At 34.2% G+C, this 70,911-nt stretch overlaps 4 protein-coding genes and 1 long non-coding RNA gene across 5 annotated transcripts; 2 read left to right on the top strand and 3 right to left on the bottom strand.

Annotated features, from left to right (window-relative positions):
- The first annotated feature begins 17,479 nt into the window (after positions 1-17,479).
- Positions 17,480-19,659, top strand: LOC106117711 (peptidoglycan-recognition protein LB-like). The gene is made up of 4 exons (XM_013312117.1): positions 17,480-17,578; positions 18,301-18,517; positions 18,866-18,984; positions 19,433-19,659. The coding sequence occupies exons 1-4, from the start codon at positions 17,494-17,496 to the stop codon at positions 19,624-19,626; spliced, it is 615 nt and encodes a 204-aa protein (XP_013167571.1). The 5' UTR covers positions 17,480-17,493; the 3' UTR covers positions 19,627-19,659.
- Positions 19,660-26,197: 6,538 nt separating this feature from the next.
- On the top strand, positions 26,198-47,216 carry LOC106117920 (uncharacterized). The gene is made up of 3 exons (XR_001227901.1): positions 26,198-26,333; positions 26,439-26,440; positions 47,193-47,216. It is a non-coding gene; the product is annotated as an uncharacterized LOC106117920 (long non-coding RNA).
- Positions 29,965-33,965, bottom strand: LOC106117917 (carboxypeptidase B-like). Its single transcript, XM_013312432.1, has 7 exons — positions 33,854-33,965; positions 33,031-33,243; positions 32,738-32,831; positions 32,303-32,404; positions 31,698-31,913; positions 31,006-31,431; positions 29,965-30,397 (listed from the first exon to the last, which is right to left on the bottom strand). The coding sequence occupies exons 1-7, from the start codon at positions 33,931-33,933 to the stop codon at positions 30,218-30,220; spliced, it is 1,311 nt and encodes a 436-aa protein (XP_013167886.1). The 5' UTR covers positions 33,934-33,965; the 3' UTR covers positions 29,965-30,217.
- LOC106117918 (carboxypeptidase B-like) lies at positions 34,181-37,853 on the bottom strand. The gene is made up of 7 exons (XM_013312434.1): positions 37,740-37,853; positions 36,514-36,726; positions 36,032-36,122; positions 35,821-35,922; positions 35,136-35,351; positions 34,570-34,995; positions 34,181-34,394 (listed from the first exon to the last, which is right to left on the bottom strand). The coding sequence occupies exons 1-7, from the start codon at positions 37,823-37,825 to the stop codon at positions 34,224-34,226; spliced, it is 1,305 nt and encodes a 434-aa protein (XP_013167888.1). The 5' UTR covers positions 37,826-37,853; the 3' UTR covers positions 34,181-34,223.
- On the bottom strand, positions 38,302-41,729 carry LOC106117919 (carboxypeptidase B-like). Its single transcript, XM_013312435.1, has 7 exons — positions 41,647-41,729; positions 40,329-40,541; positions 40,054-40,147; positions 39,878-39,979; positions 39,588-39,803; positions 38,768-39,193; positions 38,302-38,460 (listed from the first exon to the last, which is right to left on the bottom strand). Exons 1-7 carry the CDS (start codon positions 41,721-41,723, stop codon positions 38,302-38,304), a joined length of 1,287 nt encoding a protein of 428 aa, XP_013167889.1. The 5' UTR covers positions 41,724-41,729.
- Positions 47,217-70,911: the final 23,695 nt, after the last annotated feature.

Below are 70,911 nucleotides of genomic sequence, written 5' to 3' on the forward strand. Positions count from 1 at the left end.
AAAATCAGAACGAACTTTCCGGACAACCTATAATGTTAATACAAAGTGTCAAATGAATGTAACAGAAGTAGTTTATTCCAAATTGTATCACAAGTATATAGAGATAGAGTTCAATTTTGTCAAATGAACCGATATTTTTGCGCACCTTGACTGCTTCGTTACTTATGACGCTGTGGCTGCTACGATATTTATGAGCATCTTGCATGTACTCATATATTTGACGCTGTGTATGTACCGATGTATTTGAGCAGGGTGAATGTATCTATTATTTTGAGGACTTTTGTTGTACCGATATAATTGAATACTTTTGGTGTACCTATATATTTGCATATCTTGTCTGTGACGATCTATATGACGCTGACTGTACATATGTAAATCGGAAATCGAAAAACACATTGGTACATGGCGGGATTCGAACCCAGGACCTGCAGATTGCAAGTCAAGTGCTTGACCCCTGAGCCACCGACGCTCTTAATAAATATAATATACATATATAGGTCACAATAATTATTTAATTTAATTTGAAGTTACAGTGGTTTTTAAATATGTGAAAATATGGGGGCGCTAAAAAAATATTTATTCTCAATGTGGGCAGTAGACAAAATAGGTTTGGGAACCACTGATTTAAACCATAGATTAATAGACGTATGTCTATTGATCTTATTATTTCTATGGATTATGGTTATTTTATATTAGACGTTTTTTGTAGCAGGGGGAAATCTTCGTAAGATACCCTGCGTTTTGGGGGAAAGACTGGGTTATGTGAGATTCTTACTTACTAAAACCCTCTCGATGAAATAGAATTATCGTTGGTTTCTAAGATAAAAATCTCTGTATGAAACATATCGTCATCCTTGTCATTAACTTTGACAAAACAGAGATAACAATATATTTTAAACAGAGATTGTGGTCTTAAGAACCCATAGTTATTTTGTCATATTCATACGATGTCTATAATTTACTGAATTTCGCCATTTTAAAAGTGTAAAACTATAGTTGTCTCTGTTTTTTCCAATACGAATGAAAGGGACGGCAATATATTTTTTCGTACAGGTTTTTAGCAATGAAAAGCTCCAGTTCACACTTAATAGACATGGACAGGTTATGAACCGTAGTTTTATGTGCCGATTTGATTTACGCCATTTTAGCGCTGATGGTTACGATTGTTAGTGGTGTTGAGGATACGAACAATAATATAGATGGAATTAACTGTTAATAATATTAATTGATGGTTTTAATACGGAACGATCAAACGTTCTTTTAAAATCATTTACGTAATTTAACAAATAATAAGGTTACATTTTAAAAACTTTATTAACAATTCCATTTAATAAAATAAATCGATTGTACGAAATTGATACTGTCTTACGTACGCCACTTTTCCACGCCTTTGCTCGACTATTTCCTAAGAAATCCTTTGAGAATACCAACCGAGTAACACGGCATCGAATTGATTGGAATCGATTCGTTCCGTAATCGAGTAAACTCCCTCGCGGGTTACAACCCTTGTGCATTATAGCTTTCTTCTATCTAGACTATATTTTTAACTAACAAGTAGCAACCCTTCATTATGACATAGAAAATTAATATTATCTGTAATAAAGTAGACATCTTACTAATAAAATAAATACGAATGTTTCGATCGATGGATGTTTGTTACCTTCTATCTCTAGAACGGCGGCATGGATCCCACTGAAATTTGGCATAGATGTACTCGTAGAACATAGTCTGAACACATAGGCTACTAACTATGTTTTTTTTTTTATTTAATAACGCACGGAGGCGCGGTTGATAGCTAGTATGACGTATATTTCCATCGGCTATGGCAAGAGGCTATAAAATATTGGAAACAGAAACGTTATTATTCGATGTATACCGTCTTTCTAAAGTCAATACGTAGTGGGCACCAATTTATTCATGTAATTTTAGTTAGAATGTCTGTATTTAATGTGTGTTTTCCTTACAAAAGTTGAAATATAATACTAGAATTAAGACAAACTAATGCTCTCAACGGGATTTAGATAATGGAAGCAGTTACCGTAACTCTTGTTGACAATCGCAAGCTTAAGTCATTATGATGACATATATTACTAGACTAGAGTACTATAGTATCTATTTAAGATAGATTAGTTGGAAAACTGACGCCTATAAAGTATCGAATTAATTTTGTATGAAGGTTGATTATTGTAAAAATATTGTACTTATTGGACGGCTGTCATAAAGTTGTGCCGTACACGAATTAAGAACAACTATGAAATGTCGAGAATCGGTCTCGTAATGTATTTGACTTCATAATAAAAAACAAACTTCTATATTTAATAAAAAAGCAAGGGGAAAGATCATCCTTAACTTAGGGTAGGCACCGAGACCCTCGGTGGGTACGTATCGTGAGCTGATGATGATGATGAAGGGGAAAGTTCTACCTGAATATGTTGTATATCCAAGATACTTATACTTTGGTCACCATGTACGATTTATAATAATGTATCATTAAATTCGTATTCTTTCCCCATAATGCGATTCCATCTGATGAACGGACTATAAGCCGAGATTTTTGTGCCTATTTGATATTCGCCATTATGAAACTTATGGTAGTGGTTGATAGAAATAACGGTCAGCAACATTAACACGTTAAACGCCATAGTAGAAACAGGAAGAATAAAAAAAAATGCTAGGAATAGATGCGTAATGTTGAATCTTCAAAATATATCTAATTTAAGGTTCAATCAGAAGCTGGGTGCCGCAGATATTATAAAAAAATCTTCAAGAGGGCAGAGATGCTCCACGCGGCGTTTAAGTGCTGGTCACCGGTGACCGGAGTGGCGTTTAACGTGTTAAGAACCCGTATACCAGAGACTTTTAGTCGCCCGATTGTTGGATGGTGCGCTTCATCGGTATCAGCAGGTATGGAGGTGCGCAAATTACACCGATTACATGCCCATATAGTGCGAGGGCTCTAACAGGCGTGTTAGAACGAATCAAAACCTGTCATTTCTAAGAAGCAACCTGTCCATATCTATAGAGGTCAGTGTACTAAAAGATCTGTCTGTTACATGACGTCATATTGGAAGGGACATTCATAATTTACGTGTATCAGAGTTTGAGCGACATTACCTTTATAATTAATGCACAGAGCATTTAACCACGACATCGGATACCAAGTTTCTCGAGCACCATGTTGCGTACATTATTAATAGCCTAGTTATAGTGGGATAGTTACATGAGAACTAGCATCCTCTCCCTTCCGTAATTATTACTGTTTACAAGTGTACTGGTAGTCATCATCACCTCACTATTCTTCTCTCACTCTCACTAGTTTTCTGGTAATCTGGATATAATTTAAAGCATTTATTATCAGTAAAGGTTTAGCGCTACTTTGGCACTGAGTGTGATTTCTACGGCGCCTATTTTGGGCGCCCTTTTTTACCATGCCTTTGAATCAGTATTGCGTGATACTGTATAATTCACAGATTTATGGCGCCCATTTCCGGGCGCCCTGTGCGATCGCTTAACCGCTTCTTACACTAACGCCGGCCCTGTATTTTACTATCTTACTAATATTATAAAAGCGAATGCTTAGATGGATGCACGGATGTTTGAAGGTATTTCTAGAACAACTAAACGGATTTCAATTAAATTTGGAATATAGAACAAAGTCTGGAAGAACACATATAGGCTACTTATTATGTTTTTTTTAATTCCGCGCGGACGGAGTCGAGGGCGACAGCTAGTTAGTAATAGTTTCATAAGGGTAATGTTAATTCGTGGTTTTTAAATAAATTTATAACGAAACATTTTTACTCATACGTCCATTAAATTGAAAATACGTTAGTTTTCTTTTATAACGTTGAAGTATAGCCGCTTTGTTATATTTTAAATGTACATTTCCAATGTAGACGGCGTCTTACAAAACCAGTTGCAGCTGCAACAATATTAACTTTACTTCTCAACAAAGATTTCTCTTTGTTCTTAAAGACGTGCTTCTGGTCTTCGTTATTAAGCCAATAGATCGTTGTTGGAAACATATTCCTCAATAGGGAAAGAAAAATAATCTCTAAAATGATATAAGACTAATTGTGGCCCTAGACTCCGGTCACGCAGAATTAAAAAAAAAATTGTAGCTTATCCGTTCTTCCAGACTATGTTCTACATCTGTGTCAAATTTAATTAGGATTCAATGAACTGTTCTGTAGATTCATCCATGCATACAGATAAAAAATTGCATTTATAATAGTCGTAAGATTTCTGCGAGATCTATGCAGCTGTTCTGGAGTTATCTTGAAACAAACATCTACCATCCATTCATCCATCTAAATGTTCGCATTTATAATATTATTTATATTTCCTGCTTCTTATTAATTGAGCGTGGGTGGCTCTGTGGTTTCAGCACTTGACTTGTAATCTGCACGGTCCTGGGTTCGAATCCCGCCATGTACCAATGTGTTTTTTGATTTCGATTTACATATGTACATTTACCCGATGTTCTTGCGGTGAAGGAAAACATCGTGATGCGACCTGCACATATCTGAGAAGAAATTCAAAGATATGTGTGAAGTCAACCAACCCGCACATGGCCAGCGTGGTTGACTATGGCCTAATCAGCCCTAATATAGGGTAGGCTCCGAGCCCCTCGGTGGGGACGTACAGTGAGCTGATGATGATGATTAATTGTTATGTTATTATGTGTTATTTCTTTATAATTATTTTATTTTGTCTTTGCTAATTGTGTTCTAATATTGAAAGGATTCATTTTTTTTATCCAGTTTTAGGTAAGTTGAAGTTATTTTTTTTATATCATAAGGTGGCAAACGAGCGAGCGGCCACATGAAATGCTGAAATAGCGAAGTGACCGTTGCCCATAGACTTACGCAATTGCATAAGCGTTGCCTACCTTTAATCGACGGAGGAGAGGATGCACAGAAAGAAAATATTTTCCTTTTCCATGCATCCTCTCATCCGGAAAGTCCACTTCCACTTCCCATCCCTTCCTTATAAGAAAAAGGGTGGGAAGGGAAAGAGGACTAATTTCGGCCTCCGGGACGCCGATGTTCGACAAATGTCTTGAAGGTTCAATTTTAAACTGAAAACTTCAAGAATTGTATTTCGAAAAACATACATATGAATATCAATGTGGAAATTTTACAATTTACTTTCAATGAAATTTCAAAGTAAAGGAAAAAGCTTTTGATATATTCCGTTGCAGTTGCAACGCGATTATACGCTGAAAAGGCCTCGTATGTTAAAATGAACGAGCGTAATTACCAGGTTACAACTGACCTACTGTCACACCGATTACTATAAATATTCTAAACAATATAAGTTACTTCGGATCTCTAAAATTATCAAAAAAAAATTCATGCTTCTTGCAACATGAGTTCCAAATTTATCAAAATAAATTACAATTTTTATAAAAAAATCATCAGCTCACTATACGTCCCCACCGAGGGACTCGGAGCTTACCCTAAGTTAAGGGTGATTAGAAGTCAACCACGCTGGCCAAGTGCGGGTTGGTTGACTTAACACATATCTTTGAATTTCATCTCAGTGTGCAGGTTATATCACGATGTTTTCCTTCACCGTAAGAACGTCGGATAAATGTACATATGCAAATCGGAAATAGAAAAACACATTGGTACATGGCGGGATTCGAACCCAGGACCTGCAGATTGCAAGTGCTTGACCCCTGAGCCACCGACACTCTTTGACATCATCGTCCAGTTTATGTTAATTAAGAAAACGTCTTATAATTTACGTATTTTCAATAAGATCCTCTCTTACTTAGGATTTATTCGATTCGCTCTATACATTGACTTAAAACTTACTAAAATATTTATTTATCCTCGTAAAAATACATCTTACTAATCTTACTTAATATAATATTATAAATGCTTGGATGGATGGATGTTTGTTTGAATGTATCTCCAGAATAGCTTAACGAATCTCGCAGCACTTAGTCTGGAAGAACACATAGACTACTATTTAAGTTTTTTTTTAATTCCGCTCGGATGGAGTCCTGGACGTCAGCTAGTATTATTATAAGCCGTAAAAATGTTCCGTACGGTGTGAAAGGGGGACAAATTAATCACACATTCAAGACCAGGTAGCGCACAAAATTCTGAAGCTAAGCGACAGTTGCAACTTGTTTCACAAATTAGGAAGAATATTATAAAGTCAGTCACTAAAATATTTTAATTATATTGTTTTAATACAGTAAAATAATAATAATATTTCAATTTCCAAATACAAATACTACGAGTATAAAACTAGAAAAAAAAAACTGAAAGAAAGCTAGAATTAGCGACTTCTGTTACCCACTAACTGTCGTTGGCGAATCCGTCCCCGTGCACATAAAAAAAAAATATTAGCCTATGTGTTCTTCCAGACAATGTCGTTCTTGAGATACCTTCTAACAAACATCCATCATTTCATCTAGAATTAGAAATTACATTTAGCGGTTGAACCTAAGATCTCAAATACCTAGTCAGATAAAAGACGAACAGTTCCCCTGTTTCCTTCGTCTTCTGTTTTTTTATTCCGCAAACATTTTTTCCCAAATTGGCTTTACCCTTGTTCAAATAATTGACGTAAACCCAATAGCCAATGATGTTTTCTTTTAATATACGCTTTAAGGAAACGATGAATTTCCAGAAATATAATTAAGTTAAAACACAAGGACATCTTGTCGTGTTTTTATTAATATGTAGACGTAACAATTTAAAGCGAACGTTTTATCATAACAGGACTTGGAATATACTATGTCTACTGATAACTGCTGCGTCAATTTATAATTAACTAGTTGCCGCCCGTGAATCCGTCCGGAGGAATGAAACAAAATCTTAGTAGCCTATGTGCTCCTCCAGGATAATCTATACTAAATTTCAGCGGGGTCCATTCAGCTGTTTTGGATGTACCTTTAAAGAAACATCCGTCCATCTAGACGTCCCCATTTTATAATATTAGTAAGATTAAACAGTCGCTAAGTGGTTATCTTACCGATGGTTTTTGAGGTCAAAATCTTTGTATAAAACATATCATCATCCCTATTATTATCTTTGTCAAAACAGAGATAGGAATATGCTTTAAATGGAGATTTTGGTCTTAGAAACCCACGGTTAGTCATCACTGCAGACATCATCATTGTGTCATCAGCATCATCAGCCCATGTCTGCTCATTGATGGACGTAGAACTTATCCAATACCTTCCAGTGATATATGATTCATGATAAATTTTTCATAAATACTTCCCATAAATTATTACTTTGGATACGAACCCCTATCCAGTATCCGCCTTTCTGCTTTTATTATCGTCTTGTTCCCACTGAATTTATGGATTCTGTTTATGAAAATTTTTATTGTGTTCGTTTGTTATATAGATTTGCGTATAAAATGAGTATTAAATTTTATTATACTCGGCTATTTTCTATTGTATTTACTAAAATATATTAGTAGCACAAAGATAAGTGTGAAGTCAATCAACCCGCACTTGGCCAGCGCGGTTGACTATAGCCTGACATAGGGTGACTGAGGGTAAGCTCCGAGCCTCTCGGTGGGGATGTATAGTGAGTTGATCATGATAGCACAAAGACAATTAAGGCCCACTTACGAGAAGGAAATCTTAGGAATTTTGATAAATTTGCAGGAATGTATTCAAAAGTTAATGAGCTTTTAAAACAAGTGCCAACTAGGTATCTCGATGTTTAATTTGTTTTCATTTACACCGTCACAATTTCTACAACAAAAGTCAAGATTTTTTATTAGGTTGATCTAATTGGCGTCAGTGGTCGAGGGGTTAAGCACTCGACTTGCAATCTGCAGGTTTGAATCCCGCCATGTACCATTTTTTTTTAGTAAGAAATGCACAATTTGATTTTATACAATTGGTACAAAAGTAAGTACTTATCGCATCTATAGGTACTACTTCATATCAAAATTATTATTTTTATTTCAAGCAGTATATAAAAAAATTTAATAAGTAGCTTCTATATATGTGATTAATTTAACCAAAATCCGATGAGCCGTTCTGGAGATACCATCAAAATAAACATCCATTTATCTAAACATTCGTATCTATAATATGATTGCTGCTGCCCGCGACTCCGTCTGTGCAGAATTAAAAAAAAACTTAATAAGCAGCTTATGTGTTCTTCCATACAATGTTCTACATTTATGCCAAATTTAATCCAAATTAGTAACAAACATCCATCCATGTAAACATTCATATTTATAATATTATTAAGTAAATTTTACTTCGGTGTAACAGGCAGTACTTGTGTGGTAATTACACTCATTTATATAGATACAGACAGCTTTTTCAGCGAGTAATTACGCCGCTTCAGCGGTATGTTACAAAAGCTCCGTGAAGCTTGCAATTTTGTACAGTATTTAACATGGTGTCTAATATTTAACATGACGTGCATTTATGTAAGTGATGTGCAATTTCACTTAACATTTAAATACAATTTATTGAGTTATCCTCGAAGTCTGGCGTATCTTTAGGAAGTCAGTGTAGGGGAAGATTAGGCTTCCGACACATCATTAGGCCCGTCATTCGGAATATGTACAATATATTTTTGTGTATATATGTTTGGACTATATATGCTTGATTTAATTGAAGCATGTATATTATGCTTAGTTAAATGCAATATTTTAATAAGCAAACATAATATCTTTTTTTTATTGATCGGTATATAAATAAGAAAATTCCTTTTGTTTCCCTTGGATAAAATTCGAGATATGAAATATATTTTGTTTTATAACATAAGGTTGCCCATAGACATACGCAATTACATATGCGTTGCCTACCTTTAATCGACGGAGGAGAGGATGCTCAGAAAGAAAATATTTTCCCTTCCCATGCAACCTCATCCGGAAAGTCCACTTCAACTTCCCATCCGTCCCTTATAAGAAAAAGGGAGGGAAGGGAAAGAGGACTAAATTAGGCCTCCGAGACGCACACTCATCAGACGAAACGCTTAATTACTCCCACTTGACGCGTGTCTTCTGTGTGGTCGTGGTATATCACCGGGCGAGCCGGGCCAATTCGTGCGAAAATGTTAAAGCGGGCTCTACCACTGTTATTATAATATACTTATTATCTTGGTTGTAAGCTTCGATCAAAGAGACTAGTGATCCCTTTTAAAAACATCTCAAGACTAATAACAATAGTCCATTTTCATAGCCAATTCAATTTGAAGAACAAAAGTGTACTTTGAATCGAATAAAGCCATCTCTTAGCCGATAAATAAAATCAGGGTCTACAAATGTAACACCGTTGCGGTGAGTAACCAACTTTGTGAAATGAAAAGAAAGTCAAATGGATGACTCAGTCACATCAAATGAGAATCAATCACATCAATCTATACCTATATTATCGGCTAGCTGTCGCCTGCGACTCCGTCTGCACGGCATTATAGAAAAACTAAATTAGTAGCCCATGTTTTCTTTTAGACAATTTTCTACTCCTATACCAAATTTCAGCGAGATGCAGCCGTTCTGGAGATACCTTCTAACAAACTTTCATCCATCCATTTGCATGTATAATAATAATATAACAAAAAATGTTACTAATAAAGAAAAAAATAATTTTTAAAATGTTTATCTGTCTGTCTATCCGAAGTGATTTACAGGGACGTTTAATGGCCGATGTGTTGTTGGGAACAGATTTGGTGACGCAAATAAACATACAGACGAAGTCATGGGCAACAGCTATTACCTAAACTACGATAGCTTACTAATATAGTAGGCTTTTAATAATTTTACAACGTTTTAGGTAAAAAAGAATTCACATAAGGCTGTAACATACTGTGCCAAATAACCGTAGAGAAAAAGTCAAAAACATACAAAGGTTCGAAGCTAACTAAAAAGAAAATAAAAAGCTTTTATTAACCATAATCTTTTTCATTTAATAAACCATCTCGTCTACTGATGTAATTTCGTTTGATTTTGTGCCTTTGATTATTCTTACTATAGCCACAATAATGTGCGCGTCCCTTCCAGTTCATTTGACACTTTGTGTACAGGTAATTTATCACTCCATTAGACTTCGCGCTTTACCTTCCAGAAACTTATGATTTACTGATATAAAGATTTCTTTGAAAGTTTATTTAGTTGTGTCTTATTTATAATTGTATACTCACTATATTCGTATAAAGGAAAAAAAAACTACACTGACAAATAAAGAGCAATGAAATCAACTAACTAATATAATAAATGCGAATGTATAGATAGATGGATGTTTGAAGATATCTCCAGAACGGCTGAACGGATCTCAATGAAATTTGGCATACATATAGAACATAATCTGATAGAACAAATAAGCTACTAAGGTTTTTTAATTCCGTGCGCACGAAGTCGCAAGCGACAGCTAGTATTATATATAAAATTCTCGCGTCACAATTTTCGTTTCCATACTCCTTCGAAACGGCTTGACCGATTCTCATGAAATTTTGTGAGCATATTGAGTAGGTCTGAGAATCGGCCACCATCTATTTTTAATCTACCCTGACAAATAAAGTTAAATACCAATGAAATGCATAAAATATTATGAAAACATTCCATCGTCAATGATAATATAAATAAGTATAGTTTTTTGATTTAGTTTTAGTATTCAAAATTAGTAAGTAATCGAGCTTACTAATCTTTGAAAGTGTCGTCAAATTATGAAGAATAAAATACCCGTCAGGTTAGTTAAAAAGGCAAAGAAAATTGAATTACACTTCTCTATGCAGCGATTGAGTTATTCTTATACTTTTTGCACTTTGGACCATCCACAGAGCTGGGCGATTAAGTTTGTCTCTTGGTTACAAATTACCCCGAACTTGCCGTGTGACAAATAGCTTGGCAAATGTTCAATCCTGCTTTGGACGCTAATGGTCGAATAAATTTTAACTTTCTTCGTAAATGTTAACTAACAATATAGTAAATGTTCGACATAATAATGAACCTTTATTGTATCCGATAATTTGCATTCCAAATATCCAAAGATATAGAGCGTAAGCTCAATGGTTAAACCCTTGGTTTGTAATCTGCAGGTCCTGGGTTCGGATCACCATGTACTAATGTGTTTTTCGATATTCAATTTAAATATATACATTTATCCGACGTTCTTACGGTGAAGGAAAACATCGCGATGCTGCACATATCTGAGAAGATATTCTATGATATGTGTGAAGTCAACCCGCACTTGGCCAGCGTGGTTGACTATGAGTTGAGCCCCTTAATGGGGATTTTTTTGTGACTGAATTGCCTTCACTGGGCTTGAGGTGGTCGAGCGAAGATGGCACTTAACCTTAACCTGGTTTAATAGTTATACTCCTGACCACATGAATAACTATTTCAGTGTTTTAAATTTCGAACAAAAAATACCGCGATTCAAAATACCACTAGCGCCATCTATCGCAATCAATGTAAAACTTCGTTCAGTTACAAGCAATGTTTAGAAATAGAAACAATACGGTATGTAATAGAATTTAAATCGTATTTAAAATACAATTAAGATAGAATTATCTATCGTAGATTTCTATACAAAGCGCAACACCTGACGCTAATGGCTTCGGTGTCAATTTTCCATTTGAACTCGTCTTCTAACGACTCAAATTTCTCACAAATCATCGTTAACTACAAAGGATACTAATTGATTGCCGACGGCTATCGGCGGCCGGCTCAATTGTATTACAAATTAAACTAATCCAAGTCGACATCTTAATATTTATTACTTGCTTTAAATTTGTCAAAATACCATCAAAATGAGTTTAAAATTTTATTTACTTACTAACTGTGTGCGACTGCGTCCGCGCGGACTTAAAAAAACGTAGTAAGTAGTGTATGTATTCTTCCAGACTATGTTCTACTTGTACGCGAAATCAGCCCGATTCATAGCCGGTTTGAAATAATGTTCCATCCATCAGGTCATGTCTAAACAAGAATTTGGGAACTTCAATTGGCTTCTTTAATACTTCGCTTTCTAATGTAGGTAAAAAAATTATTTGCACATTTTTCCGCAATATGGTTTTTATATTTCTAGCCAGTCTATAATGATGTTCAAAAATTTTAAAACGTATTTGTTAATTGTAGGTTTGTCTTCAAATTTGCTGAGATTTTATTTGGACCCTAAACAAAACCCTTAGTATAGTTTAAAATCTGCTTTAATGGAATGTTAAAAAGACGTACCATTACTTTAAATCTTTTACAATTTAACTATATCCTTTTAAACTCTAGCGACTTTTAACATTATCAAATTATAAAAGAAAAGTTTAAGCGAACATTCGAGATATTTTATGTGAAAGCGTAAGAAGTTAAATTAAGTTTAAGACGAAATAGTTTTAGCTGTAAAACTTCAGGTACCTAATGTATATTAGTTCGTTTCCACTGGCGAAGCATGTACGAAACATGTTTTTATCTCAACCTTTTTTATAGGAATGAAAGGGATGGCATGTTTTTGTAGCAGTGGGCACTCATAGTAACATCGTATGTAGAGAAATCTTGATGAATAAATAACTATCCCTAAGTAACTTGCATGCATCGTATTCCAAATGTGGACATACCAAATATTTTAAATTTTATGACAATATTAGTTAGAAACCTTTGGCGCGAATTGCGTGCTTTCGTTAGCAAATCAAGTGTCAGAATGATTAGTGAGGGGACATGAACGTCGACATTTCAATAGTGTTGCGCCGGTACACGGTCGGGTTTTCTTCCTAACAAAAAGCCAGCGTTTTATATCATTTTGTATATTCAACACATAATCCTGTTAATATTTTTATGTTAATTGCCTGCTAACTAAGATACAAGTGGCGGGGATTTTTTCTTATCATATTTCGTCAAAGAATTACAATGATAACATTTTTGACGAAAGAGATAACTGTAATTCTATAATAATTTATGACATCTTTAGAAAACTTCTTACCTAAGAATTATCTAATAAATTGGAAGCATATATTAAAGCAAGTTAATATTGGAGCCATACTCAAATATTTCTGGCGAGTAAAACAACTTTGACTCTAGAAAATGGACAATTTTTACACTTACATAAACCGTTAAAGGGGAAAGCACGCGCCAAAAAGGTTTAAGTCCAGGCCAATTAAAAGTCAAAGTACGAAAAAAAGGTACTGAAAAATTATATTAACCAATGATCATTATCATCAGCTCACGACATACGTGTCCACTGAGAAGCTCGGAGCCTACCCTAAGTTAGGGGTGACTAGGCCATAGTCAACAACGCTGGCTTAATGCGGGTTGGTTGACTTCACACATATCTTTGAATTTCTTCCTAGATATGTGCAGGTTGCATCACGATGATTTCCTTCACCGTAAGAAGGTCGGATAAATGTACATATGTAAATCGGAAATCGAAATACACATTGGTACATGACGGGATTCCAACCCAGGACTTGTAGGTTGCGAGTCAAATGCTTAACCCCAGAGCCATCGCTTCTATTTACCAGTGCTTGCATTTAAATAGCCAAAACAAATGAACAAAATACATATTATATTTTACCTCACTCACTCTATTTGAACAAATCGCGACAGCTGTATACAAGTTGTTACACAAAAGTCACGGCTTTATATATTTTACTAGCTGTCGCCCGCGACTACGTCTACGCGGAATTAAAAAAAAACAAACTATTGGTCGCAGCGTAATTTTATATAGTCTAAAGCCTTCCTCTATAAATGGACTATCAAACAAAAAAAGAATTTTTCAAATCGGACCAGTAGATCAAGAGATTAGCGCGTTTAAACAAACAAACTGTTCCGCTTTATAATATTATTATAGATTAATTAATTTACAAACTATATCTATATTTTTTCTGTCACTTTGCACTTTTCTATTTTCAATCTGTCGCGAGCAGAGTAGGTTTTCCATTAAAGTTTTCAATTAAGCGGTTCGTTGATATAACATTGAGCGAGTCAGTAGCAGTACTGGTCATTGGATACAATTTTTTTTTTTGTCATTTTTTTACCACATAACTCAATTCCGTTACGTAGATATCGTTTAATTACATGTACTATTTTAAGATATTTATATATATCTTACTAATTTTAAAATTTAAACTTTAACAGTGGTAGAGCCCGCTTTAAAATCTTCGCACGAATTGTCCCGGCTCGCCCGGTGAAATACCACGACCACACAGAAGACAGGCGTCAAGTGGAAGCAATTCCGCGTTTTGTCTGATGAGTGTGCGTCCTGGAGGCCTAATTTAGTCCTCTTTCCCTTCCCAACCTTTTTCTTATAAGGAAAGAATGAGAAGTGAAAGTGGATTTTCCGGATGAGAGGATGCATGGGAAGGAAAAATATTTTGTTTCTGTGCATCCCCTCCTCCGTCGATTAAAGGTAGGCAACGTATATGCAATTGCGTATGTCTATGGGTAACGGTCACTTCGCTATTTCAGCGATGTTTGTTAGAAGGTATCTCCAGAACGGCTGCATGGATCTCATTGAAAGCCATAGATGTAGAAAATAATTGGGAGAACATATAGGCTATTAGGTTTTTAATTCCGCGCGGAGGGAGTTGTGAGCGACAGTTAATTGCATTCGTAAACTTTTACTACCGAAACACATGTAATACAAAAACAATGTTATGTTTCCTTTTGTTTTAATATTAAAAGATTTTTTTTTATATTCCTGTCGTTTGAAAGTGAACATTTTTTTACTAAAGAATAGTACCAAAATATGTTTAAAAATTTAAAGTTACATAAATTATAAAATACGTAGCGTATTTCTGTGAGTTTTATCTACAATGAAAACTAGGTTTGTTCTTGTAATATGAAAATTTATTGCAAGGAAATTTCGTATTCGCGGGAGCTTGATAAATGGTTGTCAGGAATTCTCACGAAAACTCGAGAGCTAGCCCAGCCCGTGTTACGTAGACAACATTTTTGTATGCAATATTGTATATCGTATTTATATTGCGTACTTATCGTGGGTTTCTGATACCAAAATCTTTTCGTACATGTCCATAAAGCTATGAACTTTTGCTTATTCTAACAAAAAAAAATATTTTATTTCATCTATATACAGGGTGTCCCAAAAGATTACGTACATAGGAAGGGGGATGATAGGGGTGGTCACAAGGGCCACCAGAAAAATAAAATAAAAATTCCCCTCTGGGTATTAAAAAAAATAAATGGCATTTTTTAAAAACTTAAAAATTTTACACCTTCTGAGGCAATTTTAATTTTCTTTAAAATCTTTGTTAGTTGTATTGTTTTTTTTTATTTCATATTCATAAAGGGTTATTGACGATAACATAATAGCTTTTTTTTTAATGTAGCAATATTTGTAGGTCATTGGTTACAAAATTGCCCCAGAAGGTGTAAAACTTTTCAGTTTTTAAAAAATGCCCTTTATTTTTTTGTGACCACCCCTATCATCCTCCTTCCTATGTACGTCACCTTTTGGGACACCCTGTATATATAAGATTGTCGTGTTAGTTTCACTATTTATAACTCAAGAACGGCTTTACCGATATGGCTGAAAGTTGGCGAGGAGTTAGCTTAGAGCATGGGGACGGACATAGGTTACTATTTATTCTTTTTTGTTTTATTTTTTTTTTCTTAATAATATTATAAATGCGAATATATAGATAGATGTGATGTGAATGGATGGGTGGGCTACACTAATTAAGTTTTTTTTATATATCGGAGTCGAGGGCGACAGCTAGTTTTATTTTAAAAGTCATAGAAATTGTTTTTGTACTAACACTATTGTGTTGAAAAACAGAAATGAAGGTTTTTTTTATTTTATCTTACTAATCCAAATCATAAAGTAACTCTCACATTACGCAAGATCAAGGTTAACCCATTAGTGCATAACGTTCGATAAATCGGACGCCAATAAAATTGTTATTTTAGGAGTTATATATCTTTATATATATATCATTCTTCTGTGAGTGTGTATGTCACTGAACTTCTCTCAAACGACTGGACCGATTTTGATGAAATTTTTTGTGTGTGTTCAAGGGGATCTGGGAATGGTTTAGATTCACAATTTTCATCAAATATTAACTTCATATTAATTTATTCAAATTAAAGACGTGTAGACAGGACAACGTCTGTCGGGACCGTTAGTATAAAAAAATAAACGGTTTGTAATATACTAACCGTGTAATATATATTTGAAGTGGTAATACTGTTTGTATGACATTTCGGGAAGCGATTTATCGGACGGGCTATAAAATCTAAACTTTCATATTGATTAAATATTTTATACAATTTAATGGACAAATAAACTCGAAATGAAAATATATTACAGTGATCATAATGAAAAAGGCGTTAATAAACTTTATGCACTAATGGGTTAAATATTGAAGTGCATTGTAATTAATAGTTTATTAAGAAGCCGCGACTATTCGATAATCAATCCATCTGACTTGATAGTAATCTATCTTAAATTTATAACAATATTAACAGCTGATTTTATCTACGCGGTAGTTTCATTTACCTTATCGTAAGATATGATTTAATCGATATTGTAATTCACTTGCTTTTTCACGCGTATTCGCCTGTATTTTGTATAGTTTTGTTAAGTCTGAAAGTTGTGTATAGGTAACTTGAATCATTTTTAAGTTATTTACATCTTATTAATATTATCAATGCAAATGTTTGGATGGATGGATGGATGGATTGATGCTTTTTAAAAGGTATCTCCATCAACCTGTCGTGATGATATGGCACAAATGAAGAATATAGTCTGAAAAAATACATAATCTGTTATATAGAACAGTATATTTGAAATTTATAAACAATTTTCCATACCAAAGTACACTTTTAAAATTAAAAAAGTAAAATTTTTGGGTATAGTTCGTTTTACACAAAAACTACCATTGCCTCAAAATTACTGCGAACTTTCCTTAATTACAAAATTTATTAAAAACTAGCTGCCGCCCGCGACTCCGTCCGCGTGGATATATAAAAAACTTAATTATTATAGACTATGCCAAATTTAATCGAGATCGGTTCAGCCATTCTAGAGATATCTTTAAACATCCATCCACATCACATCCATGTAAACATTCGCATTTATAATATTAGTAAGTCAAATAAAAAGCAACTCTTCAAGGCATTAATTCGAAAAAAAAAGAATAAATAGTCTATGTCCGTCTCCTGTCTCTAAGCTCCTCACCAATTTTCATCCATATCGGTAAAGCTGTTCTTGATTCAACAGTGTAACTAACACGACTTTCTTTTATATATATAGACTAGCGGACCAGACAGACGTTGTCCTGTCTACACGTCTTTAATTTGAATAAATTAATATGAAGTTAATATTTGATGAAAATTGTGAATCTAAACCATTACCAGATCCCCTTGAACACACACAAAAAATTTCATCAAAATCGGTCCAGTCGTTTGAGAGAAGTTCAGTGACATACACACGCACAGAATAATTATATATATAAAGATTTGTGCAGCATGTAACAAACATACTAAGATATTTTCGTGGTTATCATAATATATATTTAATCAAGGTTAATTGAAATGTGCGTGACTGTAAGAATGGCGGTCAAGGAGTTAGCACTGTTTTTGGTTCTAGTTATATACGTTAACGGCTACCCTAGTCGTGGAGTTAAGAATCAATGTGGTTAGTTAAATAATTTTTATTATATACAAACGTAACTTAAAGGATTTTAATTTAAAATTTGTTTTTTTCTTTCTCTTCTTTAATATTCATATTTTCTTATTTCATTTAATGCACGTGTTTATTAGAACGTATCTTCAGATTGCAGCCCGCAATTGGCATTGATGTAGACCATAGTCTGAAGAATACATAGGCTTCTAATAATCTAATTATTGCGAGAAGCCGTCAATTTAAATTTATCTGAAACATAAACCGATATAAAAACTGTTAAACACTCACGTATATTCGTCCGGTGGCGGCACCGACTAGTTTCGAGCCCATCATCAGGGTGAGTGGGACTAGTATTATTTCGCGGACGCGGCCCGTCGTTTACAGTGAGCGACGAATATACGTGAGTCTTTAGCCGTTTTTATATAAGTTTATTTTAATGTCTCATGAAAGTTTGAATAATTTAATATCTGAAACATCACTCCTTGTTGGTTAACTTTCACAGTACTAAGTACTATTTTAAACGCATTAAATACCATCTCAAAGAAAACAAGACCTCTTTCTTATTTAACAACATAGCTTTGAAATATATTTCAAAAAGCTACAATATTCCGTAAAGAAAAAGCAATATTTTTCTTTTCTTATTTAGCAATTTGATGGTAATATTTATTACCAACACATTCATTGATTCTAGGACTAATGTTGTTTTATTAACTTTCTTAAAACATTCTTTTCAGTATCCAAAACGAAAACTATACCAATAGTATCAAGAGATGAGTGGGGCGCGCAGTCACCTACTTCTATCACCAACTTAACCCTCCCAGTGCCGTACGTGATTATCCACCACACGTACGAGCCAGGAGCGTGTTATTCGCTGCTGGAGTGTTCGAGTGCCATGCGGTCAATACAGAATTATCACCAAGGAACGCAAGGATGGGCTGACATCGGATACAAGTACTTACTGGTGATATGTTTAAGAAATGACGAACGATAGGTCAATGAGGACCTAGCACGAATTTCCGTAACATAATCGACAAAATTTGTACAGCAGTACTGCGCGTAAAGTACACCAACAGATATAGAGATTGTGACATATTTCGTTGAGGACGTTACGAAGGCGCGTGTCACAAACATTCGGAGTCCCTCTGGAGGATAAAATCCAAGCAACGACCATACATAGAGTAGGGTAAAGTTAGGACGATGCGGACGTTTAATTGCTAACAATTTTTATATATTAATATATTTATTATAAACTATCAGATACGTTAATGTCAGACATGAATAGATGTTAAATAATTACAGTTTCGCAGTGGGGGGTGACGGCTCCATTTACGAAGGTCGCGGCTGGAAAGCAGTGGGGGCGCATGCGGCGGGCTATAACTCTGTCAGCATTGGCATAGTTCTCATTGGAGATTTCGTCTGTGAGTATGCACATTGAGTTGTTGACATCACTACGATATACTATTATGTTTGACTACGACATATCAGCTCATCCAGGAAGATAGATACACATATCTTATACTCTTTTTGTCGGACTGAACAATGATTCCTTAAATCAGTTAACCTGTGCGCCTCCGTTGGTTGATGTTTCAACTAAGTTTGGATTCAATAGCTTTCTAAGATCACTATAAAAGTAACAAGGTTCGCTGTTGACACAAAGAACATCTTCATTCCACGATAGAAATGGACACGGACAGGGACTTCGTTTTAAATTAATTTTGTCAAGAAATGTCATCATTTTCAAGACATTTCGATGGACTTTTGAATTTATAAATGGATTTAAAGAGTGAGTTTAGACAGAATTATCAAAGATTGTATATTTGTAATATAAACTTGATGTTTATTATTTTTTCTCATAATTTCTTTCAGTTCAACTACCACCAGCGCACCAAATGGAACTAACAAAAGAATTAATAGAAGTCGGAGTGGAACTCGGCTACATAAGTAAGGAATATTCGCTGATCGGACACCGACAAGTTAGGAGTACGGAATGCCCGGGAGACGCGCTCTTCCAAGAAATTACGACCTGGGATAGATTCACCCCCGCTGTAAATACGAAATGAACGACCCAGTAACAGATTGACAAATAAACCATATAAAGAGTTATAATAAGTATTTATTTCCTTAAAAAATAAATAAACAATTAATAGATAGCGCTATTCTCGACAAGTCTGTAGCTATTTCCAAAAATAAACAATAAAGGAACAAAGCAATTTATACTATCCCCGGCTCCAGCTGCCGAGCGCCGTCGCATCGTCTCGCCTCCAGTCGTCGCCCGTCGCCTCGTGCTCGTCGCCAAGACAAATGCAACAGCTTATCACGCCTCGGAAATTTCCTCGCAACATTTTAAAACATAAATCATGATGCATTGAAATTTACACCCTTATATAACGTTTTAATAACGTTAATTAGCATCTTTCATTTGTTTCTAATGAGGATTAAAATGATAAGATGATGTTCAATATTAGCCCCTTCTTTTTATGACAAACTAATTGTCGACTAGGGAGGAGTGGCGGCGCCTGGTAAAGCGGGTGACTGATACTTGATGACCACGACCAGTCTGACAAGACTGTAACGACGATGAAGAAGAAGAATTGTCACCCGCGACTGAAGTGAACTTAAGTGAACATAGTCTGAAGGAACACTCCGCTCAAAGGAGGTCGCTTAATTAAAAAAACTTGATTAGTAGCCTATGTGTTCCTTCAGACTATGTTCTACATCTATGGCGAAATTCAGCGAAGTCCTTTGAGCCGTTTCGTCTAATCATCGATCCAAATATTCGCATTTATATTTTAATATTAGTAAGATGCTACATAACATTAGTAAGTATATGGGTCACTTTGCTATTTCTACGTATTCTGGTGGCCTTAGCTCGTTTGCAAACTAATTATAAAAAAGACATATTTTTTTCTTTAAGTTTTAAGGCAGCGGTATAATAATTCAATTTCTTTGTATTAAAAAAGATAATTTACGACGTCCTTCAAATGTTAAAAGAGTACCTTTAAGATCATTTTTCAGAAGTAATAAATATTCATTAGAGATTTTAGTTTTGACATAGAATTTTTAAAAAATTAAAAATATTTCTGTTTCTCAAAATAATATTCAGATTTCTTCTTCTAAATCAAATGGATTAGAATAATATTTTTAACTAAAACATATTTATAATTCAAAAGGGTCGTATGTTTCTCATTAAAATAATAATCTTACTAATACAAATGCGAATGTTTGGATGGATAGATGCATGGATTAATGGATGGAAGTTTGAAGGTCCAGAACGGCTGTATCTATACAGACGCGCTGAAATTCGACGTTTACTGAGTTTTTTTTTTTAATTCCGCACGGACAGTGTCGCAGGTGACAGTTATTTATATTTTAATTGGATTTCGTAAATTGGTTTAATTATATATTAAACCTTATTACACGCCCAATCTAAATTGGTCTCTTTTGATATAAAGTGTCTTTATAAATGAAGTCCTTTGAAAATTTTCCATGTAAATGTAATTTGCTTCCCTTACGCTGTTAACAAAACAAGGAAAATATATGAAATTCACGCAACAAGGTTATACTAAAAGATAATTTTTAATCGACTTCAAAAGAGGAGATTCTACATTCTTCCGTATATTTTTAAGGCTTTAAAATAACGGAAAAAATTATCGCATCCAATTATTATTTACTATAATAAATTATATAAGAGGCCAAGATAGAGCGAGTTGGCGTATTCTGGACATCCTCTGCCCCACTATGGGGAGATAGGACTTTATGTCAAGTAAGTCATTATAAGTTTGTACAGTTTTCGACACTACGGGGTAGACTGATTATAAGGAGGTGGGTTCTTGACGGTATATCCATATCGCTACGACTTAAGGTTGTTAAGTAGTGAGCCTCTTTCAACCTCTTTCAATTCTTGTTATTGCTTAAGAATGTAAAATTAATAACCCATTTATTTTCCTGTAAAAAAAAGAGTCTTATCTACGTAAAGCAGCTTGTTTAAAGCAAAAATTCATAACTGCAACAAATTGTCAAGAAATAACCTAGTCCTCTAATTAAAAGTTTTAATTAAAAAGTTGGGGATGAAAAACATTTTATGAACAAGCGTAAAAACAGTGCAACATAAGTCAACCGTGTATTGTGAACAAAGTAATTCTAAGTTGTAACTTGAAATACCCTTATAAAGGTGTTTCCACACTGATGCTAACTATATTTACTTGAATTTAAGTCATTTGTAATTTTAATCAGTTAATTGAATGAGTAGAGAGTCGGTGGCTCAGGGGTTTACTTGACTTGCAATCTGCAGGTCCTGGGTTCGAATCCCGCCATGTACCAATGTGTTTTTCGATTTCCTATTTACATATGTACATTTATCCGACGTTCTTACGGTGAACAAAAAACATCGTGATGCAACCTGCACATATCTGAGAAGAAATTCAAAGATATGTGTGAAGCCAACCCGCACTTGGCCAGCGTGGTTGACTATGGCCTAATCACTCTTAACTGAGGGTAGGCTCCGAGCCCCTCGGTGGGGACGTATAGTGAGCTGATGATGAGTAAATTGAATACATACTTCTTATTTATCCAGTCTCATTGCAGTATACAAAAGGCTTATTGAATCGGAGTATCTCGAAGTGATTCTGTTTCAGTTTATTTTTATCTGTTTATTAATTAACGACTAAACCTTTATTACAAGTCGAAACAAATGTATAGCGAATTGTGTAAAGTTTACCAATATTATAAATACAAATATTTAAATGGATGGATAAAAGTTTGTTAGAATGTATCTCCAGAACGGCTACATGGATGTCCCTGTAATTTGACACAGATAAAACACAGTCTGGAAGAACAGATAGGCTACTAAGTTTTTTTTTTTAATTTCGTAAGGACGGAGTTGAGGTTGACAGCTATTAACTTTTTTTTACTATACTTATAATTCTAAGTGGCCGGACTCAAATAAAAAAATCAGTAATTTACAATATATCCAAAACAAGGGAAAAGCTATTTAAAAATAGAATGTAGAGTTGGATGCAATACTTCTACACTGTCCTTTATATCGAGTAATTGATTTACAAAGTTACTTCGCAATACGTGGAAAGCTTTTAGTCGAAAGGCGAAGAGGTTAATTATTCGGACAGAGTGCAACAATGTCGTGTCTACAGAATATAAATAATTAAATAGCTAAAAACACTATTGTTTGATTTAGTAACTAAAAAACTGACTGACTACACACACACACTTCGAACAAGAAATGAAATCGCATGACACCTCACTAGCCAAAATGAGTAGGCTAGGTTACAGACGGTCACAATAGAATATATCATGTATTGGTAGAGCCCGCAACAGAAACATGGAATGGGTGCACGAAATTACTGGTTCGTCCAGTGCAATACCACGACCACTAAGACAGGCGTGAAGTGGAAACAATTCCGCGTGTCGTCTGATGAGCGTGTGTGCTAGAGGACTAATTATTCTTATAAGGAAACGGTTGATATGTTAAGTTTGGCGAAGTAGGAGATGCATAGGAAGGGAAAATATCGTCTTTCTGTGTGTCCCCTCCTCCAACAATTATAGTTAGGCAACGCATCAGCAACTAGAGATGTCTATAAGCAATTGTAATGTTAAAAATCGTACCGCAATTTAGATAAAAGTGGAGATAATATGTGTACTCATTAAATTTATAACAGTCAAAACGATGTCGTGATTATGCCGTATTTTAATGACTTAAAACCCAATCCAAATTGGTAAAGCGTAAAGGTATGAAAGGTTGGTGTTAAAAGCTCAATTTACCGTTGAAGTGAACCGTAATTGTGTGGTCTCAGTGTACAAGTGATGTAGACACCGACGCCGATCGACCGGTAAATTGCGTGTTGCCAATATTGGCGTATTTGTGCCAACAATGTTTGCCAATTGTTTTGACAACTAGCTATTCTCAGCACCTTTATAATAAATACTTTAGCGTAAGGGTACATATATTTATTATATTTAGTATTATTTTATTATGAATTTTAATGTGAATATGATAGCAATATCTTTTATGCAAGCTATGAAGAGGTCTTAATATGATTTTTTTAAATATCGAACAACCAATGGCGATGCTATACCAAACTTTCGCCCGAGACTCCGTCCGCGACCAATTAAATAAATAATAAGTAGCCTATGTGTTCTTCCAGACTATGTCCTACATGCCAAATTATATCAAGATTCGTTGAGGCGTTCAAGAGATACCTTCTAATAATCACCCATCCATCCAAAGATTTGCATTTATAATATTAGTAAAACAATTAAGAAACTAATAGACAAATGGATGTTTAAATGACGTTATTTCGTTTTAACATAAATATCATAGCAACATTCTCTAGGGAATGTGATACGTGATACTTGTTTAAATGATCGTTGTGATTAGAAGATCGGGATTTTGTAGACAACCTTTGCTAAGTGACCGTTAAGTCTCCTTTGTTGAACTAACGAACCTCATTTGTACGCATTACAGATTCGCTGAGATTAAAACATCGTAATGATTCTATGTATAGAAATATCATTAATTAAATTGAAATAAATGAAAATGTTGAAGAAAAAATTATACGGAACAAAGATAAGTACTTGGTTAGAAGTCAACTAGAGCGTTACGTTTTTGAACTAGAATAGGAGTTTAAATAGGAGCTGCCCGCGACGCTGTCCGCGCTAAATTAAAACAAACTTAAGAAATAAACTACATGTTCGTCCAGACTATGTTCTACTACGCCTAATTTTATCAAGATACATTGAGGCGTTCTGTAGATACCTTCTAACAAAGACCCATCCATTCATACATCCATCTATTCATATAAACTTTCGCATTTATTATATTAGTAAGATGATGAGAGCGAGTATTGGGTGAACCCTAAAGTCAGATAACCCAATAGGCTGACAGCCTTTTAAGACAGCCAAGAGTTGGGTTCTGATTGTTTTTGTTCGCTGGGTCAGAGCCTTATCAAAGAGAACGACTGACCTAAGTAGTAATCCTATGAGTTGTCACACATCATGATACTAAAAATGTAATAGAAGATGATCTGAATATCATAGAAATATAAGTTAAAACACAATTTTTAAAATTTAATTGGCAATTAAAGCGAGCGGCATCTTTTAACCAGTACTCGGAATATTTCTGAATCGAGTGTTTCTGGCGCTATGCCAGCCACTGATTGATTAATATCTAGCTATCGAGCTCGCAGTAAACCGAGCTGTCGCAGATTAGACCCCGTTTCCACTAGCGCGTCTGACAACTAGTGATTGCTATGAGCAATTTATGTACCGTTTTCACTGGTGCTGCCGCAACTTAGGTCCGGAAATGTGCTTGACCTTTTAGGAAAATATATTTCTAACTGAATAAAACTGATGAAATGTAAACGATGGATTCTCAAATGAATATTAACTTGACCAAAGTTATGCGTTGTTTAAGAAGATTTTTAATAAATGGACAACCAACATTATAATATATATAATTGTACATAATATTTATACATAATTGTATTTAAAAAAAGTTATGCTTGGAAAGTAAGCATTAGAAAAAACATAACGCATAATGCGATTTTATTGTATGTTTTATTAATCTCTTTCTTTTTACAGTCTCTACCATGAGATTCTGAGACCAAAATCCCATTTTTAAATTTCTTTTTGCCAAAGATAATGATAGGGATGGCGATTTATTCTATACAAATTGAAAAGATTTAGTAAAACATCGTGAAACCTACACATATTGGAAAAGAAATTTCAAAGATATCTGTGAATTCCCGGGAGTAAAAGGCGGCGAGACAGTCACGTTCCGTCTCCCGAAAGTGAGTTGCGGAGGTTTATTTGGCCACGTCAAATCAAGTTCCGTGGTTTCTGTCTACACCTTTAGGTTACAGGCCTGAGTTGTGTTATACTAGGTCTCAGAAACCAACGGTTTTTTTTTAGTATATTTTTAAACAATAAAATAACATGTCAGTTTACATGGTTATTGTTGAAAACTGTATTCCACAAACTGTTCAAATATCGTTTACGAATATCACTAAATAAACGAGAACGGCATAAATCAAATAGATGAATGAAAAACAAAATGGTCGGACATCGTGTGAATTCGACATGAAAAATAACATCGACTCTATTTTGATTCCTGTAGGGGTTTTTATATTTTGATATTTTCATCGGTAGAATTATAATAACAAATACCCAAATTGTATACAAGCGGTCGAAATATTTACATTATTTGTGTTGATTCATGCAAGCAAATACAATAATTTTACAGACCTATACTTTCATTCTTTTCTTTATAATAGAAAGTTGTAGGAGTAGCCAAATAAACCGTAATAAAACACAGTCTTTTTTTTACTACTTACTTTTAGACAGTATTATAATCCTTTGGTGCGAATGACGTGCTTTCGTTACAAAGTCCAGTGACAGAATGAATAGTGAGGGGACACAAACATCGACATTTTAGTAAGGCTAGGTTGGGTCAATACACTGTCACATTTTCTGATTTTCTTCCTAACATTACTTACTAATATTATAAATGCGAATCTGATATATAAACACGGCTAAACACTCACGTATATACGTCCGGTGGCGGCACCGACTAGTTTCGAGCCCATCGGGGGCCCTTCATTTGGATGAGTGGTACTGGTATTATTTCGCGGACGCGGCCCGTCGCTCAATGCGCGCCTGCGCTCTTAGGGCGCGTCTTGAGGGGGCGGGGGGCGCGGGTTGCGCCGGCGTCGTCGACGATGTTGATACCAAAGCGTCGGTGGTGTTGTTGTTGAAGGTGAGCGACGGGCCGCGTCCGTGTTTATATATCCGTTTAGTATAATGTCTCACGAAAGTTTGAATAATTTAATAAATGCGAATGTTTAGATTGATGAATGGATAGTTGTTTATAAGAAGGTATCTCTAGAAGGGCTCAATGGATATCTATGAAATTTATAGAAGAGATAACATAGTCTGGAAGAAAACATAGGCTATTTATTATGTTTTTTAATTCCGTGCGAATCGAGTAACGGGCATAAGTAATTTGCTTATAAAGCATGTTTATGGCTTTCCGACAATATCATCTGCCAGTATGATTAACATAACCTTTTTAAACGTAGGTTTTTAGCTTTGTTCTAAGAATGAGTTTACTTATTATACCAAAGTATATTAAAATATATACCTATTTAGCGAGACTTTTATCTCCATTTATTGTTATTAAGGTAAGATTTATAGGATTTATTTGCATGTCGATAGAAATAAAACTGCATATTAGAGTATAGTTTGATTTATTCGAGCTTGTGTAGAGCAGTCGATCATAAACTCGCTTTTAGACAGTTCTGCAATAATTGGCAGTTGTGATTTGTGTTCACTGGATTGACAATTTTTCCTGTTGTAGCTGCGGACGTATATTTCCTACCCACAATTTTATAACTAACAAAGATTAATATCCAAATTAATGTAATTAATTATCATCTTTCACTGTACTAAAGCATACCATCATTTGACATTCTTATAATACTAATATTATAGATGCGAATGTTTGGATGGATGGATGTTTGTTTGAAAAATCTCGAGAACGGCTGTATATGTCGATATATCGATGAATTTTGACGCAAATGTAGAACATAGTCTGGAAGAACACATAGGCTACAGATTAAGTTGTTTTTAGGGTTACGTACATCGTAAGGAAAAAAACGGAACCCTTATAGAATCACTTTGTTTTCCGTCCGTCTGTCTGTTAAGACCCTTTTTTAATATCCTCGGACGGAGCCCCGGACAGCTAGGATCTAAAAAAATAACAACGCATCTGCGGATCCTCTGGTATTGCTGATATCCATGGGCATCGTTGAACACCTCGGTGTTCCTGTTGCTTGTTAAAAAAAATAAAAGAACTTTCTTAGACATAGTAAAATCGTAGGTCAAGGAATCCATCAAAAGTAATCGAAGACGTTTCCCTTTGCTTTGGTCGCGAGTTTGTTTACGAGTTGGAAAAATGTTTTGCTGAAACTCATTAAAACTTTATCTGGCTCCAAATCGATTCATCTTGCCGCGACTTGACATATTTCTATCTTCATTGTAGGAGATAAGTTATTACCGAAAGTCACTATTACATTTCTATGAATTCAGAAAAAAAACCTTTATTGGACTTAATTGGATGTTTGGAGAAATATAAATATTTTTTGTAACTCGTAACTCATTGAAGAAGATAAAATAAACTCCATTTTTGGTACTACTATGAATATATTTCCAAACCTCTACGACTTAGGGTCCTTTAAGAAGCGAGCTTATCACCACCTAAAAGGTTCCTCAGGTATTGCTGATGTCCATGCGCGTCGTTGAACACCTCGGTGTTCCCGCTGCTCGTTTGCCCCCTTCTGTTATAAAAAAAATATATAGCTCCATACATTTACTGCATACTATTCTTTGTTACTTCACTAATCAAGTGGTCATTCTGTCTATGTCCTTCTAACAAAATCCAATTCCTCTTTAATAATGCAAAAATAATTATATACCATTTCAAATAATTTTCCCACACAGAACATAATTATCTTCGTAATATTTCGATTTCTTTACATCGTAGTTTTTGCGCAAAATTAAGATATAACGCAACACGTTGTACAAAGTGCCGGGTAAATTATCAGCTTGCAACAAACGAGCCATGAGTACCGTAAACGTTCAACTAACGCAGGTATAATCCAATTTGCCAACGCGTTACCGACGCGTTACCTACGCCACATAAACGGTATTTCGGACGGAGTCGATTGCCGTATTTTCCTAAATTACCAACCTTTGGGTATTATGTTATGAGCAACTTTTACCTTTACCCGTGTTAATAGAACAGATCTTTGAAAGTTATTTTTGTAGAACAGATTGTGCGGGATAAATTAATAAAGTTTTTATTTACATAATTTTACCTCTTAAGATATAATTTAATTAAATTAAACGCCTGATAAAAATTTAAAGCAAATAAGTAATAATGCCGACTCTTCTAAAAAATTGGGCAGGGCGATTATTATCTATATAAATTTTATTAAAAAGCATTTTAGAAGTTTTTTTAATTCGGAAAAATTTAAATTATTATTAAATTAAATTTTTCCGAACTTATAAATTTTAAATTATATTATTATAAATTAAATGATGAAATAAGACATAATGCAACTGCAAATTTCGTATGACGAAATACAGTTAATTTAAATCACGTTTCAATCGAAATCGGCTCCACTTCAAAATGGCCGCGCGGCACGTCCACTGGATTAGCATCTGTGATTCATATTCCAATTTTGAATGTAGGCTTGCTCTATTTTTTGACGTACATATAATATGGTCTATCTGATAATTAAATATATGAACAGCAAAATGCCGTGTACTTTCCTCGTGTTGTACTTTTTTTTTTAATAAATGGGAATGTTTGGATGGATAGATGTTTGTTAGAAGGTATCTCCAGAAGTCCTCCATTGATCTTGCTAAAATTTGGCACAGATGTAGATAAAAAAAATTAGTCCTCTTTCCCTTCTCACCCTTTTTCTTATAAGGAAGGGTGATGCACGGGAAGGGAAAATATTTTCTTTCTGTGCATCCTCTCCTCCGAAAGGTAGGCAACGCATAAGCAATTGCGTATGTCTATGGGCAACGGTCACTTCTCTACTTTAGCGATTTCAGGTGACCGGTCGCTCGTTTGCCACCTTATGACATAAAAAAAAAACATAGCGTGGAGGAACTAGGCTACTAATTAGTATTTTTTTAATTTCGTGCAGTGTTGCGGGCGGGAGCTAGTATTTTTATAAAGAGTTGCATTAAGTTATATTTAAACAATCTGTGATCGTTATTTTTATAAAAGATTATTACTTTTTATACCAAAACTTTTGCTATAAAATATTAAAAAGGAAATTTTTTCGCGATCAAAGTTTTGCAAAAAAACGTCGAGAAATTTCTTTCACTTGTAATTCTTCAACTTCTTTGTAAAGTAATTTTCGATGTTGTTGGCTGCCGATTAGGAACGAAATTTCTGCCAATATTTCTATATATATTGAATTCAATGTTTTGTACAATATTTACGTGTTTACTGTAAAGTTACAAATGTATATAGTAACTTAAAAATGTTATGCGACATTTAAGCAATTATAAATTAAAGACTAAACTGAACTAAAAAAAAAGATATAAATATAAAAAAAACATATTAATTAAATTATTAAAATTTTCGTAAGACATTATAATAAACTTATATAAAATAAAAACGGCTAAACACTCACGTATATTCGTCCGGCGGCGGCACCGAGTAGTTTCGAGCCTATCGGGGGCCCTTCTTGAGGGTGAGTGGGACTGGTCTGGGGCGGCCCGTTGCGAGTGTTTAGCCGTTTTTATATAAGTTTAAAACAGGTCAAGTTAATAAAGTAATTACTAAAAGTAAAAGTATATTTCTTACAAAATTAAAAAAAAAAAACATAGTGCTAAAACTGATATAAAATTAAAAGTAAGAACTCCACGGATTAATTAACATTACGATATCTTACTGCAACACTATTATGGTACTTTTCATATATCTTAGCGGCTTTAAATTCTGAATCGATGCACAGAACATAATTTTAGGTGTAGCGGTGGATATCGGGATGCGGGGGGAGGGCAATACGCAGCGCGCACATGACCTTGAGCCGCCAAGATATTTGAAAGAACTACACAAAGTTACTGAACAGAATTACGAGTATATCTTCGTGTATAAAACAAGGCACTGGCACGAGCTGAAGCTGCGATTCCCTTCCAAGTCTCTGCATTGATCTGCTCTATGTATTCAGGTGGTACTCTGAAGTCGTATCTTAAGAACTCTGGGAGTTCCAAAGTGTAAGCGTATGGAACTCCCACGTACTGAAAACAAAAAAAAAAAGTATTATGCAAGTTTCTGGAGAAAAATAATACTTTAAATGATTCTGCGGATAAATTCAATATGGAAGATGCTAACTTCGGATTCAAGCCCGGAATTTTAAGCTCTATGCGAACTATTGTAACTTTCCCTTCTTATATATAAAATTCTCGTGTCACAATTATCGTTCCCATACTCCTCCGAAACGGCTTGACTGATTCTCTTGAAATTTTGTGAGCATATTGAGTAGGTCTGAGAATCGGCCAACATCTATTTTTAATCCCGCGTTGACGGAGTCGCGGGCGACAGCTAGTGACTCTATAAATTTGCCGCCAATCAATTAAACATCTATTAACCGTGAGTTATTGACACCAAAATTCCCGTTTAAAACATATTGTCATCTCAGTTTTGTCAAAGATGAATAACAGGGATGACCAAAACGTTTTATACAGAGTTTTTTTAACAAAATATTAAATTATCACAAAACAGGATTATATAGAGTCCATTACAATGTTTTTTTTTACCTTTGGGTACAAAATATTTCCTAAAATTACGAGATTGAAACTGTTGCAACATAGTTAATTGTAATCAAAGAAGAATTAAAAATACTGACCTGCACATAATCTTGTGCACTTCCAGACACTGGATACAAAAGGTGCGCACTGTTTCCTACCAAATAGTGCGGAGCTATTGGCAACTTGATAGTATCTATGGCTGCACCCATCACTGCTCCAACATAATGCAGTTCCACCGCATTGGGAGGTAATGTTAAATCATCATACCCAAAGAGAATAAAATTACCATAACTATGGATATTTAAATATATCTGTATACGATCCAAATATTCATAGACTATATTACGGATGTATACCGCTTCTATTTCTGAGAATGGTTCCGGACCAGGGTATATATCAGAGCAAGAGTTAGAAGAAACACCGATAGTGTTGAAGGATATGTTGAAGTTTCGATTAGCGTCCACTCCGTAGCAAGTCGTACTGATTTCTGGTCTGTATGACCGTGTTCGTCGCCATAGACGTTGCTGAAAAAAAAACAATGACAATCAATCAATGACCTATTTATGGACTGGCTATAAGGTGTAAAATTTTGTGCCTATTTGATTTTCGATATTTTGTAGTGGTGGTGTAGATTCGAAATAGTAATATAGATAGAATTAACTGTCTCCTTACATCAACAGGCGCCTTTAAATGAGCAAAAGAAAAAATAAGAAAGAACGGAATTATCTTCATCTAATGTATAAAAGGCAACATAATCGGCCAGTATTTTTTGTAGTAAAACAATATTTACATCAGTATGACTGAACACGTAACCATCAGGATTGACTATCGGCATTATAATCCAGTCAACAGTTTCCAGTAAATCACGTTCATCGTTCCTCAGGTCCTCAAGCAGTCTGTGCATGGCGTACAGAGTGACTGGAGTTGTGACCCATTCGCGGGAATGCATCGTTGCGTCCATGAAGTAAATAGGTTTACTGGAATCCGTAAAATTTGTGGTGGATATCTGAAAAAGATTAGAAAAACAACTTCAAGACTGTCTTCTATACGATGTTACTCCTCGAACCAAGACCCAGTTGGTAATTTTACGAGCAACGTAGGCAGTTTTTTGAATCGATCACACAAAAGGATTTGTAATAATTTCGTTTTTAATGAATAGAGGAAAGAGCGCATGAATCAGGGAATCTCTTCCACTAAAACATATACTCTTTCTATCCGTTCCTTATAAGAAAAGGGTGGGAAGGAGAAGAGTAACAAAAACCTTTGCATCATTTATCGGGGACATGCGATATTCCGTCCACTTGATGCTTGTCTTAATCAATTGATCTGATTTGCAGATCAGACATTAACTGGAAATTATTGTAGTGAATTATTTCATAGAAATTATTAACAAACCTTTAAATATTTAACATCGCGTCCTTCAAAACTTGGTCCTGCGTTCACAAGAGTCGCAATGTTTGGATATTGAGTTGCAAGTCTTTCCATATAATCGTTTACCTATAACATACGTACACTTAATTTCCGTCAGTATTCAGATTACAAGATCGAATAATATTGATAACTCATAAGTATAATATTTAAAACTATTTCACTTTCTTGTAAATTTTAGTATCATAAAAACAATGGCTACAAAGGTGGAGGAAAACCAAAGAAAGTATGGATGGATTGTGTGAAAGTGGATATGCGTAAAAAGGGTTGGATTCAGATATGACTGATAGAGTTGTATGGAGGAGTACCTCCTGAGGGATAAGAGCAGGTTGATGATGATACATTGTAGTAACCTCAAAAAGGATTTAAATAGTTTCATTATAAAATAAAATTAAGTTTTACCTCTTCATAAGTAGGGTAGTCTTCAAAAGGAACCATTTTACCGCTTCTTCGTCGTTTCCAATTAGATATCGCTTCATCATGATCATCCAGAGCTCTAAAATTATAATTTTAATTGAAAATTACTCTCAAGAACTATGACAAGGGGTTAACTGACTAGTCTCATTACTTTATCAAATGTCATATACATTCTGTGTCAAACCAAGGACTCATAGTGGAGAATTGTGACATGGGGAATCCAACTATATGAAAATGTGGTGAGAAATTTGATAGTCTACTCAACTGTAATAACATACTTAACAACATCTGCTAAATGGACGTAATGATTTATTCCATTATAATCCAAATGATAAAGGAGCTTAGCTTCATTTTCCTTTGAAACCATCACGACAGCATCACGTAAACCCACAGCACCGTGAGACCAAACGTCCAAATCCAGATTTAAAACAAGTTCACGAAGAATATTTACATCTGTTTGGTCACGAAGTTTTATCCCATGAACTGTAAAACTGGAAATAAGTGTAATATTTATTTATTAGATTTAAAATGCTTAAATGAATCAAAAGAATTTCATTCACCGTTGGTTTTTGATATCAAAATATCGTCGTCCCTGTCATTATCTTCGACAAAACAGAGATAACAATATGTTTTATACAATGATTTTGGTCTTAGAAACTTATTATTTGCGTAAGTTAATTAGTTTTGAGAGTTTTTATATCCGTTTCATCGTCACCATCACGTATGAGTGAGTCTTCAATTTGAATGATGCTCTCTGGATAGAGTTTAGTTTTTTTTTTGTTATGTATGATAATATTCTCAATAATATATAACATACTTTCGTTATATATTTAATATTAAAGTTAATCGATAAGGTAATCGTGGTATCAATGTTATCTGGACAGGAAATAATTGTAGTTATTTGATATGCACTTAGTTTTTAATATTCATATAAGTATATTTATTAAACTATTAGACTATTTAAAATAAAAAAAAAAGTCATCGATACAAACTCATAAACTACTGAATTGATCATCAAACTACAATACTACTTCATAACATTTATGTCTCATGATATCCATGTTATGGATAGTAAGCGATGGAAAAACCCATAAAACTCACCCCCTGTACACGTCATTTTTACCAGCTGTTGTAAAACTGAAGAGTAGCACTATACCTATAAATGATAATTTGGTCACCATCTTGCTCCAATTCTTACAAGTACAATACTGAAGTGAACTATATTTTACATCTCTGTAGTTATCAATAGTGATATAGATTATAAAACTTCGTTCTTTGAGATAGTGTCAATTTATCAGCTTAGAAATTATTAATCATAAATAAAATTGTACGCTACTGTTTACTTCTGTGTAACATAATTGTTTTTTTCTCGTTTTTTGTATTATAAGATATACGACAGTAAAAATGTTCAAATAAGAAAAACAGAAATGTTTTAGTACAAATATTTATTACAAATCACTATCATCGTACATCAACTAACAATATTCAACCGCGCTCTGTAATACTGGAGTGATACTCTAGCAGATGCTGCTATTCCCAGCCAGGTTTCTTCATTGATTTGCGCAATGTATTGAGGAGGTACGGAGAACGCGTATCCATAGCCTGGTAGCTCCAAAGTGTAGGAAAATGGGACACCAACGTGCTGAAACAATATTAAAGATAAGTAATTTATTTAAAATAATTTCTGGAAGTTTCAGGAACAAAACTGATTATAAAATATTTTGACATTCGCAAAAACATTATTGCTATCTCTATTTCTCCAAAGAGAATGAGAGGGATGGCAATATTGTAGTTGTTGTACCGTTAGTGAAACTTACTTGTCCGTAATCTTGTGCACTTCCAGATGACCCGTACAGTACCAGAGCACTGTTTCCAACCAAATAATATCCAGCTTGAGGTAACTTCATAACATCTATCGCGGCTCCCATAATCGCTCCCACATGATGCAAATCTATTACATTAGGAGGCAGTGAAGTGTCTCCGTATCCATAAAGTATGTAGTTACCATGGCTATGGATATCTAAATACATTTGTATGCGATCAATATATTGGTGAAGGATATCTCTGACGTAGCCAGTTTCCCTTTCTGAGAATGGTACATGACCTGGGTATACATCTGAGCATGGGTCAGAAGAAACACCGATAGTGTTGTGAGATACGTTGAAGTTACGGTTAGCGTCGACTCCGTAACATGTTAGGTTGACTGATGGGTTGAATGACCTCGTTCGACGCCAGAGTCGTCGCTGGAAGAACAATTTTAATAATTATTAAGTCTACTCCATACTTCGATAAGGACATCACTAGTTATCCAAATTGCTGTATAAGTTCTGCAGAAATTAACCCTACTTCAAGATAATTTAAAGGTAAAAGACCTAATACTTACATCTATATGAGAGTATTCATATCCATCAGCATTCACCAATGGCATAATAATCCAATCAATATTGTCTAAGAGATCCCGATCCTGGGAACGTATATTTTCAACTAATCTGTGTATAGAATACAGTGCTACAGGAGCGGTGACCCATTCACGAGCGTGCAGCATTGCGTTCATGAAATAAATGGGCTTTGAGGTATCTGTAAAGTTTGTCGTGGAGATCTGAAATAAATATGACGAATTATAATAGCTGGAAGAGGAAATAAATTAGAAGGCAACATGGAATAATCTTGGTTTACATCGATAATGAAGAGATTTTGGATTTTCTTTTATATCCTAATGTGGCAAACGGGCGAGCAGCCACCTGAAATCGCTGAACTAGCGAAGTGACCGTTGCCCATATGCATACGCAATTGTACATGCGTTGCCTACCATTAATCGACGGAGGAGAGGATGCACAGAAAGAAAATATCTTCCCTTTCCATGCATCCTCTCATCCGGAAAGTCCACTTCCACTTCCCATCCTTCCCTTATAATAAAAAGGGTGGGAAGGGAAAGAGGATTAAATTAACTTCAAGCCTGTCTTCTGTGTGGTCGTGGTATTTCACCGGGCGAGCCGAGCCAACTCGTGCGAAGATGTTAAAGCGGGCTCTACCATTGTTAATTACATTTCAATATTCTATAATCTTACCTTTAAATATTTGATACTGCGTCCTTCGAAACTAGGTCCAGAATTAACTATGGTCACAATATCTGGATATTGTGACGCAATTCGTTCCAAATAGGCATCAATCTAAAATATATCTGATTTGGTGTTTTAAATTGTAGACTTTAACACTTCATGATAAGATATAATATATATAATTGATCAACCAAATATAAAATTGGTTTTAACTGCATACCTCGTGGTAACGTGGATAATCTTCAAATGGCACAGCATTTCGTCTGCTTGCTTTCCAACGAGATACTTCCATATCTTGTTCATTTAAAAAGCTAAAAGCAGATTAAAAATAATTTAAGGCTCTATACTATTAATAGAGTGTCGGTAGCTCAGGGGTAAAGTACTTGACTTGCAATCTGCAGGTTCTGGGTTCGAATCCCGCCATATACCAATGTGTTCTACGATTTCCGATTTACATATGAACATTTATCCGACGTTCTTACGATGAAGGAAAACATCGTGATGCAACCTGCACATATCTGAGAAGAAATTCAAACATATGTGTGAAGTCAACCAACCCACACTTTGCCAGCGTGGTTGACTATGGCCTAATTACCCTTAACTTAGGGTAGGCTCCGAGCTCCTCGTTGGCGACGTATAGTGAGCTGATGATGATGACTATTAATAGGCACAACTCATCTGACTGACAATTCATCTTGTTACCTTGTTACTTCTTCTATATGTAGATAATGAGAAATGTTATTCTCGTCTAATTGTCTAAGGAAATCCTTTTTGTTCTCCGATGACACCATTACGATGGCATCACGTACACCAGGGAAGCCATATTGCCATAAATCAACATCTAGTGATATCACCATCTGTTGTAGAACTTCTTGATCACCACGATCTTTGATTTCAACGCCGTGAACGGTGTATCTGTAAAAACCGTGTAAAAATTTCTTAAGACATATGTTTCTTTTTTTTTGGATAATATCCATTAGTTATCATAAAGAAAATACTATTATAAAAAGGATCTTGACAGACAGACGGACGCACCACAAAGTGACCCTATAAGGGTTCCGTTTTTTTCCTTTCGGGTTACGGAACCCTGAAAATAAGAAATGAGAAACAATTTTTTACCGACACTCATTATAATATATACTTATTACTAGCTGTCGCCCGTGACTCCGACCGTCATAAAAAAACTGATTTAGTAATCTATGTGTTCTTCTGTACTATGTTCTACATCTGTGTCAAATTTCAGCGAGATCCTTACAACCGTTCTGGACATGCCTTCAAACATCCATTCATCCACCCATCCCTCTTTTTTTTTTTTTCAGAGGGGAATGCTTTATGCATACTCCGCGCCCCGGGGGGGACGCGGTAGTTATGTGGGATTCTCCTCCATAGCGGAGGCATACCCACTAAACCCCTCTGTTCCTCCAACGCATCGGGATGGGACCACGGGCACGCTTTCGCTCACGTCCGCGGCATCCACCCATCCCTCTACCCATCCATTCGCATTTATAATCTATTATGTTATTTTCCTTATTTAATTCTATTTTTTCTCATATTATCCTAGATATCAGTACCAGACATCTTTATAATCAGTTTTTAAATAGATTAAACATAACATCGCAACCTAATTATTATCTTCATTGATAATTTACTTGTACTTCTTTACATTTAAAAACTAACATCACTGTTTTACAGGTGACGGAGCTAAGAAGCTAAAGATATACCTCAAGTTAGCTAATAACAATAAAGTATACTAGCTGTGGTCCGTGAGGTATTAAAAACAAACTTAATAAGTAGCTTATGTGTTCTTCTAGATCATGTTCTACATTTAAGCCAAATTTCAGCGAGATCCATTCAGTCGGTTTGCAGATACATTTAAACGTACATCCATCCATATAAATATTCGCATTTATATTAGTAAGGTAACTTACCCCAAATACACATCATTCTTGCTGGCTGCAGATGAAGCAAAAAGCGAAAACAGAATTATGAAAATAATATTATGAACATCCATCATTCGTCAAATAACACGACGGAGTAATTTAATTTTAATTTTATTATCTAATCCTAACCTTATCGATTTTGGCACCGTCTTAATCAAATTGACATCAGCAGGCTTTTATACAAAAATAGCTGTCGCCCGCGACACCGTCCGCACGGAATTTGAATACATAATTAATAGCCTATGTGTTCTTCCAGACTGTATTTTTCATCTATGTCAAATTGCAGCAAGAAGCAACCGTTCTTCGCCAACGCATCTGCGGTTCCTCTGGTATTGCTGATGTCCATGCGCGTTTATTGTGTTAAAAATGCAATTTCTGAGCTGGTTTAAGGGATTCATAGACCACTGTAAAAACAGACATGACAAATCTCTAAAATCCTTGCCGAATTATTTAACCTACAAACTTTTACCTTTTGTAATATATATACATAAGTAAAAACAAAAACACAGAAAACAATATTTTAATTTTTAATTATAAATATTAAGTTTGATTAGTTTCGATTTTGATAATATATTGCAGACACACGAGCGGAGGCGACGATTCCTTGCCAAGTTTCTTCAACCATCTGTTCGATGTATTGCGGTGGAACGACGTGCCCATAACCGTGTCCCGGTAGTTCTATTGTGTAGGCGAAAGGAACGCCAATAAGCTAGAAAAAAATAGATAGATAAGTAAAGATATAAAGATAAATTCCAACTCAGATTAATTAAAATACTTTCTTAAACTACATGACTCGTGTCTACGAGAATGAGCCTATATCTAATATATAATAATATAAATGCGAATGTTTGGATGTCTGTATCTCCAAAACCGCTGAACGGATCTCGTTAAAATTTTGCCTAGATGTAGAACATAGTCTGGAAGAACACATAGATTACTTATTCCTTTTTGTTTAATTTTGCGTGGACGGAGTTGCCGGCGACAGCTAGTATGTTACAAATAAAATTATTGATTACCTGTCCATAATCTTGAGCTGTGCCAGATGTTCCGTACATTAGAAAAGCACTGTTACCAACAATATAATATAATGCTTCCGGCAATTTTTGAACATCAATGGCTGCTCCCATAACTGAACCGACATGGTGTAATTCTACAGCATTTGGTGGTAGAGTGTCATCACCATACGCAAATAATACGTAATTCCCTTGACTGTGAATATCAAGGTACACTTGCATACGATCAACGTATTCATGAAGAACGTCACGAACGTAGCCCATTTCTACTTCAGAGAATGGACTGACTCCAGGGTAAATATTGGAACAAGGATCAGACGATACTCCGATGGTGTTAAATGATACATTGAAATTGCGATTGCCATCAACACCGTAGCAAGTTTCACTCACTGCAGGATTGTAGGAGCGTGTACGACGCCATAAGCGATCCTTAAAATAAACAGATCACTATATACTATAACCTTACATTGTAAATTATTAAAAGCGTCGGTGGCTCAGGAGTTAAGCACTTGACTTGCAATCTGCAGGTCCTAGCTTCGAATCCCGCCATATACCAATGTGTTTTTCGATTTCCGATTTACATATGTATATTTATCCGATGTTCTTACGGTAAAGAAAAACATCGTGATGCAACCTGCCTATCTAAGAAGGAAGTCAAAGATATGTGTGAAGTCAACCAATCCACTATGGGCCAACATGGTTGATTATGGCCTAATCACCCCTAACTTATAGTAGGCTTCAAGACCCTTGGTGGGGACGTATAGTAAGCTGATAATGATGATCATAAATTATCAAAGTCGACTATTGCTTGAGAATTGCTTACATCAGTGTGACTGTATTCATAGCCATCAGGATTGACTAACGGCATGATTATCCAATCTGTGCTGTCAAGTAAATCACGCTCATTACTTCGTACTTCTTCGACCAGTCTATAGATAGAGTACATCGCTACAGGTGTGGTGACCCATTCACGTGCATGTATCATAGCGTTCATGAAGTATATGGGTTTACTTGTGTCTGTGAAATTCGTTGTCGAAATCTGTAATGTTATAAATTGCTTTAAGTTTCTAAAATACTAATAATCATTGGTCAAACTTCATCACTATAGCTTACCTTAAGGTACTTAACATTTCTCCCCTCATAACTTAAACCTGCGTTAACCAAGGTGACTACTTCTGGATATTGTGCTGCTATTCTATCTAGATAAGCGTCTATCTGTAATATAGATATATATTAATTTGAGTATCATGACTTCAAATTGGTAGCATTAAATCATATAGTAAAACCACCTCTGTATATCGAAGATAATCTTCAAATGGGAAGCTTCTAGAATTTCTTCTGCTTCGCCAAAATTCCACATCTTTGTCATGTTTGTCGAGAACACTGAAAATTAAAAAAAGTTTCTAGTCATACTTTACCTACAGAGGGGTTCGATCCTGCTCAAATTAGGGATGATTACGTTTTACTTAATCAACCACGCTGGTCCCCTAAGATTGATATAATATACATATATTAATTTCCTCACAGGAGGCTTCGAAAATTGAGGATTAGGAAAATCAATTACTTTTGAACGTTGCTAAAATGAAGGTAATGTTCTATTCCATTTCTGTCCAGTGTATCCAAAAATTCTTTCCTCTTCTCTTGTGATACCATGATATGTGCATCGCGTTGCCCAGGAGCACCACGCTGCCAGAAGTCCAAGCCAAGTTTCAACTCCAAGTCATAAAGGACGGAAAGATCAGATCGATCTTGTAGATGCACGCCGTGGACTGTATATCTGCAAATGATTTAAATAATATCGTCAAAACAGCTTTGTGTTACTCTTCATTGTATCTTTCATGTGATGTAGCGATTATCCAAAAACTCACGAGTATGGTCAACTGAGAAAAAAGAAACTGAGGAGCGATAAATTGATCGAGAATAAGAAAGAAGAAAGCATGGTCATGTATCAACATTTAGTATTAGTAAATCACCCAAAAGATATGAGTACGCAGAAGACTTTTTGACATATTAAAGACAAAGATAAAAAAGATAAGAAAGAAAGAAAGCAAGAAAAGATAAGAAGATAGATGTGAGAATCATATTGTCATCGGTTTTGCCAAAACAAACGGACCTTTAGACTGTTTACTTATTATTATTTTATTTTTAAATTTAGAATGTTTTATATTTTTCTTTCTTTTTTATGATGCTAAAATGCTCGTAATTTTTAACTTTTATTATTTTCCTTAAATATACCGTTCGTGCGTTTCCTTCGTCTATATCGGTTAATTTGTAAATTGGTATAGTTTAGAGAGATTTACTTGTTTGTCTAGGTTCACGAATTAATATTCGGTTACCTTAATTAACCACCTGCCATTATTTATCTTCACGCTACAGGTCGACAGGTGCAGACTGCCGAAAAGCAATTAAGTTCACCCTGTGTAAGCTGGTTTAATAAAGACCTTATAGTCTTTAATGTAAATAAAGTTGCATGTACACATAAACAAGCATAATTGTTCTTTAAGATGATATTTTAAAATAATAAAAAGAAAACTTTTAGTCGAGGAAAATAGTGTAAATTTTTTTTTCAATAGTATGAGGCGGCTGGTGTATACGCAACGATTTGATAAGTAATATAAAAAAAATAACAAGAAGAAGAGATGGGACCTATTATTTTGAAACCTTAGGTTTAAGTTGTACATCCCACAATTAATTAAGATGCTGGATAAGGGAGTCTAAGGGTCCGCGATATTTTTTGCTTGTTGTTTCTCTCCAACCAAAATTTTTCCCTTATGGAAGCTCCTTGAGACCGGTCAATGACTCTCGCTTATAAAGGTTACTTGCTTATCCAGGTCCGACTGTATTTTTATAACAACAAAATGCGTATATTACATACAACTTACCCTGCGTATAAATCATTTCTTCTTGCAACTGCATAAGAAAATAAAGGAACAAAAAATAACAATCGCCAAATATCCATCTTGAAACTGAGATACAAACTCTATTGATCGTCAAAAAGCGCCGACACAATATCTTGATGTTATCTGTGTATTTTAGATTACATTAATCATGTGTATCTATAGATCTATTGTTTTATTGTATTTATCATTATTGCTTTAATATAGTTTAGATAAATTTATACAACTTAAGTTTTTAAAATGTACGTTATCATTATTCTTATTGCTTTTAAGTAGTCAACAAAGAATTTTCTATTGCAATTTTTAAAAAACTTAACTTCACGACGATAAATAATAAAGTCGATAGATAAATGTAATTAAGAACATAGTAATTCTCATATCTTCAAGAAATTCAACCTTTTTGTTTTAATGTAACAATTATGTGGAATTAAAATATTGCATATGAAAAATCTAAAGGCGCTTGGCACGTGCGGCTGCGCAATTCCTATCAGGTGACGCATATCAAATGCAGTAATGCAGACATTTTGCGACGTTGCCGCTCCGACAGATGTCAACCGACACTGTTTCCAGCTAAAGTATTCCGATTACACTTTGACACCCGAAAGTTGAACCAGGTTGAATATAATTTTCTTAATTTCTTCGCATGAAATTTAAATAATATAATTAAACAGTCTAACAAATGTAGTGACGAATTGCAGATGAATTTGCAGAAATATTTTTATAACGAATATCTAATAATAAAAATAAACGTTTAGGTATAAATATTATTGAATTCTACACAACTATGGTGGGGGAATCAGTTGGTTAACAAATACTTTTGCAGTTATCTTTGCCTGCGTAGTAAGTTGTGGTACTTTAGTGTCACGTTTATAATCTGAATCAGTGTTTCAACTGTGCGAGCGAGATAGATTATGTCCGCAGAAAGGGACAACACAGCAACACATTCGCGACAGTCGTGTTTCGATGAAAGAGTGGTCATTATTTACGTTTTTTGTGTTATAATTCTTGTGTTGTAAAAAATGTTACTATCATTTGAAGTAATTGCTACATTTGGCGTATCAGCGGTATGTATGATTATATTATCAATAACTTTTATATCAGATTATATTGATTTTATTGTAGGTTAGAAGTTATTTGTGTTTTTGATTGTGAACATAATTTTTGGCTCTGACAAACGTAGATAAGAACAATACGTGCTGTTGATGTGATACGAATAATATTATAACATGTTCTCCTTGATTGATACTTGTAACACTTTTTACGTAGTTAGGAAATGATTTGATATAAACTATTGTTATGAAATTAAGCCATTTGTTATTGTTTGTTTATCTATACAATTTATTAAACTGTAACAATTATATTTGGTACATTTTACTAAAATTACGCGCACAATGCGCTTTATTCATATAAAATTTCGGCAGATTATTTCATAAACCAAACTAAGGCTTTACTTTTTATTTCTAATATTCTAAACAGATTAAAAATAACTTCCTAAAAGGTATGGCTAAAGGGTAAAAGGTTTACCTTAAACTTTTTATTTTTTAAGCGATTCTAATTTTTGCTTAAAGTGTGATAATATATTTGAGAAATAAAAATAACAAAGATTAAAGATAAGTGACTCTTCATGAGTTACTATTACCGAAACAGTAAAAAAGCGGGAATTTTGATAACATTGTTTTTTTTTTTAAAACACTGCTATTCATGTTTTTAATTAGCTGAGACGTAATGTTTTGTACAAGTGCGAAAACTCCCGTCTCGATAGAATTTAATTACAATTATCGAAGTATGATAATCTAGATATTAACAAGGATATAATCAATGCTAATAAGTATATTGTGTTAGGAAGAAAACCCGACACTGCCGGTGTACGGGCGCAACACTAGCCTTACTAAAATGTCGACGTTTATGTCCCCTCACTTATCATTCTGACACTTGACTTTGTAACGAAAGCGCATCGTTCGCTCCAAATTATTCTTACTAATCTCTGAAAATTGTTTATTATTTTTTAATTCCAGTTGGTGTCATTCAGCGTGTTCAGCGTATTACTCCTAGCAATAGTCAGTAAAAGTGGCTTATTACAAGTAAAAGGGAACAAAGAAGTGCTCACTAAGCAATTCCTTAGTGAACATCTCCTACGACCTCAAGATATGCCAGCTCCGACTGCTCCAGAAATAACACCGTCTTTCGCACGTCGTTTATTATTACCACAAGCTTCCTAAGTGTTTATAAAAATGTAATTTTATTGGTGCTATGTCAACTATAAAGAATCTTAACTCTCGTTTATTAAGTCTAAGTATCTTTAGTGTAGATTTAATTAGAGATATCTGCATTAAGGGGATATTTAAATTACTTAATTATGCTTTAAAATCATTCCTAACAACAAATTGACAATCTTTTTTTTCTAATTATATGCTTTAAGTTAATTTTAGTTAGGCTCTATTTAGAATAACGTTAAAGCGTACTACGTAGTCCAGGCCAAACTAAAATTTGTACGCAATACATCTGTAACTTTAATAAATTAGTTCAAAAAAAATCTTATAAATTTAACTACTTGAGAAGTGGTTATTAGTCAAGGTCAAGCCATATTAGCTCTTGCTATCGATCTTAATACGGTACAAATAATGAAAATTTGGTACTTAATTAAATTTTAAGATATTAATAATTATTAACATGTGTGTGATAAAATACATTTATAATTAATAAATTGTTTTTTTAGTATGGTTTTTTTTATTTGTTCAGTCGATTACAAAATTATGTGTTTGATTAAGTTTATTGTATTATTTACAAGCTATCGCCAGCGACTCCGACCTCGCATAAATAAAAAAAAAATAGTAGCCTGTGTGTTCTTCCAGACTATATATATATAAAAGAAAGTCGTGTTAGGTACACTATTTATAACTGAATAACGGATTTACTGATATGGTTGAAAATTGGTGAGGAGGTAGCTTAGAGCCAGGAGACGGACATAGACATATTATACTATTTTATTATTTATTTTTTTCGAATTTATGCCTTGAAGAGCTGCTTTTTATTTAATATTATAAATGCGAATGTTTAGAGGGATGTGATGTGGATGGATGGGTGTTTGAAGATATCTCTAGAACGGATTTCAATTAAATTGGGCATACATATAGAACATAGTCTGAAAGAACACATAGGCTACACTAATTAAGTTTTTATATACCCACGTGGACGGCGACAGCTAGTTTATAATATTAGTAAGATTGTATGGTTGAAAAATTGGGGGGAAAATAGTCAGATTATAAAAAATATTTTAACAATTTATCTCAAAACATTTTGTTCAATTTCTCATCTCAAACAATCTATCTCGTTCAAGGCGAGCCCTTAATTTATTTTTCGCTTGGGTTTGTGTTAATTTACTTTTGTCAAGGTTCGCAGATTTTGCGTTGTTAGCTTAAAAATGGGCGAGGATTACAGCAGGTGCGATTTCAGAAGAGGAAAATGTCGGCGGTTATTTCACGGGACGGCCCAATTAACTTTACAACACTACCGGACGAACAAACGGGCGGTTAGAACGCGGCGTTTTTTTAAATCATACCAAGTGTAATAAGGTATTTCTAAACCAATACGACTTAGGGACCTTCAAGAAGCGAGCATACCATTTCCTTATAGGCCGGCAAAGCATATGCAGTTCCTCTGGTGTTGCAGAAGTCCATGGGTTTCGTTGATCACCTCGGTGTTTCAGCCGTTCGTTTGCCCCCTACTCTTATAATAAAAGTTTTAGTGTAAGTCTAAAAAACTTGAATCAAATCATGTACTATAATAAGTCTCATGCTGAACAGATCTACACTTAAATAGAATTCATTGGCATATCTTCCATATAGAGATTGCATTTTGACATTTCTGACTGTGAAGATTTTTTTTTACGTAACGCTAAATTAATGATTTCGACACAATTGCTTCAAACAAAGTGATTATATTCTATCATAAGTAGATTTAAAATAGACAAGTATTTCCTCTAATATTTATAGAATTTAAATCTTATTCTTTTTTAACGTGCGTTTTTTAAACGCTCGTTAATATAATGCAGTCTTCTCTTAAATTTAATACGTTAAAAGAGGTTTTGTTTTACACCTTGTACAGTCAGAGTTTTTATTTACGCTGCATTGTTGCTTGCTTCTTTATATCCACTGTTATTTCGTAATTATTCTTTACATTTAAGGCTAGAATGTTGCTTTAAAATGTCCTACAGAAATATATATTAAAATACAAGCATACACTTTACGCAACTTTTAATTTAAGAGTTAAGTTATAAAATAAAACATATAAAAATGTTAGAGTATGGAAGTCTCTGAGGTGGCTGAAGAGCGTCGGTGGCTCAGGGGTCAAGCACTTGACTTGCAATCTGCAGGTCCTGGGTTCGAATCCCGCCATATACCAATATGTTTTTCTATTTCTGATTGACATATGTACATTTATCCGGCGTTCCTACGGTGAAGAAAAACATCGTGATGCAACCAGCACATATCTAAGAAATTCAAAGATATGTGTGAAGTCAACTAACACGCACTTGGCCAGCGTGGTTGACTATGGCCTAATCACCCTTAACTTATGGTAGGCTCTGAGCCCCTCGGTGGGGACGTTAGTGAGCTGATGATGTTGATGATGTCCACGTAGGCAAGAAAAAACAGTCCATTTCTACTCTATTAGCAATCAGTTGCAAGTAGTATATGAAAATAAAACGGATTTCCATGTAAACCGAACAGTTTTGAAGGTTATAGAGAACTCATTGTAGCCTATATACCATACATAACATTAAACTTTCCTGGTTTTTACTATTATAACGTTCGTAAGACGGCTATCTTTAATTTTTTTTACTACAGCACTACATCTGTCAACCCGTGATGGCGCATGCAAGTGTGTCGAAATATCGGTCGCTCAAACAGCTCAATCGTTAATTGTAGCCTTATTCTAGACTGTAATCTATCTCCATACATAATTTCATTCAGATCCATTCAAATGTTCGACAGTTAACAGGTAACAAACATTGAACAAACAACTAAGCTTAATTTAACAAAACAAGAATTAAACGAAGTGCCTACTATCAGCTAATAAACGACGGTACTTAGGCTTACCGGATTATATTTTTATAAGCTCTTTTAACCGTAATTAAAATGGAATAGAGTGCCGGCGAATGTAATCCTTGACGGGTCCATTATGTTTTACATTTTTAAACGTCAGAATTATCACAACTTTATTATTGTTAGGAGAGTATTAACACAACAGTGGTGTAGGCGAAGCGCGGATTTTTGGATTTACTCGAGCGTCGCAGTTAAACATAAGAGAGGATCTTGCATTCAATAGAGTACTATAACCACAAATGTATCGCCCAATCTAGCGCACTTTAGTATTTATACCAGTTTTTTTTTATTAAATTATTCAAATATTCGTGAGACATTATAATAGACTTATGTATATAGAAACGGCTAAACACTCACGTATATTCGTCCGGTGGCGGCACCGACTAGTTTCGGGCCCTTCATGAAGGGCCCCGATGGGCTCGAAACTAGTCGGTGCCGCCACTGGACGAATATACGCGAGTGTTTAGCCGTTTTAAAATTAGATTTTTTTACTTAGTATTTGGACTACCCTAAAAGCGTGATATGGAGGAGTAATCGATTGGAAGTAACTGTCCTTCCTTAAGTTTAACTACCACGCTCGATTAAATCCAAAAATCCCCGCTTCGCCCCGTCTACTACACGAAATAATAAATTAAAAGGGAAAGTAAATTTGTAAAAAGAATCTTTTATTATGTTCTTGTTATGAAAAAGGATTAAAAATATAAAAAAAAGAGAAGCTATTAGTCAAGAAGATTTGGAGTATTTCTTACAATGTTAAATATACGTACCCCTTCCTTTCTTTTCTGATAAGTCCTAAGCGATCTTAAAGCTGAAGGGAACGCTTTATCGACGCCATACTAATCCTTCTCGACTTTCGTAATCTTTATGAATGTGTTTGACTTATAAATGAACAAAATGTGTGAAGGCAAAAGTCTTTTATGCCTTAACCTCGTATTATGTTGCTGATTACGTAGATTCTACTATGTACGTTTTAACAAGCAACACATTTTTCCCTTTAATATTTTATATTGAAGTTCCTAATACAAAAAAAAATGTGAATGTTTTAAGTGTTTTTTGTAAAGATATAAGATACATAGCTGGCGTCCGCGACTCCGTTCGCACTATTAAAAAAACTTAGTAGACTACGTGTTCTTCCAGACTATGTTCTATATGTCTTTCAGTGAGATTCATATAGTTGTTCTCGAGATATCATCTAACAAACATCCATCCATCTAAACATTCGCATCATATTATTAGTAAGGCTTCGACGCCTTCGAAACATTTCGAAATATTTTCACGAAAAAACATAAAGTGCAAGCTCAAAATATTTTTGTCCGAAAGACCTTAACGCTTGTACCAAACCAATGAGGTTTATTTAGCGTTAAATATATGTTTATTTGTATTCAAAATTGTATTGTTAAATAAATAAATAAAAAAAACTATTTAAGTCTATGCATAAAAGTATTGAATATTTTCTTACTACAAGAATTCGAAATAATAATTTCTAGTAAGAAATTATACCTTAGAAATAGGAAATCGGTAAGGAGTTAAAATATTCAATAAATTACCTTTCCCGTCGAGTTTACTGAGGACTATTTCTAGTTGATTTCCTTCCAGTAGGAGAAGAGCGGCGGCGGTTCTAAATCCAATCTCTGATGGAACTCGGTTTCCGTTCGATTGCTGGGAAAAGATGTTTAGTTTCTTGTGAGACATTTTAAATGCAAAATGTTCTTCGTATTTCTTAATTTAAAATATTAATGTCTTATTATTAAGTAAATTATAGATGTTAACTGTTGAATGATTACTAAGCGTTCGTTTCCGAGACCATGATCTCTGTATAACACATCATCCTTGTCAATATCTATACCAGTCTTTCCCAAAATGGGCGATAACGCCCACTTGTGGGCGCTGCAGGTCTCAAGTTGCGGGTTATAGTAAAAGTTACGTTTAGAATTCTCCGTTAATATAAATATATAGGTCACAATAATTAATTAATTTAATTTGAAGTTATAGTGGTTTTTAAATATGTGAAAATATGGGGGGCGCTAAAAAAATATTTATTCTCAAAGTGGGCAGTAGACAAAATAAGTTTGGGAACCACTGATCTATACTAATACTATAATAATCTAATCTCGCTATTCTCAGAAACTACTGATCCGAATTTGAAAAATTCTTTTTTTATTGGATAGTCCATTTATAGAGGAAGACTTTAGGTTATATAACATTACGCTGCGACCAATAGTTTTTTTTATACCGCGCGGACGGAGTCGCGGGCGACATCCTGTCTTTAATAAACAGAGATACATAACTATATGTTTTAAACGGAGATTTCAGTCTCAGAAACTCACGGTAAATGAGAATGTGTCTGCTTATTTATACAATGAATTACTATTTAATTATATTAAATTACAATCTCCTAGATTATTTCTTAATGAAAAATTAAATATATTTTAAAACTAGCTGTTGCCAGCGAGTTCGTTCGCGCGAAATAAAAAAAAACTTAAGAAATAGCCTATGTGTTCTTACAGACTATGTTCTATGGCAAATTTCGTCAAGATTCGTTGAGCCGTTCTGGGATACCTCGTAACAAATATCCATCTATCCAAACATTCGCATTTATATAATAATATTAGTAAAATTACGATAGAAAGAGAACTCGTTTGTTTTAAATTATGTTTCAAAATATTTCTTATTATTTAACAATAATTGTGAAGCCACGAGAATAAAACACAGTTTTATTAAACCAATTTATGTTGACCTACATCTTTATTTAATTAAATAAGTAAAGAAATAATTTTCATATTTCTTCATACTAAATAATTAATTTAAGAACGTCTGGGGGAAAAACAAAAGGAGAACGATTATGCTTTGGAAAGTAATTTAGGTACGGCACTATAATTACTGGGCTCTTTTATGAAAATTGTTTTGTTCATAATTTTCAAAAAAACAATGGAATTTTCATGCCATCTGAATACAATGGCGAAGGAGTTTTCCATTGTTTATAATAACAACAATCATAATTCAAGACTTTCTTGAGACCTGATGGGTCAAGATTCTAGTTCAGTATGTTAGAAATCGAGAACGTCGGTGGCTTAGGGGTCAAGCACTTGACTTGCAATCTGCAGGTCCTGGGTTCGAATCCCGCTATATACCAATGTGCTTTTCAATTTCCGATTTACATACGTACATATATCCTACGTTCTTACGGTGAAGGAAAACATCTTGATACAACCTGCACATATCTGAGAAGAAATTCAGTGATATGTGTGAAGTCAACCAACCCGCACTTGGTCAGCGTGGTTGACTATGGCCTAGTCACCTTTAAGTTATGGTACGCTCCGAGCCCCTCAGTGGGGACGTATAGTGAGCTGATGATGATGATGTTAGAAATTATTTATAATAACCCACGTATGGATACATTGAAAGAAATATCCAATGTATCAAAAATATGGATACAATAGGAAATTTACGTTACATGCGTACACAATCATACTAATAGTATAATTGCGAATGTATGTATGGATGGATGTTTGAAGGTGACTACAACGGCTGAACAGATCTTGATGAAATTTGGCATACATATAGAACATAGTCTGGAAGAACACATAGGCTAATAATTATTCTTATAAATAGAATATTAAAGTTAAAATTATCTAATAGGTTAAACTAGTTTTAAACACTAAAGGCATACACGGACTGCTTAAGGCAGTCACCATGAGTAGGAGGAACAGAGTGCTTTAGTGGGTATGCTACCTTTCGGGGAGAGAATTCCACATAACTATCGTGATCCTCCAAGATGCGGAGTATGCATGAAAAATTCTCTTCTGAAAAAAGTGCACACTTTAGGTTCCATCATCACGGACCGCAGTTTACTATCGGCGCTTAATATCTCTAGCCCTAAATATATCTGTATTTTCTTTTTATTTAGTTTGCGTGTAGAAATTAAGCTTATCAGAAGTGGATTTATCAATGTCTACTTAACGGTGGCTGAAGTAAATGGGCTAACTGTATCACTTTGCTGATGCGGACAAAACACAAAACAACCCAAATTACCCCCGGCGGGCTATTCATAACTTTTATCTTAGACTATTTTGACATTGCTCCACCGAAAAAAGATATTTATGTACCGTTTCCCTTATCACAATATTGGGACAGACTTAGCTTTATTTATTTGAATATTTAGTTATATGATAAAAGACTCTGAAGAGATATTTAAATACAGGCTGTCGCTCGCGACTCCATTCACGTGGAATAAAAAAACATAATGCTTAGCCTATGTGTTCTTCCACGTTATCTTGTAAACCTACGCCAAATTTCAGCGAGATTCATACAACCGTTCCGGAGATACATTTTAACAAACAGACAAACATTCGCATTTATAATAGAAAGATGATTTAATTACATGATGCACATCTGAACACATCTATATCACAAGATGTGCTAGATAACGTAATTTGGAATTTTTCTACAAAAAACGGTTGCAAATTTTTATTCAGCCTAAAATAATTTTTGTAACACCGAACATTGAAACCATAGTATACAAAAAAATACAACAAAATAATGGTTTGAAGTTAATTTATTATTACCTATATTTACACATTAATTAACAATATTTGTATACATTAATCAACGGTGTATTAATTCGTATACACACATCCAAATTACAGTATAATTGGTACTATTACGTCAGTAGTTACGAAGCAAATGCGAAGGACAGTCAGCAACGTAAGCGCTACTCTGTGATCGCCGTATATTCGATGTCTGGCCTTACAAATTTCTGGATTGATCGATTTTCCACGCAGTATGCTAATAAAGGTTATATGCTGTTTTGAATGAAAACTTAAATTTTATTAACAGAAGCCTAATAGAATAAAACAAATACACAAAGCAGTTATTAAAACAATTATAAATATGTTCAGTGATTTACGATTATCCGTTGGCGCGGAATTAAATAGATTAAGTTACTCTCACACACAAAGGCTATCTTTGAGTAAAAGTTCCCTTAAAATCGGTGCAGCTGTTTTTGTGATTACCCGTAACTAAAATAAGATTGCAAACAGACAGACAAAAATTTCAATAGCACTTCTTTCGTTATAATACACTCCAATTTTATTAATCGTATACATTATACCTACTACATCTACCAATAAATCCCTTGCAATAAGCCTTTGTGAATTTGGGAAATTTAATATTACTCAAAGTTCATACAAGCTTGAGATGAAGCTTGAAACATCTCATGGTCACTGGTTCAAAATTACGTCACCTTCGTTCAATCTTCGTTTATTAAATTTAAGTTAGGAATTCCATTATAAGTTATTATACTATAAAACAAAGAAACTAAATTTTAATGTATCTAGGCCAAGTAATTTGCTTACTATAGTATAACATCTTCCTACCCTTTGCTCTACGATGTCAGACAATTATCCATACATTTCTATCAGCCATCCTCTTTCCAACAACCCATCCATTTAACATATTCCACAGTCTTCTATCGTTATAGCTATCAGCATTATTTTATTCTTTATGATAAAACAACAAACACAATCAACAGCAAAGCAATCCCGTTGGTCCAAGTTGAAAGAGTTCGTATTAATACAAATGAAGTTATTTCCCATGCGTAATTAAACAGGATAGTGCATATTGGTCTCGGATTTACTCGGCTCTTTCCCTCGGGTCGTTGTATTACAATTAATTTTATAGCTCTTTTACTTTTTGTACCCGCATTTTGTATTGCTAATACTCTTGAATGTACTGCATTTGATAGTATATTTGATGTCGAATATATTTTACATAAAAGTGTTCATATTAATAACAACCAATTTACACAAATTTTGCGATGTAGACTTTCCATGTGAATCAACGTAAATATTGGTCTTGTTTATAACGCCCAACCGCCGGCAAGGCATCTGCAGTTCCTCTGGTATTATAGATGTCTATGGGCGTCGGTGATCAGCTCAAACCAAGCTGCTTGTTTAGAAGCATCTTGTAGCCTCGTAAAGACGATAGTCGGTCTATGTTATCGTCGGTCGGGTTATTTACTTAGTTCTATTTTAATAAATAAGTAAAAGATAATTTATTGCGTTTAATGGTGTTAAATTTTGGATACTGCATTTCTATTATCAATAAAATGCTTAAGTTATTTCTACACTAGGAAAACATATCATGTAATAAATGGTTGAAGGTTTTTTATTCATTAATACTTTTCCTAACAATGTTGTGAAAACACGTAAAAACTATATGTAGCAAGTGCAGATATTGCAGTTGCAAGTTTTATGTACTTATGTGCAGAATGCGAAGGTTCTTCTTTGTAACCGAATTTTCCCAAGTATTAGCTGGCTCTTTGCCAACGTGTACGATACAAAGTTTTGAGCGCACCCCAGTATTTATCAGATAAAGGTATTTGCTACTAATTCCATTAGTTACGTTCAATCTTCTTCTAAATTGTTATCAAGTATTATTAAAGTTAATTGTTTTCTTTAGTTGTATACACAAAATAAAATTACAAGGTATGTAAGAATGATAAATAGATAAACAGTCTGTTTTTTAGTAATTATAATTTGCAGTAAACAATGATAATATTTGTCTTTGTCGATTTTCGATTTACATATGTAAATTTATCCGACGATCTTACGGTGAAGGAAAACATCGTGGTGCAACCTGCACATGAGAAGAAATTCAAAGATATGTGTGAAGTCAACCAACCCGCACTTGGCCAGCGTGGTGACTATGGCCTAGTCACCCCTAACTTAGGGTAGGCTCCGAACCCCTCGATGGGCCGTATAGTGAGCTGATGATGAAAGACATTTGAGTTTATCACTCGACACTGGAACAATACGCAAAAAGAAGCTATATTAAGCAATTTTAATGAGTTTCTAGCATTTATTGCTTTGATCCATATTTTATCTTAAATGAATGCATTATAGATAAAAACTGCACAAACAATGTAGCGATTGATTAAAAAACGTAGAGTGAATGTTACATTTCCGTTAGTGCGGTTTTGTTCCTTGTTTATTAAACTGGAGTTTGTCGTTGTCAGCGCGATGTGGTGAGCGTTGTGGCTTTGCCCGATTGGATTTTATTTAATCTAGCGCAATTATGGCCGTTTGTGCAGTCAACGATATCGTGAAATAAATGCTGTACTTTTCAATTGATTATCCGACTCGAAGGACGATTCATAAATACCGTAAACATTTTACATAAGAGTATGTAAGTGTATATTTATTATTTTATAGTATACAAGAAATATTAATAAAGTAACAAAAATCTGTTAATATTTTGCAAAAGAAAATTATGTTAAACTGTTATTGATTCGATCGTCAATTGCTCGAATATTTGAAATAAAATATTACATGAGATGAAGAATGATATTTATGTCCCGGATGTTTAATGACTGCATGTGTTCCTTGGTTTGCTACTTATTAACCCTTAATTCGACAAAATTTTTTTGTAGCAATAAAACTGAAGTTTTTAGTAAAGTCATGCTTACGTAATTTTCTCCAAACTAGTTCAGAAGATTTTTTTAATTAGTTCGACACACTGGACACCATCGAATTAAGGGTTAAGGTACGCGTCCACTAGTCCGTGCTGGACGCACCGTACGGCCCGCAACGGATTTGCTTTCGCTCGATGCAAGCAGCGCGGATGAAGGATGCAGCGCTTGTAATCATACAAAGCAAACCAAAATCCGTTGCAGGCTGTGCGTGGCTGCGTCCCGCGCGTGGTAATGAACACGTACCTTTACTGTCCTAATAAGTAAAAAGCAAACTCTGCTAGAAACAAATGAAAAGAGTTTTAAGAGAAGTTGTATTCGGAATTTCTAAGTAATGTGTAATTTTATTTAAATCGTTGTTATTTTCTATGTAGATATTGATTTTGCGCGTTGGATTATCATAAAGTTCGATTGCGGTTTACATAATAGCGGTATAGATATCAGGTAGTTACTGAATACTGCGAAAATTGAGCTCATGGCACCCCGCCAATAGGGCTGTCACTCCAAGGATAGACATATCCATTAATTTTGATGTCTATGCTAAAACGACTCAATAAAATAATATATATATATGTAACAAACCTATTCAAAGTGGACTAGGATTAGGAACCTGATTTGTACTAAAGTTCGTATTTTTAAATACATTAATTTATAATTTGGTTGCTGTAAAATATACGTACCAAATAATTTGTCAGTCCATCAAAAGATTAAAATTAGAGAGAAGAGATAAAATGAACTTAATAAATCTTAAAAGCATGAAATTAAATTTCCAGAATTTTAATGGAAAATTAATGTTCAATAGTTTAATGTAAATTAACATAAGTTGACAACCCTAACAACGAAACGCTGCAATCGGAACAATTAAACGATTCGATTCAATTTTAAAAACTGTAAAATGTCAATCGGAATTATTCGCTTCGGCTTTATTCAAAGGAAATCGTATTTATTTCGACGATCTATTGCAGTCGTTAAATGCTATTTACTTCTGAAGGAAACTTTGAAATTGGAAATAAAAAAATGTATTTCATATTTACAACGACGCTTATATTTAAAAGATTTTATTCCGATCCTTTATGAAGTCTTTGTACCCATTGAAAATATAAAAGGATGAAAACTTAATTCGTATTGTATTTTCATCGAACATTTTCTAGAAATTATGGGATATTTTTTTCATATGGGTATCGTAACAAGAACTAATTTTACAAACTGATATGGTAATCTTAGTCACCAGTATTATCATACTTTATTATATCTTACTAAAATTATAAATGAGAAAGTTTAGATGGATGTTTGTTTGAGGATATCTCCAGAACGGCTTATCGGATCTTGATGAAATTTGGCACAGATGTAGAACATAGCCTCCAAGCTATAGAACTTAATAAGTAGCCTATGTATTCTTCAAACAATGCATAGGCTACTTATTAAGTTCTTTATTCCGCGCGGACGTGGTCGGGGGCGACTGATATTTTTTTCATAAAATCTCATGATTTTTTTTACAGGAAAGTCATTAAGGTAGCAAAAAATTTGTAATAATTTAATAACGTCGGGGTATTTCGGTGGAAAACAATGTCAGCTGTTAAGGAAAATTAATGTATTCCCGGATTAAACCGGCTTCGGCACAATGACACGCAAAAGCCGTTCTTACGTGATCCCAACCCTAATCAATCTATGTCTGGCACTATGTTAATACCAAAGAGTAGGTAGTGTTAAATAGTCCGGACCTGGATAATATAGAATATATATTTCTTGCTCAATTGACGGGAAAATGGAAGGTTTGTATGTCCATCTGTGTACCCTACATGCGGCTATAAACCTAAATGGCTAAATCGATTTTAATGAGTGACGTATTCGATTCATATTCTTTTCCAGATTGTCATAGAAAGTCGGTGGGTGAATCGATTTCTTTTAATGGACAAATGTTTTAAAATTCCATATCGTGACCGTGTATTTCTGCCTGCCACTCCGTTTGCGCAAAAAAAAAACAGATGTTCTCCTAGACTATGTTCTAAAATGCCAAATGCCAATTCTATGCCAAATCAGTGAGATCCGTTTAGCCATGGAGATACCTTTTAACAAACATCCAATCATCTATATATATAAAAGAAAGTGGTGTTAGTTACACTATTTATAACTCAAGAACGGTTTTACCGATATGCCTGAAAATTGGTGAGGAGCTTAGAGCCAGGAGACGGACATAGGATACTATTTACTCATTACTTTTTTTTTAGCTGCTTTTTATTTAACTTACTAATATTATAAATGCGAATGTTTAGATGGATGTGATGTGGATGGATGGGTGGGCTACACTAATAAAGTTTTTTTATATATCCACGCGGACGGAGTCGCGGGCGACAGCTAATATTTTATAAATGGGAACTTTTGGATTGATGGATTTATTATAACATTTCAGAAGTTTGAAACTATGGCATTAAATATAATAAGCCTTATTTGTAGAATTTAAGGTGTAAATAATTACAATCCTAGGCGGCCACGGACAGGTCGACGCAGGATGGACCGGTGATCTGCTCAAGGTTCCGGGAGCGTTCTGGATGAAGGTAGCACAGGACAGGTCATCGTGGCGGTCTTTGGGTGAGGCCTTTGCCCAGCAGTGGCAACTTATGGCTGGGAAAGAAGAAGAAATAATTAATTAATTTCGTATCCAAAACTTAAGTAACTAAAGGTTTAAATAGATACACAAAAGATTTACGATACGAAAAGGTTCTGAGAGCAAAGTTTATTTACACCGACATTGAATGTTCTTCCCGAATTTAACCGTTACTTTTGGGTTAACCTAGATATAATTTGCGAAACTCCAAGAGTTCAACAAGAATATTTCAAAGGCAAAATCACAAACGTTTCATTTTACGGAAAGGTATATTGTTCTCGTTTTCATCGTTACTTCGTGTATTTTTAACCAAAAACAGATAGTAGTGATTTAATTAATAAGAAATCATTAATGTTAAATATCTTTGGTCCTGTCAAATGTATTTTCTTTTTTAGAAATAAAGAAAGAATTTTTTTGTTTTAATTTTTTTTGTAGTGGTTTTTCTGTTATGTATTAAGTAAAAAGGTAAAGGTAAGGTAAATCAATATACTAGTCTATACCCGTTGGAATCTTTTCTTCTTATTGACCCTTTTTCTTTTCACATCTATTTTACTAATATTATAAATGCGAATGTTTAAATGGATGGATGTTACAAGGTATCGCCGTAACGACTCAGTGAATCTTGATAATATTTTGAACAGATGTAGAACATAGTCTGGAAGAACACATAGGCTATTTATCAAGTTCTTTTCTGATTGGCGGACGACAGCTTGCTTAAAATATTTCCTAACCATCGTTCCGTAAGAACCCCTTCGATAATATATAATATTAGCATTTGTCATATGAAAATGGAATATATGTTGATACCGCCGTCAGGTACAGATAGCATAATCATATGCTTCATTCCACATTATAATATACTAGTTGTTGTCCTCGACTCCGTCCGCGCGGAATTAAAACTTAATAAGTTGTGTGTCCTTCCAGACTGTGTTCTACATATATGCCAAATATCAGAAGTATCCGTTCAGCCGTTCTGATGATACCATCAAAGAAACATACATCCATCGATACATTCGCATTTATAATAATAGTAATGTTACATATTTTTTGAAATATTTTTAAACACCCTTTATTTTAGAGTCAAGTTTCATACAAAACGATCACCGTAATATCTTTTTTTTGAGAATAGATATTAAAAAAAATTGTAGATGACACGCACGGCTATCGAAAAGTGGAGCCACCAAAAGAAGGTAAGATTTTATAAAAGTGTCTCTACCTGATATTTAAAAACACATTTTTATACACACATGTCATCTTATTGGAAACCATAGCTACAAAATAGACTCGTTATTTAAAATAACTATTTAACGCTAACGCGTACTAATTTTTCCGCCATTTTTTAGTTGTTGAGTTAAAATGAAACTAAAAAACTAATTGCAATTCTCTGTAGTTAAACTACATAAAATTGCAATTAAGAAAATACACAAACAACAAAACTGGTATTTAAATTTAACCGGTGCATCTCTATAGAGAGCAATATTGTTCAAAGATTTCGTTGGAATATTGCCAGGTAAAAAAAGGAAAAAAACATACACATGGAAACAGTTCTACGAAATACAGAAAAGTACACTTCATTTAAACTCAATAGTCCTGGATGAATTCGAGTAATAAAAATGGAGCTATTTACTCATTATAAATATTACTAAATCACTGAAAATTGTATCCAAAGGGAATGAAACCTAACAAACCTAAGTAACCTAACTTACGTACATATCCAGTGAAAGAGCCCGCTTTAACATCTTCGCACGAATTGGCCCGGCTCACCCGGTGAAATACCACGACCAAACTGAAGACAGGCGTGAAGTGGAAGCAATTCCGCGTTTCGTCTGACGAGTGTGCGTCCCGGAGGCCTTATATGGTCCTCTTTCCCTTCCCACCCTCTTTCTTATAAGGAAAGGATGGAAAGTGGAAGTGGACTTTCCGGATGAGAGGATGCATGGAAAGGGAAAATATTTTCTTACTGTGCATCCTCTCCTCCGTCGATTAAAGGTAGGCAACGCATATGCAATTGCGTATGTTTATGGGCAACGGTCACTTCGCTATTTTAGCGATTTCAGGTGGCCGCTCGGTCGTTTGCCACCTTATGGTATAAAAAAAATATCCAAATATACAATTCCAAACATCCAAACATTTCCTATCAGTCTGGTCCTAACCTAACGTCTTTTGTACGAATGGGCACCCGGTGACAAAACACAATCACAGGCGTCAAGTGGAAGTTACTCCGCGTTTCCGCTGATGAGTGTTAACTCTGAAGGCCTAATTTTATTCCTTTTTCTTTTCCACTGTTTTGGTAACTGAAGGATGTCAAGGTGACCACACCTTGACATCCTTCAGTCAAACGCCAAATCCACCAGGATTTGGCGTGGAAGGTGACCCATAAATAGATGAAATATCCTTTATATGTGTCATATCCTATGTCCATTAAAAGATAATCAAACTAATCAACCCAAAGAATTTTCAAATGCGGATGTCTTAAGGCGATACTTTGCTAGGTAGGTCAATTCCGGTAATAGCTTGCTCGTTTGCCACTTCATACTATAAAAAATCAAACCATTCAAAAACGTAGAAGTGGTGAGACTTGGGAAGATCGGTAAAGTCCCTAAACGCTCATGTTCCCATGACCACAAGTTTAAGTAATAACCTAAATAATGTATAATAAAAAACTTAATTTAGCATAAGGAATATGTGCAAACTACGTTCCAAGATTCTTTATATGTTTGTTGTAAAAAATACGTTGAAGTAATATAAGAAAAATCCAGATGGGAGATCACTGGTACGGGGAAAGTTTTATTAAACCGTATCGAATATCGCACACATATTGTTTGAAAACTAGCCATGAAGTAGTGCCAGAGAATTTTAAAAGAAGCACAACTCGTACTATACGAGAGAACTCTTATGCAATAATTTTAAAGCTTAAATCTTCGAAGCAATAAAAATGATACGATCACAAACTGATGAAAACAGATCGATACATTATTAATTTCTTTTTACTACCACACTTATAGATTTGTTAGTTAGTTATTTTAGACATTATTAGTTAGAGTCCTTTGGTGCGAATAGCGCGCTTTCATTACCAAGTCAAGTGTCAGAATGATTAGTGAGGGGACATAAACGTCGACATATTAGTAAGTCTATTGTTGCGCCAGTACACCGGCACAGTGTCGCATTTTCTTCATAATAGTTAATAAGTTCTCTTAGTGTTACATTAACACTACGAAGCTGTGTAAATATGGCTCAAGCTTAAAGATGACGAGCAATCTGTATCGTACGAATTACCTCAAAGTAAGCCCTCTTTCCCAAGGAATTATATTATACTAGTGGACCCGACAGACGTTGTCCTGTCTACACGTCTTTAATTTGAATAAATTAATATGAAGTTAATATTTGATGAAAATTGTGAATCTAAACCATTCCCAGATCCCCTTGAACACACACAAAAAATTTCATCAAAATTGCTCCAGTCGTTTGAGAGAAGTTCAGTGACATACACACTTACAGAAGAATTATATATATATATATATATATATATATTTTAATAAAAAATACGTAAGTATATTAAATTTCCTAAAAAGAATATATTTACTACAGTTATTTTTTGCTGAATTTATCTATTTTCTAAGATGAACGTATTTTTTTTACTAAAGCCGTGTCAAATAATCTCAGATAAAATGTAATGAATAGCTCTCAAGGGTATAACGTTTGTTTAGTTTTTCCTTAAAGGTATATTTAATTTATAATATTAGAAGAAAACTCGTAATAATTTCACCTACTAATTTACCAAAACATGCCTTTATAAAGGATATTATAAAATCTTTATACTACTAATGCCATCTATTTCCTATTTACATATCATTTGAACAATCTGGGTGCCGACCCATCTGTCGGTTCAGGTACCGTTGGCGATACACCGTAGAACTGGATCTGTGGGAGGTACAAGCTATGACAGGAGAAGGCGCAAGAAAGGCGACTTTGGCAATCTTTTGTGTCGGAGGCTAAGACCCACTTTGGGTCAATGCGCTAGCGGAGTAAGTATCTTGAACAAATAGATATGATAATCAATTGACCAATCAGAGCTAAAGGGTACAGTTTAATTTACTTCATTATTTTAGGAATTAAATACGAATTATAATAATTCATATAATAAATTATTTACTTGGTAATTCTGTTTGGTGTGAACTCTACCTTAATTACTGACTTAAATATTTTATTTAATATATTTATTGAGTTCTAAAACAGGTAAAAATCAGTTTAAAATTATAATAAAAGATAAGAGGTTACTTTGCAAAATTATTAAATATAGTTTGGTTCGTAACTACAGGATGTTAAAAATAATATTGCAAGAAAACGGGAAAAACATACTGAGTGGGTATATTGCATCTCGACAGCCATTTATAACTTTGCTTTCCGCTATCTTGACGTGTTTTGACCGAAAAATTTAATTTATGAACCGTTTCGATGCGAAAGTTGTATTCGACTATACCAATTTATCTCCGCAATGTAACAAGGATCCTTGTTGATTTTATTTATAGGTTTTTTTCTTTTTGTTCTTTGACATGAAATTACTATGTTCATTATCATCAGCCTGTATCTTTTTGTCTGGAACTTAGTTTATATACAGTGTTTCAAATACATTTTTAGTCGACTTCAAAATGAAGGAGGTTATAAATTCGTCTGTATTTTTTTAGGTTAAACATATGTCGACCTTTTTATGCGCGTGCCTATAATTCGCGTTGCGGAATTTTGACAAATCATTTCCAATGAAAATATTACTATGTGTGGCTTGCGAAATGAGTTCTTGGCCAATAAATAATGATATACGTATAATGAAAGTGGTGTGATGACATTTACGCTGCAACGTATAACCACTCTGTCATTCATAATATGTTCAAAAGGTTAACAAATATTTAACTAACCAGTGTCTAAATATATTTTGGGTAAAACAGTAATTTTTTAAATTATTCTTTCTTAAATAGTTCCTTAGATTGTAACCAGATGTTAAGAAATCATTGTTTATGGATACCGGATTTATCGGATACGGATATACGCATAATATTTACCATATTATCCGTGTATCCGAAAACGATATCCCCTACCCATAAAGCATTACACAACTTGTCCACTCTACCAAAAAGTAACGCTCGGATGCTTTGTTATAAGTATTGTATACTAGCTGTCGCCCGCCACTCCGTCTGAGCGGAATAAAAAAATAAATGTAATTAGTAGCCTATGTGTGCTTTGAGATTATGTTCTACATCTATGACAAATTTCACCGAGATCCATGTAGCAGTTCTGGAGATACATCCATTCAAATTCAAGTCTTTTGGTATATCCAACTAATATTATAAATGCGAATGTTTAGATGGATGGATGGATGGATGTTTGAAGGTATCTCTAAAATGGCTGAACGAATCCCGATAAAAATTTACATACATATAACATATAGTTTGGAAGAACAAATAGGTTACTAATTATGTATATTTTTAATTGCGCACGGACGGAGTCGCGAGCACACTACATACGCGACAACTAGTTGTGGTTATAAATAATAAGATAGGTGAGGCTGGAAATATAATCGTAGATGATTTTAAAGCTAGAAATTTTAGCTTAATGTTGATATTCAGAAATAATTCCAATATTTTATCTTTACCACCCAATATTGTAAGGTATGAATTTCGTTTTAAATTTAGTTAGTTTTCAGTTTCAAAAGAAAGATTAAGCCAAAGCTAAAGCTAACTAACGAATGTTAAAGTTTAAAATCAATCTCTCAAAAAGGTATAAAATTAATTCTATCAGATTTTACTCTGTGAAAACTCATAAAAATATCCATTTCCAATATCATCGTTCATTTTTATTCCTAAAATCAAAATACTATCGAATACTTTGGTAGAACGGAAAATTATCCTTTGAGGTATTTTTCCTCCATTTTTTCATAAAAAAATAACAAGCATCAATCTGAAAAGGCTGAATTAAAATGAGAGCAAACCGCACTTAATGACGGCCCGGAAGCGATATATTTTTTTGAAGAGAAATTACTCTAACGGTCCTTTAGACGCAACGACTTTCAGAGCCTAATCGATACGATAAAAATATCGTAAGATGTAAAAATTTAATTGGATTCAATTACGTGCATAAAAGGTAGAAAATGACTATTGTACTGTTGAACACAAACGCCGCTTAGGGATAAAAATATTTTATAACTAGTTATCAACCGCGACGCCGTCCGCGAGAAATTAAAAAAATCTTAATCAGTAACCTATGTGTTCTTCTAGACATGTTCTACATGTGTGCCGAATTTCTTTAAGATCCGTTGAGCCATCCCGGAGATACCTTCAAACAAACATCCATCTAAATTTTCTCATTTATATCAGTAAAATTTTCATCAAAATCAAGTAAAATATAATAAAAATTTTGTCTGAAAATATGCCGTTCTAATTATTTATTTTAAAAACTAATTAATGATTTCAAACAAATAACATCTACATATAACTCGTAGTACATATTACTTTGCTTATTATGAAACCGTTGACTATGTTATCAAAGAAACTGCGGTCTAGTGCTATTAAGTCAACCAATCGTGCAAGGTCCATCGTTTTATTCCGTCCACTTATTTACGGTTCGCGATCGTTACTAACGATGGGGTCATATTATAGTAGATCTAAGGATATAACTAGACAACTTGGCATTTATCACTACTTGCTTAAACATGACACAATTGAGTAACACATGTTTAAATTAAACAGGTTTAAACCACACAAAAGACAGGCGTGAAGTGGAAGCAATTCCGCGTTTCGTCTGATAAGTGTGCGTCCCGGAGGCCTAATTTAGTCCTCTTTCCCTTCCCATCCTTTTATTTATAAGGAAAGGATGGGAAGTGGAATTGGACCTTCCGGATGAAAAGATGCAATGGAAATGTTTTCTTTCGTTGCATCCTCTCCTCCGTCGATTAAAGGTAGGCAACGCATATGCAATTGCGTATGTCTATGGGCAGCGGTCACTTCGCTATTTCAGCGATTTCAGGTGGCCGCTCGATCGTTTGCCACCTTATGATATATAAAAAAAAGTATATCACTTTGAAGTAGTCATGTTATACAACAGTAAGGAACTTACATAAAAGCTGTCATTGGTCGAAAATAAAAGAACATCGATGTTATTAAATGTAGTTACTCAGCACCAGGAAATGGACATCCGTTTTTATTACTTAAGATAAAATAGTTGAAAAGAAATTCTTCAAAGTTATGTTGATAGTAAGTTATAAATGCTCATTTTACATAGTCTTTTTATCAGAAAAAAGAAATTGTACTGCATTTATTTAGGAAAAATAATTAGATAATCCAAAAATTAAGTATTTTTCATTGAAAAAAAAATAAATGCGAAAGTTTAGATGTATGGATGTATATTTACTAGAAGGAATCATCGGAACGGCTCAACGGATCTTAAGTTTGACTTTAATGTAGAACATAGTATGGAGAAACAGATAGGCTACTTATTAAGTTTGTTTTAGTTCGCAGACGGAGTCGCGAGTGACGGCTAGTGTGTATATAAAATCTTTCTATTTTAATGGCAAAAATAAGTTTGAAATCATCCAACTTGCGATAAAATGAGTCGTAATTATAATAACTAATATGGTAATATTCAATTAAATTCTGAGAAATCAAAGTAAAACATAAATAAATTACTAGCTAAAATAATTAGCTATAATTAAACTAATTTGATTAAAATTTATCATTTCAAAGAAAACAGTTGAAGAAATAGAATTTATAAGTTTATATTCCGTTATATTGCTAAAACGCTCGAGGTGATACATAACGGTTCGTTACTTAAATGCAATGACAACCCTACTCGAGGTTGCCCGAGGGATTTGAACTGCATGTCAACATATATGAAATAATAGACAAATACAGACTTATACTGTTAGGAAATCCGACACTCTGCCGGTGTATCGACGCAACACTAGCCTTATTAAAATTTCAACGTTTATGTCACCTCACTAATCATTCTGACACTTGACTTTGTAATGATAGCGCGCCATTCGCGCCAAATTGATACAAGGGATTGAATGTAAATCTTATTTAAGCCGATAGAGATATTAGATAGAGTACGTACCTTACTATATATTTCTTTGATTTCTCTGGGTGTCCAAATCAATTCTTAGGGTCCTTCAAAAAGCGCGTATACCATTTCCTTTAAGGCAACGTATCAGCAGTTCCTCTGTTGTTGCAGATGTCCATGGGCGTCGTTAATCACCACAGTGTTCCCCCGTGTTGGTCCCTTTTTCTTATAAAAAAGACTGCCTACCCTCTGTAGGGAAATGCACAGAATAATAATGAGTTTTGATACATTTTTAAAATTAGAAATAGCTGTTTATTCATAATTATATTTGGCAGGATTAATACTGGCTGTAAAAATAACGCAACAAGACTAAAGAAAAACAAAAGACAATAAAGAGGAGTAAAGCAACATTTAAATCAATTTGAAAACATTAAAATAGTAAATAAAAACTCAAAAGGTATTTAAATTTTAAAAGGCTTCGATAAAACTCTGAGAAATATAAAAAAAAATCTTGCTCTAAAAAAGCTGCAAGGAAAGGAAATCAATCAACTATTGCAGTTGAAATGGCGAAGTAGGAAATAAGGCAGACTGGCGCGCCTTAAATAACTTCCACCTTTTATTGAATCAGTTTACTTGTTGCTTTATTTTATTTTCTTCATTTAATGTTTGCATTATTCTTAGAAAATTATTAACTGAAAGGTTCAGTAAATTAACTAAATTTGCGTCTTTCGTAGCTTTTAATATTATGCTTTTATCATCTTAAAGTTATTTTCCTTGATTATAAAAAAGAGCTTTAGTAGAATTTTATTTTAGCTAACCTAACCTAATTAGCTCTCGCCTGTCACTCCATCTACGCGGAATTAAAACTTAATTAGTAACCTATGTGTTCTCCTAGACTATGTTTTTATATATCAGTAGATGGCAAACGAGCGAGCGGCCCCCTGAAATCGCTGAAATGGCGAAGTGACCGTTGCACATAGACATACGCAATTGCATATGCGTTGCCTACCTTTAATCGACGGAGGAGAGGATGAACACAAAGAAAATATTTTCCCTTTCCATGCATCCTCTCAACCGCAAAGTCCACTTCTATTTCCCATCCTTTCCTTGTAAGAAAGAGGGTGGGTAGGGAAAGAGGACTCTATACAGCCTCCAGGACGCACACTCATCAGACGCAACGCGGAATAGCTTCCACTTCACGCCTGTCTTCTGTACGGTCGTGGTATTTCACCGGGCGAGCCGGGCCTATGTTCTACATCTATGCTAAATTTCATCAAGATCCGTTGAGTCGCTCTTGATATATCTTCAAACAAACTTCAATCCATCTTAACATTCGCATTTATAAAATTAATAACATTGAAAAGGTGGCTATCATGATTTATTTGTTACCATGCTTAGTTATTGAGAGTTACCATTGTTGCAACACATGTACAAAAACATACTATGAACCTTTCCATCGTATCACATGTATTCAGCCTTAAGAACATTAACAAACTTTTTACTCGTTTGACATTTTTCCTGCAACAACCAGATATACAGTCTACTGCTGTCTTAAGATAACATATTATTATAGCAACAAGACTCTTATTCTTATAGTAAAAAGTAAATAGGTGACTGAAATCATTCTGGGTCAGTTGGTCGTTGCAATATTCAGTTGGCGCAAAGCAAACATAACCTCTAACTCTATGAATTATTGATAGACGGTTTGCCGCGCCCGCGCTCTCTGGCCACAGATCTGGTTAAACAAAGACAATTTACTTAACCGCTTTGTACTTTATTTTTCTTATACTAACAATGATCTGTGTTTCCTTAACTCATAATTTTCTTAATCTATTTAAAACTGGCTGTCGCTCGCAATTCCGTCAGCGCGGAATTAAAAAACAAGTTAATAAGTAGCCTATGTTTTCAGACTGTGTTCTACATCTAGGTCAAATTTCATAACAAACATTCATCTGTACATCCAAATATTCGTATTTATAATATTAGTAAGATTTGTAACATTACTTGGTTCACCATGAACCTAGGGCAGCCTTGACCTCGGTCATAATATTTTTTTTATTAAAAACGACTTACCGTGAGTTTCTGAGATCTATATCTCTGTACAAAAATATCGTTATCCTTGTCAAAACAAAGATAGCAAGAAAGATTGGTCTCAGAAATTACGCCAACCACGATGTTACTACTTATGGTAAATTTTATAAAAATCCACTAAGCTGTTCCGAAGACCTTCTAACAATCACCCATCCATCCATTCAAACATTCGCATTTATAATATTAGTAAGATATAAGACGATATAAGCGAACTTACAAACGCGATAAAGTACGTTATTCGCAACTCACTTAACTAAATTATGGCATACCATTCAATTTCCTCTGAAATAAGGCTTTCACAAGAAATTGCGTGTAAGGCGAGATATTTCACCTAAAACTATGAGACGTGAATGAAGGCTTTATTAATTAATCTTCCCGGAGCGCACACAGTGACTATGCAGAAATTTTCATACAAATTTAGGTTATTAAGCTCATTAAGGTTGAAATAAAATGGTGATTTTAGATGTTATTTAGCGTCGGTGGATCATGGATTAAGTTGACTTGTAATCTGCAGGGCCTAGATTCGAATCCCAGTATCAATGTGTTTTTCAATTTAAAAATTTACATTTATCCCAAGTTCTTACACATATCTGAGAAGAAATTTCAAGAGTTAATGTGAAGTCAACTAGCGTGGTTGAGTATGACCCAATCACCCATAACTTAGGGTAGGTTCCGAGCCCCTCAGTGGGGACGTAGTTAGCTGATGATGATGAAGTCTTCACGAGCATGACATTAATATATTAAGTATTTTAGAATTACATTTTGATTTATACAATTAACTTTCCGACTTCATTTAATCTTTTAATATATGCTTATGTTAGTATGTACTCGTTGTTGTAATAACATTTAAAGTAGTGCGATAGTTTTTGAGTTCATATGATTAATTGTGTTGATTTCAATTTTAATTTAACTCATCCAGTGTTATAAATGCGAAAGTTTAGAAGGATATATAGATTGGATAGTTTTTACCAGGTAACTCTAAAGCTTATACTACTTGGAATGGCGGATAGGTTATTTAAGTTTTTTTTTCTTGTTATAATTTCGCACAGATGAAATCGCGGGAAAAAGTGAGTTTTAATTTTAGATATAGACCATATTAATTGGATGTAACATTTTCCGTCGTGTCATCTTAGTTTCAGTAAGTTATTTTGTACGCTATAAGACCGTCATCTTGAGAACATAATCTCTCACAAGATTACAGGTCCTTTAGCCCGACGTTTTTAGTAAAGGTAAGATCGTCTCGCTCTCAAGAACGCTTGCAAAAGAGTTAATTAAACCCATTCACTTGAAGCCTTTGGACATTTTCTTGATTACTAGTGAACTAAACTTTGCGCGGTGGAAAAATTGTCGTTCGGTAGATATTTTTGCTATAAGGAAGGAAAGTGCTGTGGTATTTTTATTATGAAATTCCTCTGCCCGTTTTAGAACAAATTGTTAAGTTTTTTTCTAGATTTTGTGGATGCAGAAAACCGTCTATTTCTATGTCTAAAATATAAGAAGAAAAATTTTAACTGTTTATTTTGACAAAAACTCAAAAACTACTCATCCAAATATAAAACTATTTTTAATAATAATCCATCAATGGAAGCCGTCATATTTTTTTAATTTAATTCAGAAAAAGAGTTGATTGTAATGTTGTGTAAAATTTTATTTCAGTTCAATTTTTCTCGACAATTTCCTAACTAAGGGTGCTATAATAGTTTGTGTTAGAACGGCATACTTAATCAGCTCCGTTCCTTTGTGTTCAGAGCACGTAAGCTAACTGAATATCGATGAAGATGGATCGTTTTTCTTTAAGCTATCGCTGTTTTCAATACTTGAATTGCTGTTGATGAAACCATCTTGTGGTATCTTTTATTTCTTTTTTACTTTATTGCAGGAAAAATTATGCCAGTATTTTTTTAAACTCGTGTTTTTAAGTTTTAAGTATACGACCTCTTTTGTAGACGAGTACTATCAAAGTAATCGAACTGGCCACCAAGAATGTTGCACAATTTAAAAATGTAATTGAGAAATTAAAAAGAAATCAAATTGCAATGTATAGAGTTTTATTTTATAGTCTTATTATATAAGCTTTATTAGGCTGAATTTTATTGACCTTAAAAATATAGTAATGGATTCAGAATAAGGAACAGATAACTTTTCCGTTGATTGACACGACACCGAAAACTACTTTACGTAGACACGAAGTGGAAGTGTCAGTGAAATTCTCAGGAACATTCGAAATGAAATTAAGAAAATAAATCTTATAGTATAACACATATCTCTATCAATGGACAGGACAATGTAAAATAATGCTTACAAAATAACTAGTAGTTAATTATTAATTCAACAACCGCTACCATAAGCGCAATAAATAAAGCAAATAGGCACAAAATACCACAGTTCATAGCCTGTCCATGTATAGAGGTCAGTGTACTAAAGGTATTCATGACAATAGTAACTATTGAATGCTTTGGAAATGTACACAGGAAATTCTTCAATTCATAGAAAACTAGCTGTTGCCCGTGACTCCGTCCACGCGGTATTAGAAAAGCACTTCGTAAGTGTATCCTTCCAGACCATCTCTACATATGAAGTCCAGCTTTGATAGTAAAACTCCTTGGTGTTTAAATGTCTTATATTCAAATTAATGTTGGTACAATTTTGAAGTGGAACTGTACTAAATTATAAAGTAGAACTTTCTGTGCTCGTTAGAAAAAAGTTTACGAGACTTGTCAAAGAAATTTTTTAAAGCAGATAAATGTTCCGGCTCAGAGGGAGAGTGTCAGCGTCAAATTTGTGGGAACAGCTTCGGTGACTTGAATTTTACTTAATGGGATTTTTTGCTAGAAATGATAAGATTTTTTTATTTACATAAGAAGTTAGGTGGATATAGTATCGATGACTTAAGACGAGGTCTTCAAAGACTCTACCTTTGTTAATTAGGACCACATAAGTTTCCTAGGTTTAGTTCAATGGAGTAATGATGTAACTTCGTCTTTTGTTTTGTTATTTATTAATTAATAATAATTTAGTAATAATGATATGTAAATTTTATATGTTTGATACTTTGCCTTGATCAAAACATGTTCTACTTAAATTAAAAACTAGCTGTCGCCCGCGACTCCGTCCGCGTGGATATATAAAAAATCTTAATATATTGATAAGTTAAATAAAAAGCAGCTCTTCAAGGCATAAATTCGAAAAAAAATTGTATCCTATGTCCGTCTCCTGGCTCTGAGCTACCGCCTCCCCAATTTTCAGGCATATCGGTAAAGCCGTTATTGAGTTATAAATAGTGTAACTAACACGACATTCTGTTATAAGCATTTTATTACTATTTTTTATTATTATTTATTATATTACTTTTGTAAGCAGCAAATAAATAACAAATGTATGTAAATAAGGTTAAAAAAAGGACTCTGATTTCAGAGGAAGAATAGAAGGCGGATAGTAAGTATCCGTCAGGAAAAAAAACTTTCTTTTATATGTGTATATACGAGTATAATAGATATACATATAGAAGATGTTACAATCATACTCATATTATAAATGCGAATGTTTGGATGGATGGAGGTTTGTTTGAAAATGTCTCCGGAACGGCTGAACGAATCTTGATGAATATAGCATACATATAGAACATTGTCTGGAAGAACAGATATGCAACTAATTGAGTTTTTTTTGTATTTCCGCGCGGATGGCGTCGCGAGCGACAGCTAGTTTGTTTATTAATCAAGAATCTTGAATTCAAGTATAAAAATTTAATAGACAATTTGTGGATATTTCCAAGTAAACCGAAATGTTCTGATTTGTTAAGATAAATTGAGCTAACATCAGAAAAAGTTTTAATGAGTTTGAGAAAAATATTTTTCGTATTCGTACATAAGGTCGTGGTTTGTTGCCAAGAAAAATGTCAAAGATTCTTCGAGATAAATATTATTTGAACTTCTGTG

Source organism: Papilio xuthus, unplaced genomic scaffold, assembly GCF_000836235.2.
Source record: "Papilio xuthus unplaced genomic scaffold, Pxut_1.1 DF827679.1, whole genome shotgun sequence".
In the NCBI taxonomy this organism is placed as follows: domain Eukaryota; kingdom Metazoa; phylum Arthropoda; class Insecta; order Lepidoptera; family Papilionidae; genus Papilio; species Papilio xuthus.

What these genes read in the sequence shown, in the direction of transcription:
- LOC106117917 (XM_013312432.1), bottom strand. Translation starts at nt 33,933, where the DNA reads ATGGTGACCAAATTATCATTTATAGGTATAGTGCTACTCTTCAGTTTT. An exon ending in ACTACCCTACTTATGAAGAG is followed by an intron (nt 32,405 to 32,737) that starts GTAAAACTTAAT and finishes CGTATGTTATAG; the next exon opens with GTAAACGATTATATGGAAAG. An exon ending in GTGCACAAGATTATGTGCAG is followed by an intron (nt 30,398 to 31,005) that starts GTCAGTATTTTT and finishes TTTTGTTTTCAG; the next exon opens with TACGTGGGAGTTCCATACGC.
- LOC106117711 (XM_013312117.1), top strand. Translation starts at nt 17,494, where the DNA reads ATGGCGGTCAAGGAGTTAGCACTGTTTTTGGTTCTAGTTATATACGTT. An exon ending in TGGGCTGACATCGGATACAA is followed by an intron (nt 18,518 to 18,865) that starts GTACTTACTGGT and finishes AAATAATTACAG; the next exon opens with TTTCGCAGTGGGGGGTGACG. An exon ending in TCTCATTGGAGATTTCGTCT is followed by an intron (nt 18,985 to 19,432) that starts GTGAGTATGCAC and finishes AATTTCTTTCAG; the next exon opens with TTCAACTACCACCAGCGCAC.
- LOC106117919 (XM_013312435.1), bottom strand. Translation starts at nt 41,723, where the DNA reads ATGGATATTTGGCGATTGTTATTTTTTGTTCCTTTATTTTCTTATGCA. An exon ending in AGAAATGATTTATACGCAGG is followed by an intron (nt 40,542 to 41,646) that starts GTAAGTTGTATG and finishes AATCATTTGCAG; the next exon opens with ATATACAGTCCACGGCGTGC. An exon ending in CATTTTAGCAACGTTCAAAA is followed by an intron (nt 40,148 to 40,328) that starts GTAATTGATTTT and finishes TTTAATTTTCAG; the next exon opens with TGTTCTCGACAAACATGACA.
- LOC106117918 (XM_013312434.1), bottom strand. Translation starts at nt 37,825, where the DNA reads ATGATGGATGTTCATAATATTATTTTCATAATTCTGTTTTCGCTTTTT. An exon ending in ATTATCCACGTTACCACGAG is followed by an intron (nt 35,923 to 36,031) that starts GTATGCAGTTAA and finishes GATATATTTTAG; the next exon opens with ATTGATGCCTATTTGGAACG. An exon ending in GCAGTATCAAATATTTAAAG is followed by an intron (nt 35,352 to 35,820) that starts GTAAGATTATAG and finishes TATTTATTTCAG; the next exon opens with ATCTCCACGACAAACTTTAC.